Source organism: Humulus lupulus, chromosome 7, assembly GCF_963169125.1.
Source record: "Humulus lupulus chromosome 7, drHumLupu1.1, whole genome shotgun sequence".
NCBI classification, from domain to species: domain Eukaryota; kingdom Viridiplantae; phylum Streptophyta; class Magnoliopsida; order Rosales; family Cannabaceae; genus Humulus; species Humulus lupulus.
Genome location: NC_084799.1, coordinates 194873793 through 194943843, shown reverse-complemented (window position 1 = coordinate 194943843; position 70051 = coordinate 194873793). Strand labels below are relative to the sequence as shown.

The following is a 70051-nucleotide window of genomic DNA, read 5'->3' as shown; positions in this document are numbered from 1 at the left end:
CCACCACATTCCGTTCCACGAAGAACCACCACCACCACGACGTTCCCCGAGCCTTAGGTTTCGAAAGCCAATCATTGTTTTCTCGAACCACCGTCGCCGGTGGTGGCGCTGCCACTGTTGCCGGAGCTCCGGCGGGAGCTTTGGCCACCTATTCATTTTTTAAAAATTAATAATAGAACTTTTTAGGACTCGCACATTTTTTGCGAGTCCTAAAAAACCCTAGTTTTTAAGGGCTCTCAAATAGAGGACTCGTGCCCCGCGAGTCCTAAAAACCCTTTTTTGTAGTAGTGCTACAATTGTTCCAAGAATGCTGCTAGCTCCGACCAGCTCTGCAGTATTGCCGAGAAGCCCTAATCCTTAGCTAAAAGCCCTAATTCGAAGTCCTCATCAGGAAAAAAAAATTCCCTAATTTGAAAATATATGTGTCCCTTATCCCTTTTTTAATTAAAAGTTTTTATGGCACACTTCGCAAGCCCTTAATACTCTTTTAGAGCATTCTTTGCAAGCCCTTAAAAATCCACTGACCAATTTTATTTTCTCATGGTTTTTTAGGACTCACTTATTTTATTAGGATACTTATTACGAGCTTTAAAATGTGTTTTTTAAATACTCTCAGTGAGTGTCCTAAAAACTTCAGAGATTTTTTAAAGCACTTGCATTTAGCCGCGTGTCCTAAAAATGTGATCCGTATGGGATATTTTGTAGTAGTGCAAAGATATTTTATTTTGTTTTAACGTAATGGTCCCATATTGTATTAGGGGCTTAGTGCAAAATGACCCTTAATGTTGTGTGAAAGTAACTAAATGTCCATGTTTTTAATTTTGTAGTAAAATAGCATAATCATCTATTTAATATCACATATTACCAAATACATCATTTAACAAATTACTATTTTATTCTAAATATTTTAATATTATGGTATATGTATATTAGTTTTATTTAATTAGTTTTTATTTTAAAGTTATTTTGATTTTTTTTTGTTTTTTATGGGTTGTTGAATGATATACCATACCACAAAATATATATACTAAGTTGAAAAATAATATACCATCAAAACTTACAAAATTATTACTAAAAAATGTATATACTATGCTAACAAAGTTATATAATACCATTAAAATGTATATACCATGATACAAAATTATATACTACCACTATGTATAATAAAAAAGAAATTAAATATCACAAAAAAAAATTATATACCATACCACAAAAAACATATACACTAATTGGAAAATAATATACCAACAACCTATAAAAAACTTAAAAAATCAAAATAACTTTAAAATTAAAACTAATTAAACAAAACTAATATTAATATACCACTATATTAAAGTCATACAGTCCTAAATAAATAAATAAATTATAAAAAATGGCAATTTAGGTAATCAACAATGTAAAATGGTCATTTATCTATAATTTAAAAAATGAGGACATTAGCTTCTTGATGGCTTTATTTTGAGTCATTTCCTATAATTTCTCATTTGTATTATTTTAATAAGGCCCCACTAAACTTTTGGACTATTATTGATATTTCTCTAAGTAAGCATAAAAATGACATTTTCACAAAATTAGGCAAGATATGGCGTTTTACATGAGCGGATTTTGATGGGTAATATCAATTTTTAATTTAATTAACATATAAGTTTGAAATAAAACATAAAACTAATAAAAATCAAAACCCTGGAACAAAAATCAGAAAAGAATCAAAATCGTGTTCATCATGTTCTTCTTCTTCTTCCATCTTGCTTTTGCAGGTACCTTGCTACAAAATATGAAGCCGGAGACGGAGGTGACAACTGGGTTGAGTTGTGGCTACGATGACTTTTGACTTGTCGCTGCGATGAGGCTTAAGATCTGCAATGGAGGTTGGTCTGAGGTTTCAAATCTAAGGATGGTCAGGTTGCGGAAGGACGTCAAGCTCCCCTTCCGATCAGTAATCTCTGGGAAATGAAGATATGAACCCGACGAGATGGCGGTTGGAGGCTCAACGACAAGGTTCTTGGTTTCTTCTAGGTGCGACGACACCAGATCTACACTAGGTGACAAGGCCTTCAATCTGACGTGGGGCGATTGACGAGGCTTCAGATCTAGCATCCATGAGTTCGGTCGACTTCGATTTGCAGATTTGGGTTGGAGGAGGTGAGGAGTTTTACTCAAGCTTCTGGGTTTCAAGGGTTTCCTATGTTCTTGCAAGATTAAAGAGCTTTTGTTGTCATGGTATGAGATCCAATTTCTAGTTTGAAATGTGGGTTTGTTGGATTTTTTGAGGGGAATATTCTGATCTAATTTCATGGTTTATTAAGCAATTTTTTGTTTCATTTTTTGTATTTATGAATAAATTTGGGTTCATGAGATTTTGAACATTGATTTTTATTTTAGGTTTGGTTATTTTAGATCTAAGATGAGATATTGCCTTAGTGATGATGACCAATTTTTCTTCTTTTTTGAATCTAGGTTTGAGATGAAATCAATAACACATTTTAGTTTTTTGATTTAGCTTTTTCTTTGAAGCAGGGTTTGAGATGAAATAAAGAACACACTTTAGTTTTTTTATATACATTTTTTCTTTGAATTTGTGTTTCAGACGTTTATTTTGTTTTAATTAAGTTTTGTTTAAGATTTTACTTTTTTTAATTAAGTTTACCATATATATTAAAATTTTATTTTTAAATTAAATATTACATTATTTAAATTTATTTTAAATGTTTTAATTTTAAAAATTAATTTAATAAAAAATTAAATGTTAAAATTAATTTATTAATTTATTAAAATGAAAAACCCAAGGCTATTTTGGTCATATTTAAAAAAAGTGTGACCAAAATTGGTCCATTGTACTCTTTTGTTGCATTTTGCAAAACGCGTGGTCTAAATTATCATAACAAAACACAAAGGTCCTGTTGGTACACTACAAAAAAAACGTCCTATACCGAGAACATCGTACCGAGTACAAGTTCTCGGTATAGATCTTTTACACACCCGCCTCTTTTACGCGGTTTTTTTATTCTAGTTTGTGTACCGAGCTCATTTATCTGAAATGGAAAAAAACCAAAACTCGTTTTCTCCGCCCCCCATTTCTGTTTTCCTGCATTTCGGCCCCCACAAACTTTGTTTTTGGTCAAAGTTTCCCTTCCAAAGGCGATTTAAGTGGCTATAAGGCTTATTGAGGTAATTATTTACAAATATTTCAGTTTTTTTTTTGTATAAATTGTTAAATTTTTTTTTCAGTTTTGATTTTTTATAATGAGTTTTTCGTGGTATTTTTTTTTCAGGTTTTGCATTGTATACCAGCGGTTTTAGAGGTATTTCACATTTTCTTTGTAATTTTTTGGTTTTATTTATATTTTTTGCATAAATATATTTAGGGTTTTATTTATAATTTGTTTAATATTGTTAATATATTGTTATTTGTTATATTATATATATAATTTCTGATTATGTAATTAAAATAGGTAAAAATAATAATTTGTGATGAAAATTATTTAAAAATTTAGTGATATCCAATTTAGAGGAAATAATATATTGTGTAGTATTTTTGTAAAATACATATATAGTTTTAAGATTTAGTTAGTTTAATCCTATGATAAATAATTAATTTATTAGTATGAAAATTTATTAATTTAATAATTTATTTTTTAGGTATATAATTTGACTTTTAGTTATAAATATATGTTTATATGAAAATTTAATATTTGATTGTTTGTATTTTAGATTGAGTTAAATAATTTTAGTTTTAGATTATTAGATTTGGTTAATAAATTTTGATTATTAGAGTGAGTTTTGTTTATTTAATTTGAATTTTGTTGTTGTTGTTAATTTTTTTTATTCTTAGTGTTGATGAATATTGATGCTTTGTTTTTGTTGTTAATTTTTAGTAGAATTATGATATTTTAAATAGAAAATTGAATAATTAATAAAATTTAGAGTAATAATTATAAATTATATAGTCATTTACAATGTATTTGTATTGCTTTGTGTATGTTCTGCGACTGGATATTTTTTTATGTATTATTTGCAGGTTTTTAAATTTTGGGATATATGAAAATACAGTCGTTATGCTGCCCAATTTTTTTTAGAATTAAAAATACTCAATAAAATTTATAATTTAAGAAATAGTGAATTGATAAGTTGTATAATATATTTTTAATCATGATTAAATCAAATTAACAATAACATTATGCAACCAAATTTTAATAAAAATAAACATTAATCCTGAAATTTTATTTAAATAAGTAATAAATCTTAAAATAATTCTAACGATTTATTCATTTTATATATATATATTTATGAAATTGTATAATGATATTTTGTAATTTTTGTTTGAAGGTTGGGTATTCGGTTTTTGTTGGACTAAAGAGATTGCTAGCAAGATATTGAAGGCATTGGTAAGTTTTTTTTAATTTTTCTGTATTTTTTAAATTTTTTTTTTCAATTTTTGAATAATTTATGTTTTTTTATATAAATAATATAATATTAATTTTAATAAAAATATGAAATTATTATATTAGATAGAATGTATTTATTTTTAGGTTTTCAAAATATGTATTAGTAAAAATGATATTAGGAATTGGAAAATTGTTATATGATTGATTAGTATTTTTTTAAAAATAAATTCTATGTTGTTTTGGTGAATTTTATGTGTATTAAACATATTAGTAAACATATTTAATATTTTTTTAGAATTGTAAAATTTAGAGATATTGTGAATATTAGTAGAAGTACTCAATAAAATTTCTAATTTAATAAATAGTGAATTGATAAGTAAAATAATATATTTTAAAATTAAGATTAAAAAAATTAACATTAACATTATGCAACTAAATTTTAATAAAAATAAACATTAATTAAATAATTTAAGTAATAATTAAATCCTAAAGTAGTTAAATAAATTTTAAACAAATCTTAGAAATTTTGTTTAAATTAATCAAACTATTCAATAAAGCATAAGTAAAATATGTAATTTAATAAATACTAAATTAATATGTAAAAAAATAATATGTGTTAGTTCTGATTAAATAAAATTAACAAATATATTATTAGAAAACCATTATTAAAATTAAAATTAAAATTAAAAAAATTAAATTTAATATTTGTTAGTTTTAATCATTATTAAAATTAAAATTAAAAAAATATGTTTTTAATATTATTTGTTAGTTGTTTTTAATTTTTCTGTATTTTTTTTAATATTTTTTTTCAATTTTTGAATAATTTATTTTTTTATATAAATAATATATTTTAAAATTAAGATTAAAAAAAATTAACATTAACATTATGCAACTAAATTTTAATAAAAATAAAAATTAATCCTAAAGTAGTTAAATAAATTTTAAACAAATTTTAGAAATTTTGTTTAAATTAATCAAACTATTCAATAAAGCATAAGTAAAATATGTAATTTAATAAATACTAAATTAATATGTCAAATTTAAATAAGTTTAATAATATTTACACTAAAATATATTATAGTTAGATATCATAAAACAACATAATTAACTTCAAAAAGCATAAGACATTAAAAAAAACATATTTAATTATATTTGCTTTTTTCTTTGGTAATAAGAAATTATTACCAAAGATATAATAGTGTTATTATCACATAGTGATAATATTATATTTTTTTAGTGTTCATCACAAGAAGCCTTAGACCTGTTTAGAGAGGGTGAGTCATTGAAGACTCTTACATTTGTCTCTCTCTGAATTAGGACACACACAAATTGATTGTAAGTTTGATGATTAGTGTTCCGTGCAGTGCTACATTCATACAATGTCGATCGACAAGAGTTGGATTAATTTGACAGATCGATTATCCGATGAGTATGAGGCTGGTGTGATGGATTTTCTCCAGAGAGCCCGGCAGTGCGTTGACTCAAGGGGATTGGTGAAATGTCCGTGTAGGAGGTGTGTCAACGTTGAATTTCAGACGATTGATGTATTAGAAAATCATCTTTTTGTAAATGGTTTTCTACGGAAATATACCAATTGGCATTGGCATGGAGAGGATGAAATAATACCAATGAGAGCTCGGATAGATCAAAATGATGAAGATGAAATGATGGATGTTCTCACTGATCTTATGCAAAATGACAATGACGAACAAGCGGAGAATGAGCGCGGTCAAGAGATACCTACAACTGACTACAGGAGTGGGCAACATTATAACGATTTGTTTGCTGAGATCGAGGCTCCATTATTCCCCGGGTGTCAAAATTACACTTCATTGAATTTCCTAGTGAAGTTAATGCATTTCAAAGTGTTGGGAAAAATTCCCAACAAAATATTTGATGGAATGCTGGAGTTGTTACATGATGCATTTCCAGCCCCAAATAAGCTTCCAAAATCGCACTATGCAGCGAAAAGGTTGTTGCGGAAACTTGGATTGGGCTACGAGTCAATCCATGTCTGCAAGCATGATTGCGCACTGTTTTGGAAAGAACATGCTGGAAAAAGAAAATGTCCTGTTTGTGGAGAGGATCGATGGGTGGACAAGAACACCAAGGGAAAGAAAGTGCCTCATAAAGTGATGCGTTATTTTCCTTTAACCCCTAGGTTAATGCGAAAATATGCATCGAGGCACATTGCTCAACATATGAGATGGCATCACGAGCAACGTATAAAAGAAGATGGTGTATTGCGTCATCCTGCTGATGGGAAAGCTTGGAAGGACTTTGACCGAAATAATCCAACATTTGCAATGGAACCCAGGAATGTGCGGCTTGGATTGGCTGCAGATGGATTCAATCCCTTTGGTAATATGAGTCTGTCTTATAGTATGTGGCCAGTAGTGTTGACGACATATAACTTGCCACCATGGTTGTGCATGAGAGAAACTAATTTCATGTTGAGTTTATTCATTCCGGGACCTCATTCGCCAGGAAAAGATTTTGATGTTTTTTTTAAGACCATTGATTGATGAGTTAAAAGAATTATGGGTGACTGGTGTACAGACTCGAGATGCAGTCGATGGTAGTTTCTTCACTCTTCGGGCAGCTTTGATGTGGACTATAAACGATTACCCAGCAAGGAGTAGCCTTTCTGGATGGACTGCTCAAGGTTATCATGCTTGCTCTACTTGCAATGTGGCAACACCATCTATTCGTTTACAAAAGAAGGTTGCTTTTTATGGTCATAGACATTTTTTACCAATCAAACATGCCATTAGAAGGGACAAGAAGACATATGGTGTCGTTGAAAAGAGATTACCACCACAGCCATTAACCATGTAAGAAATGTTCACACAAATGAGTTTAATACCTGATTCTCTTCCTGGTAAGCATGTCAGTTATGGCGGCCAAAAAAGAAAGCGTACAAAAGAGCAAGTTGGTTGGCGGAAAAAAAGTATATTTTTTGAGCTCCCATATTGGGCCAACATAATGTTGCGACACAATCTAGATGTTATGCATGTTGAGAAAAATGTGTGTGACAGTTTAGTAGGCACAATAGTTGGGCTGGAGAATAAGACCAAAGACACAGTTAGTGCCAGAGTAGACTTGGAGAAGATGAAGATGAGACCAGAGTTACAGCTGAGGAAGTTGAATGGTCGGATACAAAAGCCTGCGGCCAAATTCACTTTCACTGTTGAAGATCGCCAAAAGTTTTGTCGATTTCTTAAATCAGTGAAGTTTCCAGATGGTTTTGGATCTAACCTAAGGAAAAATGTGATTGATAATGACAATAAGATAACTGGTTTGAAATCGCATGATTGTCACATCATTATGTAACGCCTTTTGCCAGTTGGTGTGCATGCATTCCTAGAGAAATCAATGAGTACAACTATTATTGAGTTATGCACTTTCTTCAAGCTCATTTGTGCGAGAACTCTAAAAGTCTCAGATTTAGAAAAAGTCCAAACTTCAATTGTTGAGATTGTTTGCAAGTTAGAGAATATTTTCCCACCTGCTTTTTTCGATATCATGGTCCATCTACTAATACATTTACCGAAAGAAGCAATACTTGGAGGACCGGTTCACATGAGGTGGATGTATCCTTTTGAAAGGTATATGAAAAAATTGAAGAATTATGTCCGTAACAAAGCACGTCCAGAGGGGTCAATAGCAGAAGGATATGTGGTTGATGAGGCATTAACATTTTGCTCCATGTACTTGAAAGGTGTTGAGACAAAGTTCAATCGTCCAGACCGAAATGTAGATGTTGGTCCATCACTTAAAAAGATGTCGGTCTTTCGATCTCAGGGTCGTCCAATTGGTAAGAAATCATTGACAATTTTGGAAGATGAAGTGAAGAAAATAGCAGATTGGTATATTCTAAACAACTGCAATGATATCTTGCCATATCTTCGGTAAGTAATTAAAGTAGTTCATCATTTCATTGCATGTTTATTATAACACTTATTAGTAACTCTTAAATTAGTTGTTTTTGTTTTTTGCAGAGAGCATAGGGAAATTCTACAGACTAGAGGTGTTGAAAACCTAGACCAATTACATAGAGAGGAATTTCCTAATTGGTTTTATAATAAGATTTATCATCTTCGACAAACAGGATCCTTGGAAGTAGATGAAGAATTAATCTCTTTAGCAAACGGTTCTTCAACTCGTGTTGCATCGTACCCTGGGTGTGTTGTAAATGGAGTAAGATTTTTGTGTTATGACAGGGACAAGAATCGCAAAACTCAAAATAGTTGAGTCTCTGTAGCGGGTGTCGAAAATAGTACTTATTACGGCCAGTTGGAAGAAGTTTTAGTGATGTCTTATCTTTCTGGTTGTTCTGTTGTATTATTTAAGTGCAAATGGTTTGACACTAATCGGTCTTCAGGATTAAAGTTTGAGCAAAACATAACGAGTATCAAAACCAGTTCGGAGGCCTTCAAAGATGATAAATTTATCTTAGCAACTCAGGCTAACCAAGTTTTCTACATTGAAGACCTTAAAAATAAATCTCATTGGAAAGTCGTCCAAGAAGTGCATCACAGAAATGTGTGGGACATCCCACTAGTTGAAGAACAAGCGGAGGATGTAGAAGTAGATGTTATGCACGACACTAGTTCCTCTAATTTCCAATTATTCGTTGATCTTGGACCGTTGCCACAAATCAGCTTTGAACGTACGGGGGCTCCATTACAATTTGTTGAGATAGATAATGTTGCAATTGAGGAGGAGAGGGAGGAGGAAATGGAAGAAGAAGAGGAGGAGGAAGAGGAAGTGGAGGAGGAGGAGGAGGAGGTTGAATATGAAGATGATGAAGAGGAAGATGAACACATAGAAACCGATGATGATAGTGAAGATTATTATAGTGATAATTAAGTGGTAATTTTATAATATGTTGAAGTAATTATTTTTAACAATAAATAATTTTATATTGTCATTTTTAGCTGATAAATGTAATTTTAATATCGATTAATTTGACAGATATGGCTGATGTTATTGCTCAATCTCACGGGGGTGATGGTGGAGGATGCGATCCTCCACGTGGACCGGCAGATATCCCAGCTGATTGTGAACGAGGTAATATTTTACACATTGATATACTCCTTAAAATTTAACAATTAATCCATATTAATTTTAAAATATTGAATTTGCATACAATAGCGCTTCCAAGTAAACGTGGACGCCATAAGGGATTGAACACGCGGGAAAAGAGGGAACAGTTGGGGCGTCCTCTCCCTCTCGAGTGGGATGTGCGGGGGAGAACATATAAAGAGATCGGAGAGTACAGCTCAAATTTCTCAAGAGAGCTCGGATTACTTGTTCGACAGTACACAGATCCGGACTGTCCTCAATGGTCAAAAGTACCAAATGCCTCGAAAGAAAGAATACTTGCACATTTGGAAGTAAGTAGTTTATGTATTTTTATGTTAATTCTCATTTTATGTTATATGTGATATTTACTAATAAATGTTTGTAAATTAGGATGATTTGTTTGATATTGGGCGTACTAGATATGGAGAAGGGCATATGCCTGGGATCTTGAGAGGCATTGATACTTCGTGTGCTAAAAAGTATTCTGACTGGAAGTACGATATTAAAGAGCACTTAACGATTAATGGGCCACAAAATCGTTATGGTGGTTGCACGGATACGCAGTGGCAAAAAGCAATTGATTTTTTCCGTCGCCCAGAAATTACGGTATTAATTTCTTGCTAAACTTAACTATCTTAATTAAATATATTACTAACGATAACTTTTTGCAGAAACGTTCTGCGGTCAACAAGGAGAATAGAAAGAAACTGAAAGAGCTTAGCTATGGAGGTTCTCAGTCAATCCCAACCTTATGCTATAAAAAGGTTAGTTAATTAATTATTTTTTAGTTTATTTTTCTTATTTACGTTTAATTATTAATTTTATAAAAATATATGTATGTGACAGCGCAATTTAGAGACTGGGCAACTTGAGTCCATCCCGGATAGCTGGATGGATACTCACCATAAATCAGGCACAGGGTGGGTGACAGAGACAGCAAAAAATACTTGGGTACGTTAAGTTTTTTTAAACATTTTTCAAATTTTTAATTGTTTCAAAATTTTAATTACATTATACATTGTATCACAGGAGGAATTGCGTGCATACCGCGACACACAGCAGACACAGGCAACTGATACTGAGAGTTCCACACCAGTTTCGAGTGCGCCTGAAGATGAAGACATATCTTTGGTACAAAATGTCTTCGGAAAACGACGGGGCCACCAGAAAGGATATGGACGTATCCTTAACATAAGGGACCGAACTCCATTTGATTTTCGTCCTTCACAAACTAGAGATGAAGAGTTGTCTGAGATGAGAGAGCGTCTTCGACAGTTAGAGGAGCATGTCCGGACTCATTGTATCACCCCGGGATCTCAATCTGCCCCACCACCACCACCCGATGATCCTGATGTTGGAGCACCGACTCAGTAGGACTTATGTATGAATTTTATTACAATTGACTATTACATTATCATGTTTAAGACAAGTCTTTATTTTAATTCAACGAATACACTCTTATGTTTTTATTTATATCTTTAATATAAGTGTTTTAATTTTATTCTATTTTCTTATATTTAATTCAAAATAAATAAATAAATAAATAAGTAAATAAATAAATAAGGGAATAACAAATATAAAAAAAAAAATTGGGGACAAGTCTATACCGAGGACATTGTCCTCAGTATATACCACCAAGATGTCAGTATATACCAGTACGATGAGAAATTGAGGTTTGTTGTACCGAGGACATTTTCCACTTTCTACCGAGGACATTATCCTCGGTAAAACTAATACCGAGAATATTTTTAATGTCGTCAGTATAAGTTTTGTTTTACCGACGCGGCTGTACCGATAACTTTATACCGACGACATTGTCTCGGTATAGGATATACCGAGGACATTCCAGCTTATACCGAGGACATTTGTTCTCGGTATAGGCCCTGTTTTTTGTAGTGGTAACTTTTGCAAAACAGAGGGGTTAAAATGGTATTTATTCTAAAAAAAAATATATGCAACTTATATTCAAATATGCATTTGATAGATTAACTATGTTTAAAATATATATTAAGTGATGAATTTATACATAATATTATTTATTATAATTAAATATATTACCTAATATATAATGTGTATATAAAGATGTATGATTGATTAACATAATGCATATCTATATGTAATAATATTTATTATAATTAAATTATTACTTAATATATTTGTCAAAGTTTAATTATTGCAAAAAATACATTATTTTTATTTTCTATAATCAATTTTATAAACCAATCTATTTTATTTTATGTTCTCTTTATTTAATATACAAAATTTGCAAACAAAAGTATATTTTTTAAATTTTCTATTAATTATATTTAAAAACATCTAAAACTTATTTCTATAAATCTTTAGCCAATAAAAATTAAAATCAATATACAACTTTAGAAAAAATAATTTTGACCCTATATTTTTTGTCATTATCTATTTTGATTCCCTGTTTAATTTTTTTATTTTGGCCCTGTGTTTTGTAAAATAGTTCAAATATAAACTTGATTTTAATCAAAAATATTTTTAACTAAAATCACAAATAATTCACCAAACTCACAACTCAAACAAAAGCCCAACCATTTTTCCTAACAATTGTATTGTTATATTCAATTTTTTCCTTCATAAAAATAGGATTTATGGGTGTATTTGAACAATTTTACAAAATACATAGTCCAAAAAGTAATTTATCAAAATACATAATCCAAACATACAATAGGACAAATTATAGGGTCCAAAAATATATAAATCCAAATAATAACTTTGATTTTTTTTTTGTCAAATGATCCATATATGACACACACTATAATTTTTTTTAAATAAATAATTGAGATTTAGACTATCTAAGTTAATTATTATGATAGAAGTTCATGGTATTATTTATTATACAAAACATAATAATGAAGTACATCTTAGATTTAATGAAATACAAAAGAATTTTCATTTTAATTTTTGAAATTATATATTATATACATATTTAATTTCTTTGATTAATATTCAATTTTTTATAATATTAAATAAAATAAATATAAAATTACTAGTATCAATTTTTTTTTTTGACAAATAGAAATAACAATTTAGTTCATTTTGTTATTTCATTATTTTTTTAAAAAAGTATGTTACTTTTACAAAATTTCAATATGTTTCTACGTACCCAACCTAACCTATATAAAACAACAACACAATAATATCCAATAGGTATTAATTATTAGATTTGGAATGGGAATGAGTAATGATAAGGATCACTTTTATATAAACAGCCATGTAAGTCTTCTGTTAGCCACATGTGTTGAAAGTTAACGGAAGTCCTTCTTTACATTACTGTGAATATTTCGGGAGGAATTTTTAACGGCCTGAAAAAATTAGGAGGCACGATACGGTAGTGGTAATAGTTCGGGGGTAAAAAATCTAAATAGCATTTTTTTAATTATGAGATAGCAACATGCATGGGTTGAAACTTCAAACATTATTGAAAATGCAATATAGAAGAAAAGTCTTGGCATGTTGCCCTTTAGTCTTTATCATATATTGGAAGGGGCCCCTTCTTTTGTATATAATGTTCACTAAAAAACAAATGGCAGGATATACAGATATTAGTCACTTTAATTGGAACAAATAGCCCAAATGCTTTTACTATTAACTTGTTATAACTCTGAAATGGACTCTTAATTTTGTTAAATGGATGACTGTGGTTATGTTTTAGAGAGGGAGAAAAGAAAAGTGCGATGACTATAGAGTATGAGATGCTTGTGTTATTTTGAAGGAGAGATCTAATTCATTTTGTATTTTTCATCTATGTAAAAATTAAAGATTGATATTCTTTTATTAATATATAGAATAGATATGTTGTATAATTATAGAAAAAAGAAAAACATTTTTGACAAAATTTACAAGAAGACTAGGAAAGTGGTCCCAAAAAGCAGACTTGCCGAATTAACAATTTTATTACTATATTCAACAGGACTAGCTTAGACTTATAAAGTATAAACCATTACTTATACTAGTCAAAATATACTCTCTTTCACTAGGTGTATACTATATATCAAGTTCACAGTATTAATTCTTCATATGTAGCTAGCCAATCAAGGCCATTGTCTTAATTTTCTTTCTCAATTTAGTACAGCAATAGGTGATATGTAAAGCTCTTTAATTTGTATCCACAAGCACTTTGGGTGATATCTAGAATAATGGATAATCACATATACCAAACAATCAATAAGATTCTATATTGACATGAGTCTATGACAGCGAAATGAATGAGCTAGTTAGTTCAGTTAGTTCTATCCAAGTATTAATATAAAGAAAAACTCCATGTGTTAAGGTTATTAGGATTACTTAATTTCTCCTAATTAATGAGTATATGTTCCAATTAAACCATTTTGACCTAAATATTTTTGTAAAAAAATAAAATCAGAATGTGCCTCATTTATCTCTTCTATATAATGATAATAAATGTGTAGATAACAGAAATTTTTTGTTTTAAGGGTTTTTTATTTTTTTTACGGAATATTTTTATATTTAACAGAATATTCATATATTTAACGGTAGTTTGTAAACACTTAAACTTAAACTTAAATAAAATAAAATAAATAGTTAAAAAAATTAAAATTGGATATTTTTGAGATATTTTACCATGATAATTATTTAAAAATAATAAATAATTAAACAAATCAAAATGGAATATTTTTGAGATATTTTATAATGATAATTATTTAAAATTAATAAATAATAAAATAAATTAAAATATGATATTTTTTTAGATATTTTACAATAATAATTATTTAAAAATAATAAAATCATACATTTTATAACTTAAATAAAATTTAATTAAACTTTAACTCACTTATTAGAATAATATCATATAAACATATAATATAATCTACTGTCAATTAGCAACAAATTGTTTTTTTTTTAAAACTAGCAAGAAACTTAAATTTAAAATCCACGTATAATATTTAATATTATATTAAACATATAATATATATTTATATGAAGTAAATATAAACTTAAACAAAAATAAATAAATTATTTAATTAAAATAATATATTTATTTTAAATTTATATGACATTAATATAAATTTAATAAAAATTCTATAAATAATACTAAGCAAACGTGCATATTGCACGTTGCTTGTATCTAGTATATATATATATGGGAGCACTTTTAATGGTTCCTACATATGGATAGTTACTTTAATATTAATCATTAGATTAAGATCAATGATCCATATTTATAATTGTTAATTAATATTTTTTAAAATAAATTTTAATTTTTATTAGAATGGCTACCTGATTACATGGCGAGATTGTACTCCTAAAATATACGGTCTGTTAAAATTTCCCCCTGAACTATTGATACTATTAGATTGTGCCTATGTTACGATTTGCATAAAATAATTAATATTTTTGTCATTCCCCAAACTTTGACAACTACCAAATTATGCCCACTTTAATTATAAAAATTTAAGAATCTACATTTTTATTAGTTCTTAAAAAATTTAAGAAAAAATATTAAAAAAAATTAATAAAAGACTAAAATTATTTTTTAAAAGAAAAAATAAATTATTACAATTAAAAATATCAAATTCCTTTCTATTTTATGCAAAAATCATAATAGGAGAACGATACGATAGTATTAATATTTCATAAGAAAATTTTAATTAACCACATATTTTAGGAAGTATAATTTAAGAGGCAAAAATACTATTTATATTCATTAAGATATATTGCATTTGCAAGAGTGGGTACACTACTCGATCTTGCAAAACCAGTCTGCAGGCTTTCTTATTACATAAAATAGTATTAGTACGTACTATATAATATATTGTTCATATCTCCCTTTTATTGGTTTTACACGATGAGGATATATTTATATAAAACACATAACACTAACACAGCTGATGATGATGAGCTAGCTTTGGCAGCACTTAGAGAATTATTATTAATTCCATGGCCTTCAGGTGAAGAGATGATTTAAGTAGATCGATCTGATCTGATCTGATCTGATTGATCTAATCATTCAATGGCCATGAGGTACGCAGTGGCCGCCGCGGACATAGATAGTACAGGGCGGGGCTTTTGGGGCTTTTGGTACGCATGGGGAATAGCGTTTTCCGCGGCCACAAGAAAATGGAATTTGGCCAGGCGGTGCTGCTCCGATCACTCGCTTGTAAATAGGAGCACCTGTAACATCATTAATAATATATATTACAAATCTACCACGGTATATATATTAATTATCTTTAAAAATATTGACACCGTAAATACTTAAGTTCGTACTTTTATTATACTTAAATATTTAATATTTATTTTTTTATCACAATTGTTATTTTTTCTGTTAATAGGAAAATATCAAACTTTTTAATTGGGGATATTGGCAGCATTAATACATAAATTTATATAATTGTTGCATTTAAATACCTAACTTTTGATATTTGAAGCATAAATATATATAAAAATATCATTTTGGCCCCTATATTTTTCTTGAATATGCAATTGGTTCGTGTTTTGTTAAATGACAATTCAGATCCGGTATTTTACAAAATGGATCAAAATAGTACTTTAGACCCGAGTTTAGTCAAAATATTTTCAATTATAAGATCAATTATCGGGTCGTTAGTGATGTAATGAGTTCAGAGAAGTGGAGAAAGTGGTCGAAGAGCTGAGAATGAAATATTATATTTGATTTTTTTTTACCAAAATTGGATATAAGATACTATTTAGATCCATTTTGTAAAACAAAAATCTGAATTGTCATTTAACAAAACACAGGAACCGATCACGTAGCATATTTTCTCTATTATATATGTAGTATCACAAATAAATATTATTAGTGAATTAAGAAAATATCAATTAATTAACGTACGTAAATATATTTATTAATTTTCTTTAATGATATACATTATATTAGTTGACTCGTGCTTCTTTTACTTACCATGGTTTAATATACATATACATAGGTGATTTTGTGGCATGAGTTTCAAAAAGAGCCATGTTGGTAGAGCTATTTTGTATTTGTGATTCTTAAACAGTTTTCGATGCATTTTTTTTTTATTACCGTATATATTGTAGTTATTTAGAGTATCCTATTTTGAACCTAGTTTTTTGGCACTGTAAATTATTCATAATTTTCTGAATATTTACATGATACTCTAAATAAGTAGAATATACACGGTCATAATATAATTTTCAGAAAATTATAGAATATCTTGAAAAATGAAAATAAAATTAAAGAAAAGGAAGACAATTTCCACTAAGAAAGGAAAAGAAAAATATAAAATTATAGAAAAACAAATTATATAATTAATATTATCTTTACACAAATATTAAAAGACAATACACTAATTACTTATTTGAATACAAGTATTTCATAATATTTATAATTTCAAATATTATCAGTTTTTAAGTACATATGTATAAACAATTTACAATAAAGATGTATATACACAATAAATAATACAATATTATTTATTAAACTAAAAATAATCAACGTAATAACTAAGTAATGAGAAGGGAAAGCATTTTTCTCACCTTCTTTTAATTCTCGAGCAAGGACTAATGACGATGAGAAGAAGAGAATGGTAGACAACACAACTGTAATTAGTATAAGAGAAGACTTCATCTTGTTTTTGGATATTTTGGCTTCTACATCTTCCTCCTATTTATAGCCGAACAATAATAGGCTAGGTGGCAAAACAGTAATTTTAGCTAAAGCAAAAGAGTACAGTGGAAATAGTGGAATGATCACCCATGTTAACTAATGAAAATAATTGGAATTTCGTATTAGGATATTTTTGTTGAACTACACATGTACATCAAAATTATAATTAAAATCAAAATGCTACCCATTTTAGTTCAACTAATTATATAATATATGACATTAATAATCGATCATAACTGAAACGATAATAAATTGAAAGATGGCAATCAATGAAAGAAAAATATTTGGCCAGAAAAGTAAAAAAATTGAGAGTCAAGAACATGATCTGCCAGGATTTGAATTAAATAAGGTACTCTTAATATTGGTAGTAATTGAGAGACAAAAACAAATGGAAAGGCCGTGAATTATATGGTTCCCAAACAAAGCAGTGAACCCCTCATCTATATATTTTCCGTGCGAAATATTTGCCCTCACCTTTGTTATACATTATCACCCCCCACACACACACATATATATATATGAGACACTTTTAATGGTTACTATCTATAGATAGTTACTTTAATATTAACAGTTATATTAAGATTAATGATCCATATTTAAAATTGTTAATTAATATTTCTAAAAATAAATTTTAATTTTTTAAAATTTTTATAAATATTACCTGATTACATGACGATCACATATTTATTAAATTAAAAAAAATCTTATTTAAGCATTGTATATGAAAATTCGAAATTAATGTAGAAAAAATATTTACATGTTGGTGACTTCTATATCATGTCACTATATTGTCACATCATCATAATTGTTAGTACCCATCTATGGGTAGTAACCATTGAAAAAAGTCTTCCACACGTGTATATATATATATCACTTCTATATAAAAAATGTGTAAACAACGAAAATTCTTAATTTTAACCATTTGTTTTATTAACTTTAAGAAAAATATTCTAAATATTTAACTAAATGTACTTTTAAAACTAACTAAAAATAAATATTTATTAATTATATTAATATAAATTCAAATATTATAAAATATCATTATTATATTAATATTTCATATAAAACTACATTTATAATAATTATAAATTATTATTGTTATAATAATATTAATTAGTAGAAGACTAGATATTTAATATGTATAATAATATATGTATATATATCTTCTATATAAAATATATGTAGAAAACAGAATTTTTTTGCTTTAATATTTTGTTAATTTTAACGGAATATTCTAAATATTTAACGGAATATACCTTTAAAATGAATTAAAAATAGATATTTATTAATTATATTAATATAAATTTAAATTCAAATTCAAATGTTAAAAATTATTGTTATACCCAGATTTCGAGCTATGGTATATATGATCTCGAAAGATGGATTTGCAACAAATGGTCTCGTAAGGTTTAAAGTACGCTCCAGGATTGAATATCGAGCCTGCAAGACTCGATATGACCTCGAATGCGATGACCTCGAACGTTCACGATCTCAAAAGGTAGCTCCCTTAACATATCTATCTTCAGGAATGACCTCGGATCAGGGGGTCCGAGCTCGACGCACATACGATCTCGAAAGCCACGCGACCTCGGGAGATGTCTCTAGCTCGAAAGATGACGGGAAACCTGGGAAGCTAAAGTCTTAGAGATACATGATAACCACCTTGAATATCTATAAGTATTGTAAATACGAGATGTAATCCTCATATATTATTGTAAATCCCCTAAAATCGTGGGATATTACTTGGTCAGTTATACGTCCCCTGGTCTTCAGGAGACGTTTCCTTTTATATCTGATTATAGGCATTTAAAGACCTTTATTTGATTTACACAAAAAGAGTAACTACCCAAAATATGTGGGATAATATTATGCAGCCTTCTCTATAAATAGAGAGGCCATGCACCATTGTAAATGACCGAAATTCTGAACCTTGATAGAAAACTCTGAAGAATTCATGCTGAAGAATTTTCAGAGATAATCTTGAGTTTAATAACAGAGACTCGTGGACTAGGCAGATTTAACTGCTGAACCACGTAAAAATTGCGTGTTTGTATTGTCTTATTTTAATTGTCTATTATCAATTATTGTTTATGTGCTCTTCTTTCACTGTTTGACGAAAAACGGCGTCAACAGTTTGGTGCTTTCATTGAGAGCCTTAAGCATTCATCCCTGAAAGAATCATGGCCACTAACAATCAGAACACGCCTGAGGGAAATTACCCAAGACGTCCTGAAAAACAACCAATGGAGAACCCGGATGTTGAGGAGAGGAGTGGGTCTTCTGATTCCCGGGGACCACCGCCTCCACCAAGGGATGAGGATATGTACTACAATCCGGAGCGGTATGTTCCCATTGTGGAACTAGAAAACTGGCAGTTAAAGCAGCTGTTGGCAGAGGCCAACAAACAGAATGAGGAGTTGACAAGGATAGCCGCAGAGGCGCAGGTGGCTCAGCCCCCGCCTCCGCGCGAAAACCAAGTGCCTCCTCCAAGGGACATGCATGTTCCTCCCCGGAGACCTCGTGGGCGTCCACGAAAAGATGCTGCCACAAGGAGGCTGACTCAACCTCCGGCACCAGCAAAGCCATCCGCTCCTCCCAGGCCACAGAGGAGTACTCGAGCTCGGGTCCAGCCTAACCCGCCTGTGGAAGCACCTGCAGGAACTAAGAATAACCGAACCCCTACAGAGGCTCGGACTCAGGTACCTGGGAGCGCACCGAATGCGACTGACCCGTCTCGGGCAAACTCTGGACCCTCTAGGCCGCGACAAGGGTGGCAGCCACCGTCGCCTATACGGTTCCCTCCGTCACCCATAAGATATCCTTCGCCACCCCGTAGAAACGCTCAACCTGTTCGAGATCAGGATCAAGGGCGTGTAGGGGATAGACAAGGAAACAGGGAGACTTTCCAGGAGCGGAGAGGCGCTCCATCTGAGAGAAGTCAGACGTCTCGGTCTCGCACTGCGGAGACGAGGCGACATGGAAAGAATCCATCGCGAAATAACCGAGCAATGAGTTTCACCAGTGATGAGTTCGGAGAGACCATGTCCGTCAGCAAACACGACCGAGGTCGTAAGAATACTGGAAGTCGCAAGAATCGTCCCGACCTGCGCAATCATCTGAATCAGAGTCGGGGGAATGGAGATCAAACAAATCCGGACCTGAGGGATCGCTTAAATAGGCGTAGAGATCCCTCGCGGAGAAGCGAGCCTGGAATCACGATCAATGACAGTCAATTCCAGACAGCACCTCCTACTGACCCAGTCCAAGAAAGAATCGATCAGCTCGAAAGAGCCTTTAGGCTTTTGAAGAATGAACGAGGAAATGGTCGATATGAGGACTCTGATGAGGAGCTCGAGCCGTTTGCTCCCCATTTTTCTGACACTCAATTTCCTCAAGGGTTTCGGATTCCTCACGTCCCAACATTTGAAGGAAAGACCGACCCATGTAGTCACCTGAGCACGTTCAACACTATCATGAGAGCCAGTAACGTGGGTTACGAGCTCAGGTGCATGTTGTTTCCAACATCATTGGCAGGACCCGCCAGAAGTTGGTTTGAAAAGTATAAGAGACACTCAATAACCTCATGGGAGTAGTTTTCTAAAGACTTTAAGAAGCAGTTCAGAGCAATGGTGGGGGTCAGACCAGAAGCATCCACCTTAACTAACGTCCGGCAGCAACCGGGCGAAACATTGAAGAGTTACCTAACAAGATTTAATCTGGAAGTAGCCCGAGCTCGGGACGTGGATGACAGTGGACACCTAATGGCTATCTGAGCTGGTGTATTACCAGGAAGTGCCCTTTGGGACGACATGCAAGGGAAACCAGTAAGGTCAATAACCGAGTTTAACAGACGAGCGCAAAGGTTTGTCAATGTAGAGGAAGCGAGGTCGATGCTCAAAGCGACCTCCCAGTCAGAAACTACAACGATAAACGTCAACTCTGCCTCAACCTCGGCAGACCCAGCAGCTCCAAAGCCTACCTCGGAGAATCTCTCCAAGAGGAAAAAGAACGAAGGAAGTAACCCCGAAGCTGAGGGAGGAAAGAAAAAGAAAGGAGAGAGGTATTTCTCCGTGTATAGAGTGCACACCGAGCACAACGAGTCTCGGGAAAACATATACCTAGCTAATGAAAACCAGGTCCCCTTTAGGCGTCCGGACCCAATGAGAAATCAAAAATCCAAGAGGGATTCCAGTAAGTATTGCCGTTTCCACAGAGACACCGGGCAGACAACTGATGAATGTCGACAAATGAAGGACGAGATCGAAGGGTTGATCTTGAGAGGTTACTTCCGGCAATATGTCAAAAACCAGAGTACTGGTCAGACGGCCGCGAGCCAGAGAGTAGCCGCGCCTCCTACGACACACAATAATAACTCCCGATCTCAGGAAGAAGACAGGCCCCCGCCGATAGATGGAGAGGACGTAATAACCATCTTGGGAGGGCCTCATCTCGCAGGAGGGGGCATGAATGCCCAAAAAAGATATGTTAACGAGTTAAAGACAGGGGACGGGTCTCCTTATGAACCCAAACCTAGGGCGCCAAAAAGCCAGAGGATTGAAACACAGCCAATAACCTTCACCGAGGAAGACGCCTCCCATGTTCAGTTCCCTCATCATGATCCACTGGTCATTACCCTTCGGCTTGCTAACAAAAGAGTCCGCCGAGTTCTCATAGATAATGGGAGTTCAGTCAACATTCTTTACAAAGCAACCCTCGAGAAAATGGGACTCTCCCTTCGCGACCTGAAAGCATGTGCAACCACCTTGTACGGCTTTTCAGGAGAAGGAACTGCCTGTATGGGATCAATTGAGCTCCCCGTGACCTTGGGAGACTATCCAGTCTCGGTGACCAAGATAATGGAGTTCGTGGTGATAGACTTGCCATCTGCCTACAATGTGCTACTCGGGAGACCCGCCCTGGTCAGGCTAGGGGCAGTTTCATCAGTAAGGCATCTGGCCCTTATGTTTCCGACCCCTAGCGGAGTCGGGACATTAAAAAGGGACCAACTGGCAGGGATGGAATGCTATAGCATCTCCTTGAGGGGAAAGAAGCAAACGAGCGCTCAGGCACTCGTTATCATACAAAATAAAGATGGAACGGTCTTAGAAATCGACGAGGAGATTGATCCGAGGATTGAGGAGAAAGTTGACCTCGAACCTCTAGAGGAGCTCGAAGAAATTCAGCTCGAGGAAGCTGAACCCTTGAGAAAGGTGAAGGTCGGGAAACACCTCCCAGATGAGACAAAATAGCAATTAATATGCTTTCTGAAGAAAAACCAGGATGTCTTTGCATGGTCACACTCAGACATGGTGGGGATAAGCCCGAATGTAGCAAGCCACGCACTAAACATAGACAAAAGCTTTCCCCCGAAGCAACAAAAGCGAAGAAAACTGGATGAAGACAGAAAGAAGGCGTTAAAAGAGGAGGTTGACAGGTTAAAGGCAAACCAATTCATTAGGGATGCCTTTTACCCTGTCTGGGTAGCCAATCCGGTGTTGGTCCCAAAGCCCAATGGGACGTGGAGAACCTGTATTGACTACTCATATCTCAACAAAGCTTGCCCAAAAGACTATTTTCCGTTACCAAGGATTGACCAGCTCGTAGATGCCACGGCGGGGCATGGCCTGATGTCGTTCATGGATGCCTATTCTGGATATAACCAGATCCCCATGCATGCCCCCGACCAAGAACACACGAGCTTCATCACGGATAAAGGGCTATATTGCTATAATGTCATGTCATTCGAGCTCAAGAATGCTGGAGCCACATATCAGCGGCTCGTAAACATGATGTTTTCAGAGCAAATAGGGAACAACATGGAGGTTTATGTTGATGACATGCTTGTAAAGTCTCAACTCAACAAGAACCATGTTGATGACCTCGAAGAGTGCTTCGGCGTGCTTAGGAAGTATAACATGAAGCTGAATCCTCAAAAGTGCACTTTTGGGGTATCTTCGGGAAAATTTCTGGGCTTTATTGTGAACTCCCATGGAATCAAGGCTAATCTCGACAAAATAAAGGCCCTGATTGACATGCCATCACCTCGGAAGCACAAAGATGTCCAAAGCTTGACTGGCAGGATGGCAGCCCTAAGCAGATTCATCTCGAAGTCAACGGATCGTGGCCTCCCATTCTTCAACTTATTGAGAGGAGGTAAGAAGTTTGAATGGACAGAGGAGTGCGAGCTGGCCTTTCAGGAGCTCAAAAAGCACCTAGTGGAACCGCCCATCCTATCAAAACCAGAAACGGAGGAAGTATTCCAGGTAGCTTTAGAGGCCACCGAAGCTTCGACCCCTGCGAGTTCAAGCCCTCACGCGCCACCTAAGACAGACAACAAAGAAGATCGGTTTTGGGTTTTCCCAAAGTTTCCGACGAGATTCCGACCACCTTGGGTCGTTGTGAGTCGAGCCACCACCACCATCGTACTCAACACTTTCATGCGAGCAAAACCCAACCAAGGATCAGATTAGAAGTCGCCGAATTTCATTTTTGGTGTTCGTCGGAATCTATGGAGGCCAAAACTTTTTACCTCCAATCCGGCCACCACATTCCGTTCCACGAAGAACCACCACCACCACGACGTTCCCCGAGCCTTAGGTTTCGAAAGCCAATCATTGTTTTCTCGAACCACCGTCGCCGGTGGTGGCGCTGCCACTGTTGCCGGAGCTCCGGCGGGAGCTTTGGCCACCTATTCATTTTTTAAAAATTAATAATAGAACTTTTTAGGACTCGCACATTTTTTGCGAGTCCTAAAAAACCCTAGTTTTTAAGGGCTCTCAAATAGAGGACTCGTGCCCCGCGAGTCCTAAAAACCCTTTTTTGTAGTAGTGCTACAATTGTTCCAAGAATGCTGCTAGCTCCGACCAGCTCTGCAGTATTGCCGAGAAGCCCTAATCCTTAGCTAAAAGCCCTAATTCGAAGTCCTCATCAGGAAAAAAAAATTCCCTAATTTGAAAATATATGTGTCCCTTATCCCTTTTTTAATTAAAAGTTTTTATGGCACACTTCGCAAGCCCTTAATACTCTTTTAGAGCATTCTTTGCAAGCCCTTAAAAATCCACTGACCAATTTTATTTTCTCATGGTTTTTTAGGACTCACTTATTTTATTAGGATACTTATTACGAGCTTTAAAATGTGTTTTTTAAATACTCTCAGTGAGTGTCCTAAAAACTTCAGAGATTTTTTAAAGCACTTGCATTTAGCCGCGTGTCCTAAAAATGTGATCCGTATGGGATATTTTGTAGTAGTGCAAAGATATTTTATTTTGTTTTAACGTAATGGTCCCATATTGTATTAGGGGCTTAGTGCAAAATGACCCTTAATGTTGTGTGAAAGTAACTAAATGTCCATGTTTTTAATTTTGTAGTAAAATAGCATAATCATCTATTTAATATCACATATTACCAAATACATCATTTAACAAATTACTATTTTATTCTAAATATTTTAATATTATGGTATATGTATATTAGTTTTATTTAATTAGTTTTTATTTTAAAGTTATTTTGATTTTTTTTTGTTTTTTATGGGTTGTTGAATGATATACCATACCACAAAATATATATACTAAGTTGAAAAATAATATACCATCAAAACTTACAAAATTATTACTAAAAAATGTATATACTATGCTAACAAAGTTATATAATACCATTAAAATGTATATACCATGATACAAAATTATATACTACCACTATGTATAATAAAAAAGAAATTAAATATCACAAAAAAAAATTATATACCATACCACAAAAAACATATACACTAATTGGAAAATAATATACCAACAACCTATAAAAAACTTAAAAAATCAAAATAACTTTAAAATTAAAACTAATTAAACAAAACTAATATTAATATACCACTATATTAAAGTCATACAGTCCTAAATAAATAAATAAATTATAAAAAATGGCAATTTAGGTAATCAACAATGTAAAATGGTCATTTATCTATAATTTAAAAAATGAGGACATTAGCTTCTTGATGGCTTTATTTTGAGTCATTTCCTATAATTTCTCATTTGTATTATTTTAATAAGGCCCCACTAAACTTTTGGACTATTATTGACATTTCTCTAAGTAAGCATAAAAATGACATTTTCACAAAATTAGGCAAGATATGGCGTTTTACATGAGCGGATTTTGATGGGTAATATCAATTTTTAATTTAATTAACATATAAGTTTGAAATAAAACATAAAACTAATAAAAATCAAAACCCTGGAACAAAAATCAGAAAAGAATCAAAATCGTGTTCATCATGTTCTTCTTCTTCTTCCATCTTGCTTTTGCAGGTACCTTGCTACAAAATATGAAGCCGGAGACGGAGGTGACAACTGGGTTGAGTTGTGGCTACGATGACTTTTGACTTGTCGCTGCGATGAGGCTTAAGATCTGCAATGGAGGTTGGTCTGAGGTTTCAAATCTAAGGATGGTCAGGTTGCGGAAGGACGTCAAGCTCCCCTTCCGATCAGTAATCTCTGGGAAATGAAGATATGAACCCGACGAGATGGCGGTTGGAGGCTCAACGACAAGGTTCTTGGTTTCTTCTAGGTGCGACGACACCAGATCTACACTAGGTGACAAGGCCTTCAATCTGACGTGGGGCGATTGACGAGGCTTCAGATCTAGCATCCATGAGTTCGGTCGACTTCGATTTGCAGATTTGGGTTGGAGGAGGTGAGGAGTTTTACTCAAGCTTCTGGGTTTCAAGGGTTTCCTATGTTCTTGCAAGATTAAAGAGCTTTTGTTGTCATGGTATGAGATCCAATTTCTAGTTTGAAATGTGGGTTTGTTGGATTTTTTGAGGGGAATATTCTGATCTAATTTCATGGTTTATTAAGCAATTTTTTGTTTCATTTTTTGTATTTATGAATAAATTTGGGTTCATGAGATTTTGAACATTGATTTTTATTTTAGGTTTGGTTATTTTAGATCTAAGATGAGATATTGCCTTAGTGATGATGACCAATTTTTCTTCTTTTTTGAATCTAGGTTTGAGATGAAATCAATAACACATTTTAGTTTTTTGATTTAGCTTTTTCTTTGAAGCAGGGTTTGAGATGAAATAAAGAACACACTTTAGTTTTTTTATATACATTTTTTCTTTGAATTTGTGTTTCAGACGTTTATTTTGTTTTAATTAAGTTTTGTTTAAGATTTTACTTTTTTTAATTAAGTTTACCATATATATTAAAATTTTATTTTTAAATTAAATATTACATTATTTAAATTTATTTTAAATGTTTTAATTTTAAAAATTAATTTAATAAAAAATTAAATGTTAAAATTAATTTATTAATTTATTAAAATGAAAAACCCAAGGCTATTTTGGTCATATTTAAAAAAAGTGTGACCAAAATTGGTCCATTGTACTCTTTTGTTGCATTTTGCAAAACGCGTGGTCTAAATTATCATAACAAAACACAAAGGTCCTGTTGGTACACTACAAAAAAAACGTCCTATACCGAGAACATCGTACCGAGTACAAGTTCTCGGTATAGATCTTTTACACACCCGCCTCTTTTACGCGGTTTTTTTATTCTAGTTTGTGTACCGAGCTCATTTATCTGAAATGGAAAAAAACCAAAACTCGTTTTCTCCGCCCCCCATTTCTGTTTTCCTGCATTTCGGCCCCCACAAACTTTGTTTTTGGTCAAAGTTTCCCTTCCAAAGGCGATTTAAGTGGCTATAAGGCTTATTGAGGTAATTATTTACAAATATTTCAGTTTTTTTTTTGTATAAATTGTTAAATTTTTTTTTCAGTTTTGATTTTTTATAATGAGTTTTTCGTGGTATTTTTTTTTCAGGTTTTGCATTGTATACCAGCGGTTTTAGAGGTATTTCACATTTTCTTTGTAATTTTTTGGTTTTATTTATATTTTTTGCATAAATATATTTAGGGTTTTATTTATAATTTGTTTAATATTGTTAATATATTGTTATTTGTTATATTATATATATAATTTCTGATTATGTAATTAAAATAGGTAAAAATAATAATTTGTGATGAAAATTATTTAAAAATTTAGTGATATCCAATTTAGAGGAAATAATATATTGTGTAGTATTTTTGTAAAATACATATATAGTTTTAAGATTTAGTTAGTTTAATCCTATGATAAATAATTAATTTATTAGTATGAAAATTTATTAATTTAATAATTTATTTTTTAGGTATATAATTTGACTTTTAGTTATAAATATATGTTTATATGAAAATTTAATATTTGATTGTTTGTATTTTAGATTGAGTTAAATAATTTTAGTTTTAGATTATTAGATTTGGTTAATAAATTTTGATTATTAGAGTGAGTTTTGTTTATTTAATTTGAATTTTGTTGTTGTTGTTAATTTTTTTTATTCTTAGTGTTGATGAATATTGATGCTTTGTTTTTGTTGTTAATTTTTAGTAGAATTATGATATTTTAAATAGAAAATTGAATAATTAATAAAATTTAGAGTAATAATTATAAATTATATAGTCATTTACAATGTATTTGTATTGCTTTGTGTATGTTCTGCGACTGGATATTTTTTTATGTATTATTTGCAGGTTTTTAAATTTTGGGATATATGAAAATACAGTCGTTATGCTGCCCAATTTTTTTTAGAATTAAAAATACTCAATAAAATTTATAATTTAAGAAATAGTGAATTGATAAGTTGTATAATATATTTTTAATCATGATTAAATCAAATTAACAATAACATTATGCAACCAAATTTTAATAAAAATAAACATTAATCCTGAAATTTTATTTAAATAAGTAATAAATCTTAAAATAATTCTAACGATTTATTCATTTTATATATATATATTTATGAAATTGTATAATGATATTTTGTAATTTTTGTTTGAAGGTTGGGTATTCGGTTTTTGTTGGACTAAAGAGATTGCTAGCAAGATATTGAAGGCATTGGTAAGTTTTTTTTAATTTTTCTGTATTTTTTAAATTTTTTTTTTCAATTTTTGAATAATTTATGTTTTTTTATATAAATAATATAATATTAATTTTAATAAAAATATGAAATTATTATATTAGATAGAATGTATTTATTTTTAGGTTTTCAAAATATGTATTAGTAAAAATGATATTAGGAATTGGAAAATTGTTATATGATTGATTAGTATTTTTTTAAAAATAAATTCTATGTTGTTTTGGTGAATTTTATGTGTATTAAACATATTAGTAAACATATTTAATATTTTTTTAGAATTGTAAAATTTAGAGATATTGTGAATATTAGTAGAAGTACTCAATAAAATTTCTAATTTAATAAATAGTGAATTGATAAGTAAAATAATATATTTTAAAATTAAGATTAAAAAAATTAACATTAACATTATGCAACTAAATTTTAATAAAAATAAACATTAATTAAATAATTTAAGTAATAATTAAATCCTAAAGTAGTTAAATAAATTTTAAACAAATCTTAGAAATTTTGTTTAAATTAATCAAACTATTCAATAAAGCATAAGTAAAATATGTAATTTAATAAATACTAAATTAATATGTAAAAAAATAATATGTGTTAGTTCTGATTAAATAAAATTAACAAATATATTATTAGAAAACCATTATTAAAATTAAAATTAAAATTAAAAAAATTAAATTTAATATTTGTTAGTTTTAATCATTATTAAAATTAAAATTAAAAAAATATGTTTTTAATATTATTTGTTAGTTGTTTTTAATTTTTCTGTATTTTTTTTAATATTTTTTTTCAATTTTTGAATAATTTATTTTTTTATATAAATAATATATTTTAAAATTAAGATTAAAAAAAATTAACATTAACATTATGCAACTAAATTTTAATAAAAATAAAAATTAATCCTAAAGTAGTTAAATAAATTTTAAACAAATTTTAGAAATTTTGTTTAAATTAATCAAACTATTCAATAAAGCATAAGTAAAATATGTAATTTAATAAATACTAAATTAATATGTCAAATTTAAATAAGTTTAATAATATTTACACTAAAATATATTATAGTTAGATATCATAAAACAACATAATTAACTTCAAAAAGCATAAGACATTAAAAAAAACATATTTAATTATATTTGCTTTTTTCTTTGGTAATAAGAAATTATTACCAAAGATATAATAGTGTTATTATCACATAGTGATAATATTATATTTTTTTAGTGTTCATCACAAGAAGCCTTAGACCTGTTTAGAGAGGGTGAGTCATTGAAGACTCTTACATTTGTCTCTCTCTGAATTAGGACACACACAAATTGATTGTAAGTTTGATGATTAGTGTTCCGTGCAGTGCTACATTCATACAATGTCGATCGACAAGAGTTGGATTAATTTGACAGATCGATTATCCGATGAGTATGAGGCTGGTGTGATGGATTTTCTCCAGAGAGCCCGGCAGTGCGTTGACTCAAGGGGATTGGTGAAATGTCCGTGTAGGAGGTGTGTCAACGTTGAATTTCAGACGATTGATGTATTAGAAAATCATCTTTTTGTAAATGGTTTTCTACGGAAATATACCAATTGGCATTGGCATGGAGAGGATGAAATAATACCAATGAGAGCTCGGATAGATCAAAATGATGAAGATGAAATGATGGATGTTCTCACTGATCTTATGCAAAATGACAATGACGAACAAGCGGAGAATGAGCGCGGTCAAGAGATACCTACAACTGACTACAGGAGTGGGCAACATTATAACGATTTGTTTGCTGAGATCGAGGCTCCATTATTCCCCGGGTGTCAAAATTACACTTCATTGAATTTCCTAGTGAAGTTAATGCATTTCAAAGTGTTGGGAAAAATTCCCAACAAAATATTTGATGGAATGCTGGAGTTGTTACATGATGCATTTCCAGCCCCAAATAAGCTTCCAAAATCGCACTATGCAGCGAAAAGGTTGTTGCGGAAACTTGGATTGGGCTACGAGTCAATCCATGTCTGCAAGCATGATTGCGCACTGTTTTGGAAAGAACATGCTGGAAAAAGAAAATGTCCTGTTTGTGGAGAGGATCGATGGGTGGACAAGAACACCAAGGGAAAGAAAGTGCCTCATAAAGTGATGCGTTATTTTCCTTTAACCCCTAGGTTAATGCGAAAATATGCATCGAGGCACATTGCTCAACATATGAGATGGCATCACGAGCAACGTATAAAAGAAGATGGTGTATTGCGTCATCCTGCTGATGGGAAAGCTTGGAAGGACTTTGACCGAAATAATCCAACATTTGCAATGGAACCCAGGAATGTGCGGCTTGGATTGGCTGCAGATGGATTCAATCCCTTTGGTAATATGAGTCTGTCTTATAGTATGTGGCCAGTAGTGTTGACGACATATAACTTGCCACCATGGTTGTGCATGAGAGAAACTAATTTCATGTTGAGTTTATTCATTCCGGGACCTCATTCGCCAGGAAAAGATTTTGATGTTTTTTTTAAGACCATTGATTGATGAGTTAAAAGAATTATGGGTGACTGGTGTACAGACTCGAGATGCAGTCGATGGTAGTTTCTTCACTCTTCGGGCAGCTTTGATGTGGACTATAAACGATTACCCAGCAAGGAGTAGCCTTTCTGGATGGACTGCTCAAGGTTATCATGCTTGCTCTACTTGCAATGTGGCAACACCATCTATTCGTTTACAAAAGAAGGTTGCTTTTTATGGTCATAGACATTTTTTACCAATCAAACATGCCATTAGAAGGGACAAGAAGACATATGGTGTCGTTGAAAAGAGATTACCACCACAGCCATTAACCATGTAAGAAATGTTCACACAAATGAGTTTTATACCTGATTCTCTTCCTGGTAAGCATGTCAGTTATGGCGGCCAAAAAAGAAAGCGTACAAAAGAGCAAGTTGGTTGGCGGAAAAAAAGTATATTTTTTGAGCTCCCATATTGGGCCAACATAATGTTGCGACACAATCTAGATGTTATGCATGTTGAGAAAAATGTGTGTGACAGTTTAGTAGGCACAATAGTTGGGCTGGAGAATAAGACCAAAGACACAGTTAGTGCCAGAGTAGACTTGGAGAAGATGAAGATGAGACCAGAGTTACAGCTGAGGAAGTTGAATGGTCGGATACAAAAGCCTGCGGCCAAATTCACTTTCACTGTTGAAGATCGCCAAAAGTTTTGTCGATTTCTTAAATCAGTGAAGTTTCCAGATGGTTTTGGATCTAACCTAAGGAAAAATGTGATTGATAATGACAATAAGATAACTGGTTTGAAATCGCATGATTGTCACATCATTATGTAACGCCTTTTGCCAGTTGGTGTGCATGCATTCCTAGAGAAATCAATGAGTACAACTATTATTGAGTTATGCACTTTCTTCAAGCTCATTTGTGCGAGAACTCTAAAAGTCTCAGATTTAGAAAAAGTCCAAACTTCAATTGTTGAGATTGTTTGCAAGTTAGAGAATATTTTCCCACCTGCTTTTTTCGATATCATGGTCCATCTACTAATACATTTACCGAAAGAAGCAATACTTGGAGGACCGGTTCACATGAGGTGGATGTATCCTTTTGAAAGGTATATGAAAAAATTGAAGAATTATGTCCGTAACAAAGCACGTCCAGAGGGGTCAATAGCAGAAGGATATGTGGTTGATGAGGCATTAACATTTTGCTCCATGTACTTGAAAGGTGTTGAGACAAAGTTCAATCGTCCAGACCGAAATGTAGATGTTGGTCCATCACTTAAAAAGATGTCGGTCTTTCGATCTCAGGGTCGTCCAATTGGTAAGAAATCATTGACAATTTTGGAAGATGAAGTGAAGAAAATAGCAGATTGGTATATTCTAAACAACTGCAATGATATCTTGCCATATCTTCGGTAAGTAATTAAAGTAGTTCATCATTTCATTGCATGTTTATTATAACACTTATTAGTAACTCTTAAATTAGTTGTTTTTGTTTTTTGCAGAGAGCATAGGGAAATTCTACAGACTAGAGGTGTTGAAAACCTAGACCAATTACATAGAGAGGAATTTCCTAATTGGTTTTATAATAAGATTTATCATCTTCGACAAACAGGATCCTTGGAAGTAGATGAAGAATTAATCTCTTTAGCAAACGGTTCTTCAACTCGTGTTGCATCGTACCCTGGGTGTGTTGTAAATGGAGTAAGATTTTTGTGTTATGACAGGGACAAGAATCGCAAAACTCAAAATAGTGGAGTCTCTGTAGCGGGTGTCGAAAATAGTACTTATTACGGCCAGTTGGAAGAAGTTTTAGTGATGTCTTATCTTTCTGGTTGTTCTGTTGTATTATTTAAGTGCAAATGGTTTGACACTAATCGGTCTTCAGGATTAAAGTTTGAGCAAAACATAACGAGTATCAAAACCAGTTCGGAGGCCTTCAAAGATGATAAATTTATCTTAGCAACTCAGGCTAACCAAGTTTTCTACATTGAAGACCTTAAAAATAAATCTCATTGGAAAGTCGTCCAAGAAGTGCATCACAGAAATGTGTGGGACATCCCACTAGTTGAAGAACAAGCGGAGGATGTAGAAGTAGATGTTATGCACGACACTAGTTCCTCTAATTTCCAATTATTCGTTGATCTTGGACCGTTGCCACAAATCAGCTTTGAACGTACGGGGGCTCCATTACAATTTGTTGAGATAGATAATGTTGCAATTGAGGAGGAGAGGGAGGAGGAAATGGAAGAAGAAGAGGAGGAGGAAGAGGAAGTGGAGGAGGAGGAGGAGGAGGTTGAATATGAAGATGATGAAGAGGAAGATGAACACATAGAAACCGATGATGATAGTGAAGATTATTATAGTGATAATTAAGTGGTAATTTTATAATATGTTGAAGTAATTATTTTTAACAATAAATAATTTTATATTGTCATTTTTAGCTGATAAATGTAATTTTAATATCGATTAATTTGACAGATATGGCTGATGTTATTGCTCAATCTCACAGGGGTGATGGTGGAGGATGCGATCCTCCACGTGGACCGGCAGATATCCCAGCTGATTGTGAACGAGGTAATATTTTACACATTGATATACTCCTTAAAATTTAACAATTAATCCATATTAATTTTAAAATATTGAATTTGCATACAATAGCGCTTCCAAGTAAACGTGGACGCCATAAGGGATTGAACACGCGGGAAAAGAGGGAACAGTTGGGGCGTCCTCTCCCTCTCGAGTGGGATGTGCGGGGGAGAACATATAAAGAGATCGGAGAGTACAGCTCAAATTTCTCAAGAGAGCTCGGATTACTTGTTCGACAGTACACAGATCCGGACTGTCCTCAATGGTCAAAAGTACCAAATGCCTCGAAAGAAAGAATACTTGCACATTTGGAAGTAAGTAGTTTATGTATTTTTATGTTAATTCTCATTTTATGTTATATGTGATATTTACTAATAAATGTTTGTAAATTAGGATGATTTGTTTGATATTGGGCGTACTAGATATGGAGAAGGGCATATGCCTGGGATCTTGAGAGGCATTGATACTTCGTGTGCTAAAAAGTATTCTGACTGGAAGTACGATATTAAAGAGCACTTAACGATTAATGGGCCACAAAATCGTTATGGTGGTTGCACGGATACGCAGTGGCAAAAAGCAATTGATTTTTTCCGTCGCCCAGAAATTACGGTATTAATTTCTTGCTAAACTTAACTATCTTAATTAAATATATTACTAACGATAACTTTTTGCAGAAACGTTCTGCGGTCAACAAGGAGAATAGAAAGAAACTGAAAGAGCTTAGCTATGGAGGTTCTCAGTCAATCCCAACCTTATGCTATAAAAAGGTTAGTTAATTAATTATTTTTTAGTTTATTTTTCTTATTTACGTTTAATTATTAATTTTATAAAAATATATGTATGTGACAGCGCAATTTAGAGACTGGGCAACTTGAGTCCATCCCGGATAGCTGGATGGATACTCACCATAAATCAGGCACAGGGTGGGTGACAGAGACAGCAAAAAATACTTGGGTACGTTAAGTTTTTTTAAACATTTTTCAAATTTTTAATTGTTTCAAAATTTTAATTACATTATACATTGTATCACAGGAGGAATTGCGTGCATACCGCGACACACAGCAGACACAGGCAACTGATACTGAGAGTTCCACACCAGTTTCGAGTGCGCCTGAAGATGAAGACATATCTTTGGTACAAAATGTCTTCGGAAAACGACGGGGCCACCAGAAAGGATATGGACGTATCCTTAACATAAGGGACCGAACTCCATTTGATTTTCGTCCTTCACAAACTAGAGATGAAGAGTTGTCTGAGATGAGAGAGCGTCTTCGACAGTTAGAGGAGCATGTCCGGACTCATTGTATCACCCCGGGATCTCAATCTGCCCCACCACCACCACCCGATGATCCTGATGTTGGAGCACCGACTCAGTAGGACTTATGTATGAATTTTATTACAATTGACTATTACATTATCATGTTTAAGACAAGTCTTTATTTTAATTCAACGAATACACTCTTATGTTTTTATTTATATCTTTAATATAAGTGTTTTAATTTTATTCTATTTTCTTATATTTAATTCAAAATAAATAAATAAATAAATAAGTAAATAAATAAATAAGGGAATAACAAATATAAAAAAAAAAATTGGGGACAAGTCTATACCGAGGACATTGTCCTCAGTATATACCACCAAGATGTCAGTATATACCAGTACGATGAGAAATTGAGGTTTGTTGTACCGAGGACATTTTCCACTTTCTACCGAGGACATTATCCTCGGTAAAACTAATACCGAGAATATTTTTAATGTCGTCGGTATAAGTTTTGTTTTACCGACGCGGCTGTACCGATAACTTTATACCGACGACATTGTCTCGGTATAGGATATACCGAGGACATTCCAGCTTATACCGAGGACATTTGTTCTCGGTATAGGCCCTGTTTTTTGTAGTGGTAACTTTTGCAAAACAGAGGGGTTAAAATGGTATTTATTCTAAAAAAAAATATATGCAACTTATATTCAAATATGCATTTGATAGATTAACTATGTTTAAAATATATATTAAGTGATGAATTTATACATAATATTATTTATTATAATTAAATATATTACCTAATATATAATGTGTATATAAAGATGTATGATTGATTAACATAATGCATATCTATATGTAATAATATTTATTATAATTAAATTATTACTTAATATATTTGTCAAAGTTTAATTATTGCAAAAAATACATTATTTTTATTTTCTATAATCAATTTTATAAACCAATCTATTTTATTTTATGTTCTCTTTATTTAATATACAAAATTTGCAAACAAAAGTATATTTTTTAAATTTTCTATTAATTATATTTAAAAACATCTAAAACTTATTTCTATAAATCTTTAGCCAATAAAAATTAAAATCAATATACAACTTTAGAAAAAATAATTTTGACCCTATATTTTTTGTCATTATCTATTTTGATTCCCTGTTTAATTTTTTTATTTTGGCCCTGTGTTTTGTAAAATAGTTCAAATATAAACTTGATTTTAATCAAAAATATTTTTAACTAAAATCACAAATAATTCACCAAACTCACAACTCAAACAAAAGCCCAACCATTTTTCCTAACAATTGTATTGTTATATTCAATTTTTTCCTTCATAAAAATAGGATTTATGGGTGTATTTGAACAATTTTACAAAATACATAGTCCAAAAAGTAATTTATCAAAATACATAATCCAAACATACAATAGGACAAATTATAGGGTCCAAAAATATATAAATCCAAATAATAACTTTGATTTTTTTTTTGTCAAATGATCCATATATGACACACACTATAATTTTTTTTAAATAAATAATTGAGATTTAGACTATCTAAGTTAATTATTATGATAGAAGTTCATGGTATTATTTATTATACAAAACATAATAATGAAGTACATCTTAGATTTAATGAAATACAAAAGAATTTTCATTTTAATTTTTGAAATTATATATTATATACATATTTAATTTCTTTGATTAATATTCAATTTTTTATAATATTAAATAAAATAAATATAAAATTACTAGTATCAATTTTTTTTTTTGACAAATAGAAATAACAATTTAGTTCATTTTGTTATTTCATTATTTTTTTAAAAAAGTATGTTACTTTTACAAAATTTCAATATGTTTCTACGTACCCAACCTAACCTATATAAAACAACAACACAATAATATCCAATAGGTATTAATTATTAGATTTGGAATGGGAATGAGTAATGATAAGGATCACTTTTATATAAACAGCCATGTAAGTCTTCTGTTAGCCACATGTGTTGAAAGTTAACGGAAGTCCTTCTTTACATTACTGTGAATATTTCGGGAGGAATTTTTAACGGCCTGAAAAAATTAGGAGGCACGATACGGTAGTGGTAATAGTTCGGGGGTAAAAAATCTAAATAGCATTTTTTTAATTATGAGATAGCAACATGCATGGGTTGAAACTTCAAACATTATTGAAAATGCAATATAGAAGAAAAGTCTTGGCATGTTGCCCTTTAGTCTTTATCATATATTGGAAGGGGCCCCTTCTTTTGTATATAATGTTCACTAAAAAACAAATGGCAGGATATACAGATATTAGTCACTTTAATTGGAACAAATAGCCCAAATGCTTTTACTATTAACTTGTTATAACTCTGAAATGGACTCTTAATTTTGTTAAATGGATGACTGTGGTTATGTTTTAGAGAGGGAGAAAAGAAAAGTGCGATGACTATAGAGTATGAGATGCTTGTGTTATTTTGAAGGAGAGATCTAATTAATTTTGTATTTTTCATCTATGTAAAAATTAAAGATTGATATTCTTTTATTAATATATAGAATAGATATGTTGTATAATTATAGAAAAAAGAAAAACATTTTTGACAAAATTTACAAGAAGACTAGGAAAGTGGTCCCAAAAAGCAGACTTGCCGAATTAACAATTTTATTACTATATTCAACAGGACTAGCTTAGACTTATAAAGTATAAACCATTACTTATACTAGTCAAAATATACTCTCTTTCACTAGGTGTATACTATATATCAAGTTCACAGTATTAATTCTTCATATGTAGCTAGCCAATCAAGGCCATTGTCTTAATTTTCTTTCTCAATTTAGTACAGCAATAGGTGATATGTAAAGCTCTTTAATTTGTATCCACAAGCACTTTGGGTGATATCTAGAATAATGGATAATCACATATACCAAACAATCAATAAGATTCTATATTGACATGAGTCTATGACAGCGAAATGAATGAGCTAGTTAGTTCAGTTAGTTCTATCCAAGTATTAATATAAAGAAAAACTCCATGTGTTAAGGTTATTAGGATTACTTAATTTCTCCTAATTAATGAGTATATGTTCCAATTAAACCATTTTGACCTAAATATTTTTGTAAAAAAATAAAATCAGAATGTGCCTCATTTATCTCTTCTATATAATGATAATAAATGTGTAGATAACAGAAATTTTTTGTTTTAAGGGTTTTTTATTTTTTTTACGGAATATTTTTATATTTAACAGAATATTCATATATTTAACGGTAGTTTGTAAACACTTAAACTTAAATAAAATAAAATAAATAGTTAAAAAAATTAAAATTGGATATTTTTGAGATATTTTACCATGATAATTATTTAAAAATAATAAATAATTAAACAAATCAAAATGGAATATTTTTGAGATATTTTATAATGATAATTATTTAAAATTAATAAATAATAAAATAAATTAAAATATGATATTTTTTTAGATATTTTACAATAATAATTATTTAAAAATAATAAAATCATACATTTTATAACTTAAATAAAATTTAATTAAACTTTAACTCACTTATTAGAATAATGTCATATAAACATATAATATAATCTACTGTCAATTAGCAACAAATTGTTTTTTTTTTAAAACTAGCAAGAAACTTAAATTTAAAATCCACGTATAATATTTAATATTATATTAAACATATAATATATATTTATATGAAGTAAATATAAACTTGAACAAAAATAAATAAATTATTTAATTAAAATAATATATTTATTTTAAATTTATATGATATTAATATAAATTTAATAAAAATTCTATAAATAATACTAAGCAAACGTGCATATTGCACGTTGCTTGTATCTAGTATATATATATATGGGAGCACTTTTAATGGTTCCTACATATGGATAGTTACTTTAATATTAATCATTAGATTAAGATCAATGATCCATATTTATAATTGTTAATTAATATTTTTTAAAATAAATTTTAATTTTTATTAGAATGGCTACCTGATTACATAGCGAGATTGTACTCCTAAAATATACGGTCTGTTAAAATTTCCCCCTGAACTATTGATACTATTAGATTGTGCCTATGTTACGATTTGCATAAAATAATTAATATTTTTGTCATTCCCCAAACTTTGACAACTACCAAATTATGCCCACTTTAATTATAAAAATTTAAGAATCTACATTTTTATTAGTTCTTAAAAAATTTAAGAAAAAATATTAAAAAAAATTAATAAAAGACTAAAATTATTTTTTAAAAGAAAAAATAAATTATTACAATTAAAAATATCAAATTCCTTTCTATTTTATGCAAAAATCATAATAGGAGAACGATACGATAGTATTAATATTTCATAAGAAAATTTTAATTAACCACATATTTTAGGAAGTATAATTTAAGAGGCAAAAATACTATTTATATTCATTAAGATATATTGCATTTGCAAGAGTGGGTACACTACTCGATCTTGCAAAACCAGTCTGCAGGCTTTCTTATTACATAAAATAGTATTAGTACGTACTATATAATATATTGTTCATATCTCCCTTTTATTGGTTTTACACGATGAGGATATATTTATATAAAACACATAACACTAACACAGCTGATGATGATGAGCTAGCTTTGGCAGCACTTAGAGAATTATTATTAATTCCATGGCCTTCAGGTGAAGAGATGATTTAAGTAGATCGATCTGATCTGATCTGATCTGATTGATCTAATCATTCAATGGCCATGAGGTACGCAGTGGCCGCCGCGGACATAGATAGTACAGGGCGGGGCTTTTGGGGCTTTTGGTACGCATGGGGAATAGCGTTTTCCGCGGCCACAAGAAAATGGAATTTGGCCAGGCGGTGCTGCTCCGATCACTCGCTTGTAAATAGGAGCACCTGTAACATCATTAATAATATATATTACAAATCTACCACGGTATATATATTAATTATCTTTAAAAATATTGACACCGTAAATACTTAAGTTCGTACTTTTATTATACTTAAATATTTAATATTTATTTTTTTATCACAATTGTTATTTTTTCTGTTAATAGGAAAATATCAAACTTTTTAATTGGGGATATTGGCAGCATTAATACATAAATTTATATAATTGTTGCATTTAAATACCTAACTTTTGATATTTGAAGCATAAATATATATAAAAATATCATTTTGGCCCCTATATTTTTCTTGAATATGCAATTGGTTCGTGTTTTGTTAAATGACAATTCAGATCCGGTATTTTACAAAATGGATCAAAATAGTACTTTAGACCCGAGTTTAGTCAAAATATTTTCAATTATAAGATCAATTATCGGGTCGTTAGTGATGTAATGAGTTCAGAGAAGTGGAGAAAGTGGTCGAAGAGCTGAGAATGAAATATTATATTTGATTTTTTTTTACCAAAATTGGATATAAGATACTATTTAGATCCATTTTGTAAAACAAAAATCTGAATTGTCATTTAACAAAACACAGGAACCGATCACGTAGCATATTTTCTCTATTATATATGTAGTATCACAAATAAATATTATTAGTGAATTAAGAAAATATCAATTAATTAACGTACGTAAATATATTTATTAATTTTCTTTAATGATATACATTATATTAGTTGACTCGTGCTTCTTTTACTTACCATGGTTTAATATACATATACATAGGTGATTTTGCGGCATGAGTTTCAAAAAGAGCCATGTTGGTAGAGCTATTTTGTATTTGTGATTCGTAAACAGTTTTCGATGCATTTTTTTTTTATTACCGTATATATTGTAGTTATTTAGAGCATTCTATTTTGAACCTAGTTTTTTGGCACTGTAAATTATTCATAATTTTCTGAATATTTACATGATACTCTAAATAAGTAGAATATACACGGTCATAATATAATTTTCAGAAAATTATAGAATATCTTGAAAAATGAAAATAAAATTAAAGAAAAGGAAGACAATTTCCACTAAGAAAGGAAAAGAAAAATATAAAATTATAGAAAAAAAAATTATATAATTAATATTATCTTTACACAAATATAAATAGACAATACACTAATTACTTATTTGAATACAAGTATTTCATAATATTTATAATTTCAAATATTATCAGTTTTTAAGTACATATGTATAAACAATTTACAATAAAGATGTATATACACAATAAATAATACAATATTATTTATTAAACTAAAAATAATCAACGTAATAACTAAGTAATGAGAAGGGAAAGCATTTTTCTCACCTTCTTTTAATTCTCGAGCAAGGACTAATGACGATGAGAAGAAGAGAATGGTAGACAACATAACTGTAATTAGTATAAGAGAAGACTTCATCTTGTTTTTGGATATTTTGGCTTCTACATCTTCCTCCTTTTTATAGCCGAACAATAATAGGCTAGGTGGCAAAACAGTAATTTTAGCTAAAGCAGAAGACTACAGTGGAAGTAGTGGAGTTAATCTCAGTTAACCAACGAAAACAAAAAGTAATAATATAATTAAAAAAACTTTCACGGTAGAAAAGCTGCTTTATAATTAAAACTAGAAAACATAACCGCGCTCCGCGCATTCTTTTGTAATTATTAAAAAATATATATTTTTAAATATTTTTTTGGAGATTGTGGGGTGGTGATTCATTTTCACCATACTCGTACAACATGCTCTTTATATAGACACGTGAAGACATCTTGATTATAATTTTTTATTTCATGATGGTGTTCACTGTTCATTGTATAGCGAACTTTCAGTGTGTTTTTGAAAAATTCTGACAAATTAAAGTACCGAAAATAAAGTTCAAAAAGTTTGTTGTACATGTACTTTTATTTATTTATTATTATTATACGCTTTGTGTAGTTTTTTTTTTATAAAAAGTCTAAATTATGTATAAGAAAATTTATATTTTGTGTAAGACTTATTTTGGCCAATTACCTATTTGAAGCATTTATTTTTAAAAATTAACTTTTAGATCTTGTGTTTTGTCAAAAGAATAAAAATTGGAATTGATAGATTGATTATTTGAACACTGTATTTTTGCTCATTACCCGTTTTGACAATTTATTTTTAAAAATGAACCTTTGGACCATGTATTTATTTAAAAGGTTCAAACTTCTTATGAAAATTAAATTATATATTTATATAATATTTATTTTCTGTAAGGGTTCACACTATTTTGAATATTGTATTTTAGTCGATTATCCGATTGGAACCTTTATTTTTACAAATTAACTTGTAGACCTCAAGTTTTGTGAAAAGGTTAAAATAGGAATAGATAGATTTTTAATTAATTTTTTTAGTATTTTTCAATGATTAAGTAGTTAAGATATTTCAGCTAAATAAATTTTTAATCAAATTAATATTTATATATATTGATATTTTTAATTGTTAAGATATTTTAGAAAATAGAAAACGAATAAAAAAATTAGATTAAATGAGAAAATAGAAAGAATGCTTTGAATAGATTTTAGAGTGTCACATAATCTCCTTGAAGCTATTCTTTATATATATATGAATATTCTAAAAAGAATTTTTCGTGCTTCACATCAACCCCACATCTTTTGTTGCTGTGGAAATGTCCACTAAAATTACAATCTAGAAAATATTTATTTACTATAGTGAAAACAAATCACAATTCCAAAAAATACAATTAGTAATATCGTATTTTCACAAGCTTAATATTAATGATTATTAATACAATTAGTAATATCGTATTGTCACAAGCTTAATATTAATGATTATTACAATTAGTAATACAATTAGTAATATATCAAATGAGAGAAAAATACAATTATTAATATTAATGATTGATGATGATAGTTATAATATTTTGTAAAACTACTCATTTTTTAATAAAAAATATAATTATAATATAATAAGAAAAATAGATATATAGAGAACCGAAAACTATTACGTAATTTTTAATTAATTTTTTTTAGTATTTTTCAATGATTAAGTAGTTAAGATATATATTATAAGAAAAATGAATTTTTAATCAAATTAATATGTATATATATTGATATTTTTAATTGTTAGAATATTTTAGAAAATAGAAAATGAATAAAAAAATTAGATTGAAGGAAAAAATAGAAATAATGTTTTGAAGAAATTTTAGAGTGTCACATGATCTCCTTAAGTCTCTCCTTTATATATTTATATATGTATATATATAGTCTAAAAACAATTTTTCGTGTTTCACATCAACCTCCGTATCTTTTGTTGCTGCGAGAATGTCCACTAAAATTACAATCTACAAAACATTTATTTACTATTGTGAAAACAAATTACAAATCCAAATAATATTATTAGTAATATCGTATTGTCACAAGCTTAATAAAATATCAAATGAGAGAAAAATACAATTATTAATATTAATGATTGATGATAATAATTATAATATTTGTAAAACTATTCACTTTTGAAGAAAAAACATAATTATAATATTGTTATATACAGATTTCGAGCCATGAAAATTGTGACATCGAAATCTGGATTCATAATGGATGAACTCGTAAAGTCTGGAATATGATTCGAAATATAAACATCGAGCTGGCAGATTTAATTGCTGAACCACGTAAAAAATCGTGTGCATTATCATATGTTTATTGGCCATTACTGATTATTGTTTACGTGCTCTTCTTTAACTGTTGACGAAAAACGGCGTCAACAGTTTGGTGCTTTCATTGAGAGCCTTAAGCATTCATTCCTGAATAAATCATGGCCACTAATAATCAGAATACACCTGAAGAGAGTTACCCGAGACGTCCTGGGAAACAACCGATGGAAAACCCAGATGTCGAAGAAAGGAGTGGATCCTCCGATTCTAGGGGACCACCTCCTCCACCAAGAGATGAGGATATGTATTACAATCCTGAGCGATATGTTCCTATTGTGGAACTTGAGAACCGACAATAGAAACAGCAGTTGGCAGAGGCCAACAAGTGGAATGAGGAGTTGGCTAGGATAGCCGCAGAGGCGTAGGTGGCTCAGCCCCCGCCTCCGCGTGAAAACCAAGCTCCTCCTCCTAGGGATGTGCATGTTCCTCCCCGTAGGCCCCGTGGGCGTCCACAGAAAAACGCTGCCCCAAGGAATGCTCGGGCTAGGGCCCCGGCACAACCTCCGGCACCAGCAGAGCCATTCGCTCCTCCTAGGCCCCAGAGAAGTACTCGAGCTAGGGGTCCAGTTAATCCACCTGTGGAAGTACCTGGGGGAGCTGAGAACAACCGAGCCCCTGCAGAGGTTCGGACTTAGGTCCCTGGGAGCGCACCACACGCAACCAACCCATCTCAGGCAAACTCCGGAAAGTCTAGGCCACGAAATGGGTGGCAGCCACCGTCACCCATACGGTTCCCTCCATCGCCTATAAGGTATCCTTCGCCTCCTCGTAGGAATACACAACCAGTTCGAGATCAGAACGAAAGGCATGCAGAAAGGAGACAAGGAAACATGGGAACTTTTCAGGAGCGGAGAGGTGCCCTATCTGAAAAGAGTCAAACATCTCGGTCTCGCACGGCGGAAACGAGGCGGCATGGAAAAAACCCATCTCGAAATAATCATGCAGCAAGTTTTACCAGTGACGACTCGGGAGATACCAGGTCGGTCAACATGCATGATCGAGGTCGTAAGAATACTGGGAGCCGCAAGAATCGCTCCGAGTTACGAGAACATTTGAATCAAAGTCGGGGCAATGTTGACCCGATAAATCCGGACCTGAGGGATCGCTTGAATAGGTGTAAAGATCCTTTACGGAGACGCGAGCCTGGAATTGTGATCGACGACAACCGATTCCAAACATTGCCTCTCGCGGACCCAGTCCAAGAGAGAATCAATCAGCTGGAAAAGGCATTCAGGCTTTTGAAAAACGAGCAAGAACATGATCGACATGAAGATTCTGATGAGGAGCTTGAACCGTTTGCTCCCCATATTTCCAGCACTCCATTTCCACAAGGGCTTCGGATCCCTCACGTCCCGACGTTTGAGGGAAAGACCGACCCATATAGTCATCTGAGTACGTTCAACACCATAATGAGAGCCAGCAACGTGGGTTACGAGCTCAGATGCATGTTATTTCCAGCATCATTGACAGGACCAGCTAAAAGCTGGTTCGAAAAATATAAGAGACATTCAATAACCTCTTGGGAGCAGCTGTCTAAAGACTTCAAAAAGCAGTTCAAAGCCATGATGGGGGTTCGACCTGAGGCGTCAACCCTAACTAATGTTCGGCAACAACCAGGCGAAACATTAAAAGTTACCTTACAAGGTTTAACTTGGAAGTCGCCCGAGCTCAGAATGTGGATGACAGTGGACACTTAATGGCTGTCCAGGCCGGAGTAATGCCAGGAAGCGCCCTCTGGGACGATATGCAAAGAAAACCGGTGAGGTCCCTAACCGAGTTTAATAGACGAGCGCAGAGGTTTGTCAATATAGAGGAAGCGAGGTCGACAATTAATGTGACTTCCCAGCCCGAAACTACAATGATAAACGTAAACTCTGCCTCAACCTCGGCGGACCCAGTAGCTTCAAAGCCTGCTGTGGAAAACCCTTCCAAGAGAAAAAAGAACGAAGGAAGTAACCCCGAAGCCGAAGGAGGAAAGAAAAAGAAGGGGGAGAGATATTTCTCCGTGTATAGAGTGTACACCGAGCTCAATGAGTCTCGGGAGAACATATACCTGGCTAATGAAAACCAGGTCCCCTTTAGACGTCCGGACCCGATGAGAAATCAAAAGTCCAAGAGGGATTCAAGCAAGTATTGCCGATTTCACAGAGACACCGGGCATACTACCGATGAATGTCGACAGTTGAAAGACGAGATCGAAGGATTGATCTCGAGAGGCTACTTTAGACAATATGTTAAGAACCAGAGTACTAATCAGGCAACCGCAAACCAGAGAGTTGCCGCATCGCAGCCCGCACCAAACAATAATTCCCGAACTCGGGAAGAAGATAGGCCCCCACCGATTGATGGAGAGGATGTGATAACCATCTCGGGAGGGCCTCACCCCGCAGGAACGGGCAGAAATGCCCAAAAGAGATATGTTAAAGAGCTGAAGACCGGGGACGGGTTTCCCTACGAACCCGAACCTAGAGCTCCAAAAAGTCAGAGGATCGAATCCCAACCAATTAATTTTACTGAGGAAGACGCGTCCCATGTTCAGTTTCCTCACCATGATCCGCTGGTTATCACTCTCCAGCTGGCAAATAAGAGGGTCCACCGAGTTCTCATAGACAGTGGGAGCTCAGTTAACATCCTCTATAAAGCAACCCTCGAGAAGATGGGACTCTCCCTTCGTGACCTGAAAGCATGTGCAACTATTCTATACGGCTTTTCAGGAGAAGGAATCGCCTGCATGGGCTCCATCGAGCTACCTGTAACCTTAGGAGACTACCCAATCTCGACAACTAAGATGATGGAATTCGTGGTAGTGGATCTACCTTCAGCCTACAATGTTCTGCTCGGGAGACCCGTCCTGGTCGGGCTGGGGGTAGTCTCATCAGTAAGGCATCTGGCCCTTAAGTTCCCGACCCCCAGCAGCGTCGGAACATTAAAGGGAGATCAATTAGCTGGGAGGGAATGCTACAACATCTCCTTGAGAGGAAAGAAACAGACGAGCGCACAAGCGCTCGCCATCATTCAAAACAAAGACGGAACGATCTTAGAGATTGATGAAGAGATCGATCCAAGGGTTGAGGAAAAATCTGACCTCAAACCCTTGGAAGAGCTCGAAGAAATTCAGCTCGAATAAACCAATCCCATGAAAAAGGTGAAGGTTGGAAAACACCTCCAGGAAGAGGCAAAATAACAACTAATTTTCTTTTTAAAGAAAAACCAGGATGTCTTTGCATGGTCACATTCGGACATGGTGGGGATAAGTCCGAATATAGCAAGCCATGCATTAAATATAGATAAAAGCTTCCCTCCGAAGCAACAAAAACGAAGGCAGCTGGATGATGACAGAAAAAAGGCACTGAAAGAGGAGGTCGATAGGTTGAAAGCAAACCGATTTATTAGGGACGCTTTTTACCCTGACTGGGTAGCCAATCCGGTGTTGGTCCCAAAGCCTAATGGGACGTGGCGAACCTGCATTGACTACTCGGACCTCAACAAAGCTTGCCCAAAGGATTGTTTTCCATTACCAAGGATTGATCAGCTCGTGGATGCCACGGCGGGGCATGGACTGATGTCGTTCATGGATGCCTATTCTGGATATAACCAGATTCCCATGCATGCCCCCGACCAAGAACATACGAGCTTCATAACGGATAAGGGGCTATACTGCTATAATGTCATGCCATTCGGGCTCAAGAATGCTGGGGCCACATACCAGCGGCTCGTGAACATGATGTTTTCAGAACAAATAGGGAACAACATGGAAGTTTATGTTGATGACATGCTTGTCAAGTCTCAACTCAACAAGAACCATGTTGATGACCTCGAAGAGTGCTTCGGCGTGCTCCGAAAGTATAACATGAAGCTAAATCCTCAGAAGTGCACTTTTGGGGTATCTTCAGGAAAATTTCTGGGCTTTATCGTGAACTCTCGTGGAATCGAGGCCAACCCCGACAAGATCCAGGCCCTAATTGACATGCCCTCACCTCGAAGACACAAAGATGTCCAAAGTTTGACTGGTAGGATGGCAGCCCTAAGCAGATTCATCTCGAAATCTACGGACCGTGGTCTTCCATTTTTCAACCTATTGAGGGGAGGTAAGAAATTTGAATGGACGGAGGAGTGCGAGCTGGCCTTTCAGCAGCTCAAAAAGCACATTGCAGAACCCCCCATCCTGTCAAAACCTGTTACGGGAGAAGTACTGTACCTATACCTTTCCACCACCAAACACGCGATAAGCGCAGTACTCGTTCGAGAAGAAGATAAGGTACAAAGACCCGTTTACTACATCAGTAAAAGGTTATTGGGGGCAGAATCGAGATACCCCTTGATGGAAAAGCTGGCACTCAGCTTAATACATTCATCTCGTAAACTTCGCCCCTACTTTTAGGCGCATCCCATCCATGTGTTGACTGATCAACCACTTCAACAAGTCTTGTCCAAACCGGAGGCTTCAGGTCGACTTCTTAAATGGGCGGTTGAGCTCGGGCAGTTCGAGATCACCTACCATCCGAGGACGACAATTAGGGCTCAGGCTTTGGCTGACTTTATAGTGGAATGTACTGGCATAGCCGACGACGAGGTGATAACCCCGGCCCACGAGCTGTGGAAACTTTACGTCGACGGCTCATCAAATGAAAATGGAGCGGGGGCAGGGGTCATTTTGGTTACTCCCGCAGGGAGCAGATTTCATTTTGCCTTAAGATTTGGCTTCAAAGCGTCGAATAATGAGGCCGAATACGAGGCTTTACTCGCGGGACTTCGTATAGCAAAAGAGCTCAAAGCTAGAGCTATACATTGCTACAGTGACTCCCAGCTCGTGGTTAATCAAATCTTGGGAGAATACCAGGCTCGTGGCACGAGGATGGCAGCTTATTTAGAGAAGGCGAAATCCGCATTAGAGTGTTTCGAATTTTATGCGATCGAACAGGTTCCCTGAGAGTGGAACTCAAATGCAGATGCTTTAGCTCGGCTTGCTACCTCCGCTGAGAATGATGAACTAAACGTTGTCCCCATAGAACACCTCTCGGCACCTAGCATTAACGAGCCGGAGGAGGAAGACGTATGTATGATTGAGTCCGAGCCAACGTCGATGACCCCGATAGTGGAATATCTCGAGACCGGTGTCCTTCCAAAAGACCGGAACCAGGCTCGAAAGTTAATGTATCAGCTTCCCCGATACACCATGATGGACGGAAAGCTATATAGAAGGGGGTATTCCATGCCATTACTACGGTGCGTAACTCCACCCGAAGCCAAGAGGATCATCGAAGAAATTCACGAAGGGTTCTGTGGAGACCATACTGCGGGGCATAGCCTGTCCAAGAAAATCATACGCCAAGGATATTTTTGGCCCACCATTAAGTCAGATTCTTTCGAATATGTAAAGAAATGCGACAAATGCCAGAGATTCGCCACGATTCCTCGAGCTCCACCATCCGAGCTGACCATGTTGACATCCCCATGGCCATTCGCGGTATGGGGAATCGACCTCATTGGCTCTCTCCCAACTGGCAAAGGTGGTGTAAAATATGCTGTGGTCGCGGTGGATTACTTCACAAAGTGGACGGAAGCTGAACCGTTGGCAACAATAACTTCCAAAAAAGTCCTTGACTTCGTGGTAAAGAACATTGTATGCCGATATGGGGTGCCGAGGAAGATTGTGTCCGATAACGGAACCCAGATCGATAGCGACTTGTTTACCAACTTTTGTGAAAAGAATGGAATAATAAAGAGTTTTTCGTCAGTGGCTCATCCTCAGGCAAATTGCTAGGTCGAGGCTGTAAACAAAACTCTCAAGAGTTTATTAAAGAAAAAGTTGGAGGAAGCGAAGGGACGTTGGCCCGAAGAATTGCCCCAAGTCCTATGGGGTTATAGGACCACTGCTCGAACTTCAACGGGACATACCCCGTTCTCTCTAGCATACGGATGTGAGGCTATGTTGCCTATTGAGGTCGAAATTCCAACAATCCGAACTCAAATTTACGACCAAGACTCAAACCACACCCATCTCGAAGAAACCTTAGACTTGATTGAAGAAAAGAGAAACGAGGCTCAGCTAAGGAACGCTGCCTACCAGCAACGAGCTACCAAGTATTTCAACAAGAGGGTTCGAGATCGAAAATTCGGTGTGGGAGATCTGGTGTTAAGACGTGTATTCTTGGCGACACGAGATCCAGCAGCTGGTGTGCTCGGGCCGAATTGGGAAGGACCATACCAGATAGAGTCAATCATCCGGTCCGGTGTGTACAAACTTGCGAGATTGGACGGGAGCCTGGTACCGCGAGCATGGAATGGCGAATACCTTAGACCTTACTATCATTAGTATAGGAAGTGTGTTGCTTATAACCATGATTGATTATCTGTACTAATTTGTCTATTTTCGAATTCCACTAAATAAGGATCTATTTCGTTCAATATGTTATCTCTTTTTATTTTTGCAATCTCTCTTAATTTAATAACCTATGGTCACACTCATAGGATATTAAGGGGGCATCATTGGTACATATACCATCAACTTAAAAAATAAAATAACATACACGAAAAACATAAAAGTATTTGGATATAACCAGATACACGAGCTTAGATAGTTTGGATATAACCGAATTATAAAAAACATAAAAGTATTTGGATATAACCAGATACGCGAGCTTAGATAGTTTGGACATAACCGAATTATCAAAAACATAAAAGTATTTGGATATAACCAGATACACGAGCTTAGATAGTTCAGACATAACCGAACTATCAAAAACATAAAAGTATTTGGATTTAACCAGATACGCGAGCTTAGATAGTTTGGACAACCAAATTATCAAAAGATAATAACGTTTGGATTTAACCAGATGTGCAAACTTAATAGGTTTGGAACAAACCAGCTAAAACTAATCGACGAGTTGGAATTTAAACCTACTTCGAGATAAGTCGAGATCAAGGCTGGAATATCTTATGGGAAAATAGTTTCGAACTCATAACTTCAGAGAAATAACCGAGGACGAGGAAAAGTAACTAAGCAATAGGATATAACTAGACCATTTATATTACACACCATACAAGTACTTTCGAGTTCGTGGTTAAAGTAATATCCGACTTTGATAGGCCTGAGGATCGTGTATACTCCAAAATCGATAGAGCTATGGTTAACATCAAATGGACAGAACAATACACAAATTCTGAAGCTGTTTTCCTCCCTTAAGGTATCTTTGATCATAGTCCCATTCTTATTTCTTTCTATTTGGATGTGGAAATTGGGAAACAACCATTCAGGTATTTTAGAATGTGGAAGGAGGCACCTGCATATGCATCTAAGCTGTGCACTCTCTGGAATCAATTAACTTCGGGTACTGCAATGTATAAAGTTGTCCTGAAGTTAAAAAGGCTTAAACAGATGTTCAGAGTCATCAATAGAGAGGGATATCATGATATTCATAAGGCCGAAGTACAGGCTAAGCTTCACCTGCTAGAGCTACAACAAAGTTTGCATCGAGATCCTATTAATGAGGCCTTACTTCATCAGGAGTCCTTAGCTAGGGAAGAATATACACGGTTAAACAGAGCATATCTGTCATTCCTAGCACAGAAAGCCAAAGCTACTTGGGTGATGAATGGGGATGAAAACACTACTATTTTCCATGCTTCGTTGAAAGTTAGAAGGCTGCAAAATCGCATTTATTCTATACAATCTGAGCAAGGTAACTGGGTGGATACAACAGATGGGGTACAGAGAGCTTTTCTGGATTATTATCAGACCTTATTGGGGACCCGAATGCTGAGGAGAAGAAAGGTTTCACAGGCCATTATTGACTTAGGTCCTGGAATCTCTGAGGAGCACTCTAAGTTGCTGTCTCTCCCGTTTACTACACAGGAAGTTAAAAAGGCACTATTCTCCATTTCAGGCTTAAAGGCTCCTGGGCCTGATGGATATGGTAGTTATTTTTATCAAGATAACTGGGATTTAGTAGGTCCGGAGGTGTGTGCAGCTGTTCTAGACTTCCTAACCACAGGGAAATTGCTTAAAGAAATTAATGCTACAACCATCACCCTCATTCCAAAAACCAAATGCCCTGCCAAAGTGAGTGATTTTAGACCAATATCCTGTTGTAATGTACTGTATAAAATTGCCTCGAAAATGATATGTGCAAGGTTGAGAGGGGTATTACCAGAGTTGATTGCAGAGAACCAAGGAGGATTTGTCCATGGGAGGTACATAGGCCACAACATAATGATCTGTCAAGACCTTGTACAACATTATGGAAGGAAAATCAGTCAACCAAGTTGTTTACTTAAAGTGGATCTGCAGAAGGCATATGATACAATAGAGTGGGATTTCATAGAGGAAATGCTAGAGGCTTTCAAATTTCCAAAGAAGATTATCAATCTTATCATGATATGTGTTCGAACTCCTAAATTTTCCTTAATGATCAATGGATCTTTATGTGGTTTTTTTGCAGCAAAAAGAGGCATAAGGCAAGGAGATCCTTTGTCTCCATTACTGTTTGTCTTAGGTATGGAATACCTCTCTCGGATCATGATTAAAGTAGGATCTTGCTCAGATTATAAATATCATGTTAAGTGTAAATCTTTGAAATTGAATCATTTATGCTTTGCGGATGATCTACTAATGTTTTGCCATGGAGACTTTGTTTCGATTTTATGGATGCTTAGAGGGCTCAAGCTCTTTTCGGGGACTTCTGGCCTAGTACCAAACCAAAACAAATCTGCATTCTACTGTAGTGGTATGGCAGAGTCTGAGGTTAATCGAATCATAGCCGCTTCAGGATTTGCCAGGAGTCAGTTGCCGTTCAGATACCTTGGTCTTCCAATCTGTTCTAAGAGACTCTCATCAGTAGAATGTGGCCTTATTTTAGAGAAAATGGTTCATCGAATTAGGCAATGGAGCACAAGAAACTTATCTTATATGGGCAGAGTTACTCTAATAAACTCAGTTTTACTGTCTATACATTCATATTGGGCCCAAATTCTGATATTGCCGAAGAAAGTGTTGAAGGACATTGATGCCATTTGTAGAGCTTTCCTCTGGAGAGGAATGAGTGACAATGCAGGGCCTGGACTAGTAGCTTGGCATCATATCTGCAATGCTAAAACAGGTGGAGGGCTGGGGTTTAAGAGAGTTGTGGATTGGAATATTAAAGCCATAGGAAAATACATATGGGCTATTGCTTCAAAAAAGGACAATCTATGGGTTAAATGGATACATAACATCTATTTGAAGCAAATGGATTGGTGGGATTACAAAGCTCCATTGAATAGCAGCTGGTATTGGAGGAAAATGGTGGCTGTTAAGGACATGTTTAAAGCTAAAATCGATAAGGCATCTTTTGCAGCACTGAAGTTCAGTATCAAAGTCAGCCATGATTTGTTGTTTGATTCCCCTATCAAAGTAAACTGGGCAAAGTATGTTTGGGAGAGGTTCTCTGTACCAAAACACAGATTTGTCTTCTGGTTAGCCATGATGCAGAGATTACGCACCAGAATGTTCATTCACAAGTATGATCTCTCCATTGATTCATCATGCTTATTCTGTGGAGATTTTAGTGAAGATGTTCATCACCTTTTCTTTCAATGCAAATATAGTAGAACATGTCTAATACAGGTGAAAGAATGGCTGGGCTGGAAAATTAAAGCAGAGGAATATGGGTGCCTGCTGCATTGGATTGGGAAAACTAGAAGATGGAGCAGATTTCAGAAAAGCACTTTGAAAGCAGTTCTTGCTTCTCTGATCTACCATATTTGGAGAGTGAGAAATGACCTTCTGTGGTCTCAAAAGATGTGGACCATAGATCATACCATCCAGGCAATACAAAGGGATATCAGATTGAGGATATATCCTTTAATTACAAGCAAAACAAAGTCCTTAGATAAAGATTGGTTTCAGACAATTTGTCAAAAGTAGTTAATGAGAATGTACAAAGATAATGATGTATTAATGATAGTATTAGTGGGGACACATATTGGGGAATTGTAGATTGGGAATATATAGTCATATACCATACATGGCTGTACTTGAATTGGAGATTGTACATGAGTTGGTTTTTGAGCAATACAATGATCTTATTTACCAAAAAAAAAATATCCGACTTTGATGAATAACGAGATCGGAAGCGGATAATTCGAACAAACTATATGTGAATGCATCGAGTTTCGAGCCTAAATCCAAACTATGTTTGTATGAAGAAATAAACATAAACAACTCATTAATATAAAATATGCAAAATATTTCGAGCCAGGAAATGTAAAGCATATATAAATTAATATAAAAAGAAATTGTATCAGCCCTACATGCATAAATTAAAATAGTTACAAAGAATAAAGGGACGCAGCCCCGAGGTGAGGATCAGGAAGGAGCAGTTCCCTTGGCTTTTCCAGTGTCAACGGTACTAGACCCCCCAGGACGAATAGCATGACTATCCTTCTGAGCAACCTCTCGGGCGGCTTCACTCGCCTCAAGATGGGCACTCCACCGCTCTACATAGTTGGCCTCGAGAGGACCCAGGAAGCTGGTATCGAGGTCGGCATTGTCAACCCAAATTTTGTACATGGCCTAGTCAACCGCCTTCTCCTTCTGCTCTTTGAACTCGTTCAGGAGGCGGGCCTTCTCGCTTTCCATGATGTCGAAAGTAGCAGCTTTCTCCTCTTCGAGCTTAGCATTAGCCTTCTCCAGCTCAGCAAGACGAGTCTTCGCCTGTTCAAGCTCGGCTTTCGTTTTCTCCAGCTCCGCGAGACGAGTCTTCACATTCTCGAGTTCGGTCTTCGAGTCCTTGAGTTCATCAGCCATCTTAAGCTGGAGATCCCTCGACTCTTGGGGCTAGAGACATACTCGTGTGCACCTCGTTGGTCAGCTTATAATTAAGCTGTACTGAAACGACAAGGGCCTGAAATACAAAGAATGAATTAGATCACAAGCTGGGACACAAACAATTAAAGGTGAGTTGCGAAGGTTACCGTGGCAGTAAGTTCAATACTCTTATCATAAAGAGTATTACAGTCTGAGGCCTTGTGCAAAGGGTCCCAATGGTCGGCGCCGAAGCCTGAAAAACTTTGACCCACTCGAGAGAGGACGTCCGAGCTAAGTACAGCCCCTTGGGTCCCAGCAGCACCGTCAAGCACGAACTCCTCAACATGAGGTCGGGCCGTCGGCAGTAGGACCTTGGATACGGAAGGCTTCTTCGGAGGCCGACCGACTGTTATTTGAGTATCGGTTGGAGGAAGCAAGATGGGCGCGGTTGAACCAGATGCATCAACCTGGACGATCGGTTCCTCAGTTGTGCTCGCAGTAGCCTGAGCCGTTGGGGTCTTCTCTGAGCGTCTGGGGACCTTGGATGGTCGGTCGGACCTCCGCGAGGCTCTCGGGCGCTTACTCTTCTGAGCTCCATCTCCCTCATCACTAAAGAGCACTGTGTCAAGGTCGGGATCCATGGCACCTGCACAGTTCCAATCAAGGTTAGATATCATGCTAATAAACTTGAAAAAAGAAAAAACCAAGTAAAGAAAGACCTAACTGGAACTCTCCCCCGAACTAGAGCTCGGGGACCACGAAATTCCCCCATCTTCAGAAGAGGCGGGGGGAGTACCTTCACTGTAGGTGGGTGTCAACCTCGAAAGGTCCCTATAATCATTGGTCCCATATTGGACGGCTATCCCGTTCCACACCTCGTTTAGACTGTACATGGTGTCATACTTCCCGAGCCAACTATCAAACCTATGAACTCGGTCGTCTACCCGAGTCCATATGTAGAAGTGGTATCTATCATCCGGGCCTAAAACTAACCTATCGGGTTTATGTTTTAATAAGGTGGGGGACCACATTCTCCATCTAAGGATGACTTTACCTTCTTCATCGAAGTCTGAGCTCGAGGCTTCATCATTAGCCTCATTCCCCGATGGCGGACTTCTTCGGTGAGCTGGAGGTGGAGGCCTCACCTCTCTCCTCGGAGGGAGGATGCCTGTGGGCAAAGACACTTGCTCCCAATGATCATACTTGTTGTTGGACCAGTCTGAGGTGGACTGGCCATCTCCCAAAAGCCCGCAAGCTCGGAGCTTGCTCTCGTGTAAGAGGTACAAGAGAGACCTCCAGCCATAAGGGAGTTGGAGCAGAGTCTCTCTATGCTCCTTCATGGCGTCATTGGGTATAAGGCGGAGAAAATTGGCTGGAAAATAAGACACATTGCAACTAAGTGCGAACCTACAAATAAGAACCCGAGCACAGAGATAAAGAAGGTTGGAATACTTACGAATCCGCCTGAATGAGTAGCATCGAGACGGGGACAGGCCATCTGTCCAGAAGAAGGCTTTTTTGAAATCAGGTGGATGATTAGGGAGATCCTTAAACACCTTTTTCTCTTTGGGATAGCTCGAAAGGTAGTAAAAGCCATCTCCTCCCCGAGCTCGGGAGGGATTACTTTTCAGACAGAAGAGATACAAAATCTCTTGCGGCGAAGGTCCTTCCCACTTCAGCTCGTGGTATAGCGACCTCAGGGCAGACAGAACCCTGTAAGAATTGGTGTTGAGCTGGAACGGAGCCAACCCAACAAAATCCGTGAAGTCCTTGAAAAAAGACTTCAAAGGCAATAGCGCTCATGCCTTCATGTGTTCCTGACTCCATGCCGCGTACCTCAGCCTGTTGTCAGGGTTCCCAGGGGCATAGCAGCTCCGTTCGCTAGCGGTCGGAGCTCGACACCTCAAGGAGCTTAACAACCTGAGGCCATGGAAGGCCAGAATATCAGTTATCTGATTTGTCGAGGTAATCGAGCTCCAATAGTGCTCGGCCTCGAAGATATCTCTCCTCGATTGCGAGGTAGAAGGCTCCCCCATGAGTGAAAATTGGAGCTCTCCCGGGATGTACGCAACGGTCACTATCAATTTAGGGTCAAGTGGGATCGGCCTGGGCCCTGAGTTGGATTCTGGATAAATAGCCTCTCGAAGGATCCTCCTTTTCTTCTCTATGACCTCGTCTATTTGGCGGCGATAATGAGCTCGAATATCCTCCTGCTCGCGCGCGAGGTTGTACTCACGAATTCGACGTTGATTCCGAGCAAACAGCGACTCCGGGCTCGGGGTTTTTGGTGAGTGAGGGATTGCCAGCAATGACCCCCACCATCTTTCCAGATTCTGTGACATCTAGCAAGAAAGAAAAAATGGTGAGGGCCATGCATGCAAGAATTGAAAGATTATGAGCTTGACAGGACAAGCTCGGAGCTTAAGAACGAAGCGAGTTCGAAACTAAGACCCTTATTAAAGAGTCAGAACGTGTATTCCACGAGAAAAAGGAGGAGAGTGGACAATTTTTTTGAAAATCCCGAAAATCAAGGGAAAAAGAGTGGCAGATATCCAAAAAAGGTAATCTTGGGTACCGTGCATTCTGCAAGGCCAAGGTTTTATACCCGATATCTTGGTGTACAAGAAATGTCTTTTAAAATTTTAAAACCCAGAAAAAAGAGATCTTGCTCAAACACCAAAACTGGGTATGGAACCAGTGATGTAAACCCAGTATGGAGACTTAAACGTGAAAGCCTATCGGTCAAAAATTCCCTAACGTATCGTACTAAGAAAATAAACTAGTACATTCACAGAAATAACAAGAACAATATGAACAGAAACTGGCATAAGGGAAAATAAAAATTGGACACTTACACAATAATGGCGATTGCAGAGAAATCGTTGACTGAAGGAGAGGCTGCAGATATGAGCTCACGATCTCGAACAAACTGGAGGTCCTTTGTTTTTTCGGCTGAGAGAACATGCACAAGCAAGAAGTTCTCTGGGATGGCCTCTGGTTTCGTCCCTTCTCTTTTGTTTCTGATGCGTGTAAAATAAGAGGAAGAAGAAGACCTTGTATATATAGAGGGAAAAAAGTGATAAAAAGGATTAATCTGAGCCATTGGCCAAAATCCTCATAAAATCCAACGGTCAGGGATTGATGACATGATGGTACCAAAACGGTGGCAGACGAATGATCGTGGGCAGATTTCCAAGGTACTCGAGTACCCTGAATGGGCAATACCCAACTGACACGTGTCCATTCTCAAGTATGTGACGGTACGGTTCCCGAAGAAAGTAGTTCAAAAGTTTCCTTCTCATAGGATTCGAACGAATACTTTTGAGGGGGCAAGATGTTATACCCAAATTTCGAGCCATGAAAATTGTGACCTCGAAATCTGGATTCATAATGGATGAACTCGTAAAGTCTGGAATATGATTCGAAATATAAACATCGAGCTGGCGAAGCAGAGACGACTTCGAAGATGGTAGCCTTGAAGTCCTCATGAGCTCGATAGGTAGGCCCCGAGGTGCATCTGTTCTCAGGGATAACCTCGGATCAGGGGTCCGAGCCTGATGCGCGTACAAGCTCGAAGTCATGTGGCCTCGGGAGATGTTATGGCTCGAAAGTCAATAGGAAACCTGGAGAGAATAGGACCTTGGTGATATAGGATGATAACATTGGATATCCTAATGAATCACCAACAACAAGACGCGGTCTACATTTATTATTGTAAATCCCCTACAATTAAGGGATATTATTTGATCAGTTATACGCCCCCTGGTCTTCAGGGGACGTTTCCTTTTATACCGGATTACAGGCATTTAATGTCATTTTATTTATTTGCATATAAAGAGTAACTACCCGAAATATGTGGGAGAGTGCTCTGAAATCTTCTCTATAAATAGAGAGGTCATGTACCATTGTAAAGGACCGAACTTTTGTGAGCTTGAGGAAAACTCTGGAGAATTCATCCTTGAAGGATTTTCAGAGATATTCTTAAGTCTTAATAAGAAAGACTCGTGGACTAGGCAGATTTAACTGCTGAACCACGTAAAAATCGTGTACATTATCATATGTTTATTGGCCATTACTGATTATTGTTTACGTGCTCTTCTTTCACTGTTGACGAAAAACGGCGTCAACAAATATAATAAGAAAAATAGATATATAGAGAACTAAAAACTATTACGTAATTTTTAATTAACTTTTTTTAGTATTTTTCAATGATTAAGTTATTAAGATAATTAAGCTAAATAAATTTTTAATCTAATTAATATGTATATATATTGATATTTTTAATTGTAAAGATATTTTAGAAAATAGAAAATAAATAAAAAAATATATATTAAAGGAGAAAATAGAAAGAGTGTTTTGAAGGGATTTTAGAGTGTCACATAATCTCCTTGAAGCTCTCCTTTATATATATATAGATAGATATATAGTAATATCGTATTTTCACAAGCTTAATAAAATATCAAATAAAAGAAAAATACAATTATTAATATTAATGTTTGATGATAATAATTATAATACTTGTAAAATTATTCACTTTTGAAGAAAAAAATATAATTATAATATAATAAGAAAAATAGATATATAGAGAACCGAAAAACTATTACGTAATTTTTAATTAACTTTTTAAGTAATATAATAAGAAAATTAGATATATAATGAACTAAAAAACTATTACGTAATTTTTAATTAATTTTTCAATGATTAAGTAGGTAAGATATTTAAGCTAAATAAATTTTTAGCTTAATAAAAATAGATAACTATCGTATTGTCACAAACTTAATAAAATATCAAATGAGAGAAAAATACAATTATTAATATTAATGATTGATGATAATAATTATACTATTTGTAAAACTATTCACTTTTGAAGAAAAAATATAATTATAATATAATAAGAAAAATACATATATAAATAATCGAAAAATTATTACGTAATTTTTAATTAAATTTTTTAGTAATATAATAAGAAAATAGATGTATAGAGAACCAAAAAACTATTACGTAATTTTTAATTAACTTTTTTAGTATTTTTCAATGATTAAGTAGGTAAGATATTTAAGTTAAATAAATTTTTAGCTTAATAAAAATAGATAAATATCGTATTATCACAAGCTTAATAAAATATCAAATGAGACAAAAATACAATTATTAATATTAATGAATGATGATAATAATTATAATATTTGTAAAACTATTTGCTTTTGAAGAAAAAATATAATTATAATATAATAAGAAAAATAGATATATAGAGAACCGAAAAACTATTATGTAATTTTTAATTAACTTTTTTAGTAATATAATAAGAAAAATAGATATATAGAGAACCAAAAAACTATTACGTAATTTTTAATTAACTTTTTTAGTAATATAATAAGAAAAATAGATATATAAAGAACCAAAAAACTATTACGTAATTTTTAATTAACTTTTTTAATATTTTTCAATGATTAAGTAGTTAAGATATTTAAGCTAAATAAATTTTTAATCAAATTAATATGTGTATGTATTGATATTTTTAATTGTTAACATATTTTAGAAAATAGAAAATGAATAAAAAAAATTAAATTAAAGGAGAAAATAAAAAAAATACTTTGAAGAGATTTTAGAGTGCCACGGTCCATTATATTCCTGAACATGATCACCCATGTTAACTAATGAAAATAATTGGAATTTCGTATTAGGATATTTTTGTTGAACTACACATGTACATCAAAATTATAATTAAAATCAAAATGCTACCCATTTTAGTTCAACTAATTATATTATATATGACATTAATAATCGATCATAACTGAAACGATAATAAATTGAAAGATGGCAATCAATGAAAGAAAAATATTTGGCCAGAAAAGTAAAAAATTTGAGAGTCAAGAACATGATCTGCCAGGATTTGAATTAAATAAGGTACTCTTAATATTGGTAGTAATTGAGAGACAAAAACAAATGGAAAGGCCGTGAATTATATGGTTCCCAAACAAAGCAGTGAACCCCTCATCTATCTATTTAGAAATATTTGCCCTGACCTTTATTATACACTATCAACCACCCCCCCACACACACACATATATATGAGACACTCTTAATGGTTACTATTTCTAGATAGTTACTTTAATATTAACAATTATAGTAAGATCAATGATCCATATTTAAAATTGTTAATTAATGTTTCTAAAAATAAATTTTGATTTTTAAAATTTTTTATAAATATTATCTGATTACATGGCGATCACCTATTTATTAAATTAAAAAAAAAATCTTATTTAAGTATTGTATATGAAAATTCGAAATTAATGTAGAAAAAATCTTTACATGTTGGTGACTTTTATATCAAGTCATTATATTGTCACACCATCATAATTGTTAGTACCCATATATGGGGAGTAACCATTAAAAAAAGTCTTCCACATATATATATATATATATATCACTTCTATATAAAAAATGTGTAGATAACGAAAATTCTTAATTTTAACGGTTTGTTTTGTTAAATTTAACAAAAATATTCTAAATATTTAACTAAATATACTTTTAAAACTAACTAAAAATAAATATTTATTAATTATATTAATATAAATTCAAATATTATAAAATATCATTATTATATTAATATTTCGTATAAAACCACATATATAATAATTATAAATTATTATTGTTATAATAATATTAATTAGTAGAAGACTAGATATTTAATATGTATAATAATATACTAGGTAAAAGCAACGTGCAATGCACGTTTGCTTAGTTTTAAAGTTGTAAACATTGTATATAATTTTAATAAAAATTGGTTCACTATCTTTTTAAAAATATATATATTTTTATAATCGAATGAATTATAGTTCTATATTATATATAAATATTTATATTAATAATAATCTTTACATATATGACATCTAAACATAACATTGACATAGATATATATTTACATGATTACATGACATATATATAAAATATAATAATATTTAAAAAGAAATTGATAATAGAAATAAAATAAGAATAGAAAAAGTCATAGGGTAGACAGTAGTATATATTCATCAACTATTTTTAGATTCTAATATATCTCGCAATGTTCTTTGGTGAATTTGATGAAGAAAAAAAGCTCCAATCACTTGATAAAAACAAACTATCACACAAATTTATAAGATAAAAAAATAATATGTATGTCTTTATTATTTTTAAATAAATATGATTTAATTATTTAAATTATCATAAAATATCTTATATTAATTAATTTATTTTTATTTAAGTTTATGTTTGTTCTAGTTTTTGAATTTGGCAGTGACAACAAATGATTATATATTATATATTTAATATAATATTAAGTTTTGATTAAATTTTACTTAAGTTATAAAATATATGATTTTATTATTTTTAAATAATTATCATTGTAAAATATCTCAAAAATATCTTATTTTAATTTGTTTAATTGTTTATTTATTTAAGTTTAAGTCATGTTTACAATCTACTGTTAAATATAAGAATATTCTGTTAAATATAAGAATATTCTGTTAAAGTTAACTGGAAAAAATTAAAAAACCGTTAAAACCAAGAATTTCCATTATCTACACACTTTTTATATAGAATAGATGTATATATATCTTCTATATAAAATATATGTAGAAAACATAAATTTTTTGCTTTTAATATTTTGTTAATTCTAACGAATATTCTAAATATTTAACGGAATATACTTTTAAAATTAATTAAAAATAGATATTTATTAATTATATTAATATAAATTTAAATTTAAATTCAAATGTTAAAAATTATCATTATTATAATAATGTATAATACAAGACTAGATATTTAATAATTATATTAACATAAATATAAATGTTATAAAATATTATTATGATAATAATATAAAATTCTTATATTAATATGAATTCAAATTGTTGACCCTCGTTTTGGTCAACTGACACGGAGTCAAATGCTTGATGTGATGGGAAGTGTTGAAATAGATCTAATGGAAAGAACAGTAAACGACACAACAAATTATAGTGGTTCGGCCCCACGAAGTGGTAATGACCTACGTCCACTTAAGCTATTATTGATATTAGTTCTCAAATGAGTGATCAAAGAATTAGAGTTCTCTGAGTTTCACAAGCCTTAGAGGGATGAATAATACAATCGGAAGATAATAGCTCTATTTCTCTTGTAAAGCATAAACTTAAATCAGCCAAAAGTCCCTTCCTTGAGCTATTTCTCTCTATTTATAGGCTCAAGGAGGATTACATGAATTAGTTACGGATATTCTTTCCTAAATAATCAGATCATGGGAGATAATCTCGGATATGATTACAATTGCACAAGATCATCTCAAAATACATGGAGTATACGACCAGGCTGGTCGTATGTAAAACCCAAATGTTATGCCAGGGGGATCGCACTGGTCGATGGTCGAACAGAACCTCTGCTAGGTGTCAGCTACATGTTAAAAATGTCTGTCACGTCATCCATGCCTGCTTTTTGGATAACATTTTCCCCCCAAGTTTATTTATTACGACCAACAATAAATAAACTTTTAGGAAAATGGCTATTCGATTACCCCACCAAATCTGTCAGAGTAGTTCGTGCCTCATTGGAAAAAGTGACATACTCACGTCTAATCATGCCCTTTCGGTTCCCAATCAATCCTATGACGGCTATCACTCTTACCCACGTCTTGAAAAAAGGAACTTATGATTACCTCTTTTTCCATATCTCAGACGAAATATATAGCTTCCAAAACTTCCTTTTTACTTTACGCAAGCTATTTTCTTATCAAGAACTCCCAAGTCATAACCCAGAATCTCCCTGAAGAACATTCTTCGACGTTCCAGGAATCGGCCGTTCGCACACCTACGCTCGAAATTTCTTCAGCAGTTCACAATCTTCGTCTAGGTAAGCTTCAGAACTTTTGCATCCTTTACTTTGCTGTGCATGCCGATTTAAGCTAGTTTTTTAGGCTATGATATTGCACTGTGTTCTTGGGTAGAGATGCATGAAAATAGGGTATTTGTCGAGTGAGGCTAGATATGGTGGCGTATATTAGCCATTTAGGAGTTGTGAATTAGTTTGATAGTCGAGATTATAAATTTAAGACGTAAAATCGAAGTAAAAATTCGATTTTTATGCTAGTTGAAAAACTAAGTTTTTCCCGCCCTTACTGAAGTTGAAAAAGCTTTTTCAGAAAAAACTTTTTGCTTTCACTTTTTGATCTGTCTTTCAAACTGTTCGCATGAAAAATTTAGTTTTTTGTTAGAATGCTGCTGTATAAAAGTTAAACTTTTATACACGAGCAGCATTATTCTAACTAACTTTTTAGGCTCTTCTTCCTCACCTCCCCATTTTTCTGTCCGCAGATTTTAATGCCAGATTTGTGGGGAGGTGAGAGGCTGATCGACAAAAATCTTCTTGCGCAGCTGCTCAAGGGCGAAGAACAGCCAGCTCAGTGCGTCCACGAGATTCCTTTCTCTAGAATTTCTCCTTCCAGACCTCAACCAACTCCAGTCAGAATGGGCCGTGTCAAGTCCACTGCCCATAAGAAGAAAAAACTTGAACACCTTTCAAACCCTCCAGCCCGGCCTGATTTGCAGGCTGGGGTTCCCTCAACCAGTGGTCGAGAAAACATTGTTCCAGACCCCCACATCCAAGTTAGGGCCCGCCCTCGGCATTCAGTTCTTCCCGATGTCGAGTGGTATCTTTCCCCACTTAGCCAAGTAACCCCCAGGATGCTAGCCAACTACTTCAGAAAGTATGGCCTAACTGGGGTAACTCTCAAAATCCCTACTGCAGATTAGAGGGAAAATTTGCCTGGAGGCGTTTACAGCGCCTGGTCGAGGTATCACATAGAGGCTGGGGCTACCCTTCCTCTCCATCCATTCTTCCAGGGGGTGGCGAACTACTTTGGTGTCGCCCCTTCCAAATTACACCCAACGGATATAGAATGCTTGTTGCACTATATATCCTCTATAATCATAAAAAATGGCCAGAGCCTACCCCCCATGAGGTCAATTATCTCTTTGACCTTAAGTCCAACCCCCAACAATCTGGTACGAGGTTCTTTCATTTTTGTCACCAGGAGACCGCCCGAACCTTCCTGAGTGACACCACCCACATTTCCAACGTGGGGAAATACAGTCAGGAGTATTTCCTGACGCCTGACATGGTCGCGAATAACATGGCCTTCACTCGATGAGGTAAATGTCTTTTTCCACTGGTCACTGTTTTTACTTAGCAAATTTCCTTGCATTTTTCTGAAACATCTTGTGTTTTTCAGGCCCATGGTTACGACCAGACCCAACACCAGACATGGTGTTGAGGTCTGCCATGTTGGCCAACATGATGGACATTGAGAAGAGCGTCAAGTATCTGGTCACCGAGGCCAACTTGAGGTTAGCTGGCCTCCTGGCCCCTCACCAGGATGTGAGGGATCCCGCGGCAGGAAGTGCCACTGCCGAGGGAAATCCTGAGCAGCAACCACCAGCGTCTCCTCCTCGACAGAGACCGACTGGGGTTACAATCAGGGAACCCGTTGGCACTCCCCCAGCAGAAAGGTCTTCTGCCCCCCAAGGAAAGGGAAAACAAAAGGCAGCCGATCCTGTCATAGACTTAGACGAGTCCTCTGACGAAAATGGTATTGTTATTTCACTCTTAGATAACTTGCCAATTCCCTGTCATTTATTCGACGGGGACGGAAATTTTACATATGCTCCAAACCTAGGGCCAGACTTCTTCATGCCAGAGAGTGAGTGTATGACTAGTAGAGTCAATAGTGTAGCGACCAGTAGTAATAGCTCGGGTATTTGACTCTGTGATTTTCTATATTTCTTTTCTGATGCAACATGACTTGTCATCTATTTTTGCCTTACTGTCTGCATGTTTATCTCTTTTGCAGAAATGGCTTCTGCAAACGTTTTTGATTTATACAGCACTCAGGAGGAGGAAGAGGTTCCCTTGGTCCGAAAGAGGAAATCGGCCAGGAAACACAACGGTGAGTCCAGCCAGGTGCCTTCGGCCAAGAAGAATCGAGCTACCGATCCTTCGAAGGATGGGCCCTCTGGCCAAGAATCTGCCCAGCCTCCTGCTCCCATCGAGAAGGAAATTCCACCTCCTCCTGCTCTTGCTGCCATGACTCCTTCACCTCCGACCCCTACCGACCAGACCCAACAAACTGAGGGGGTTCCCCTAGGGGCCAAACTATCGGGTCGCGCCCTAAGGTCAGCCAAGGATCCCCTTGCTCACTTCCTTAAGCATGACCGCTGCAAGGAGGCGATGGCTGACGCGGAAACAATGGGGGTCGACCAGATCCTCAATAGAGCCCTCAACGAAGTGGTCAATGTAAGTAATCATCCTTCTCTTTTATTCTCATGGTCCTGATTTTCCCTTTTGAAGTCAGTCTAACTCTTATTCTTTGATTGCAGGCAATGCTGACCATGACGGCTGCTCGTGCCCGCGCGGGTGCAAGCGTCGAGCAGTCCCGTGTTAGGGAGGTGAAGCTAACGGAGCTAATGGAGGAACTTCAAGCCGTGGAGGCGAGGCACGCAGGAGAGCTGGAGGTGATAACCCAGCAAAAGGATTCCTTGGCTGCGGAGCTGGCGGAGAAGCAAGCCTCTCTGGAAAATGCCAGAGAAACAGAGAGATGAATTCCAGGAGGTCGACCGAACCCACTGGCGCGAAGTCAAGAGGCTCCGGGAGGAAAATCTCGTGAAGGAAAGGAGCATCTCCGTCCTCCAGAGCCAAGTGGAGCAACTCAAGCTCACAAACGCCAAGGACCTGGAGAGGTACAAGAACGCGACACTTCGGTGTTTCTACGACTTCTGGAAACACAATCAAAGTGCCAACTTCGGCTACCTTCCAGAGGATGCCAGGACATCTGAGTTGGCTCGCTGTGCTGCTTGGCTGGCTGCTGAAGAAAGGGCCAGAGTTCCTGCCTCCCCAGAGATTTCGCTGGCCACAGGGATGGGTGGAGGGGAAGCTGCAGAAGACGCAGTCGACCAAAATGCTCCCCACGATCCTCCTGCTGCTTCTTAGTCTGTTTTTATGTTATTTCCTTTTCTTTTCCTTACATGACCCATGAGTCATGATGTTAAGACAATGTTTACTTTTTTATTGCTACACGGGCAGCTTAACCTTTTAATTTAACATTTACATCCGAGCAATACTGCTCGTGGTGTAAAAGGATTCCTTTGACATTATAATATTTTAGTTTTATTATAATATCTGTTCACATGACCGAACTTAGCATAGTACTTTGGCTTGATTTAACAAAACATAAATTTTGAAAAATACTCTAAGTACCGTAGCATGCTTTCACTTATTTTGTTCATGTGTTTACATACCTCTTGGTATGCTTTGCTTTCTATGTGCCTTATATGCCCCCCAAGTGATTGAGGAGCTTTAGGTCCTTGGTCACTTGCCTTGACCACAACCTGTACGAACACTACTGCTCGGTATAAAATGCAAAACTTATAATACAGCAAAACAACACACGTAATGAACAAATACTTGTAAAAAATTACAAAGTTTGGCAAGAATGGCTGGCTGGGCACAGTCCCTTATAATTCTCGTATTTAAATGGACTAAACATGTCTTTACGAGTGATCTTTGAGAGATCTTACACTTATAAGCGATTAGCCATATAACGTGACTAACCCTTTTTCAAAACTTGTAAAAAGTAAAAATTAATACAAGCCAGTCCTTTAAGAAGGACTGTTTACTGATAATACTTGCGCAAGTGTTCTCCATTCCAATAACGTGGAACGAGATCTCCATTTAAGCATGCAAGTTTGTATGTGCCTGGATGAAGGACTTCTTCAATTTGGTAAGGTCCTTCCTAGTTTGGTCAGAGTACTCCAGCAGCTGGGTCGCGGGTGCTCAAGAAAACTCTTCGAAGTACTAAGTCTCTGACGCTGAACTTTCTCTCTCTTTTACTTTGGAGTTAAAATATCGAGCGACTTTTTGCTGGTACGCAGCAACTCGGAGTTAGGCTTTCTCCCGTTTCTCCTCGATCAGGTCTAGTGTAACGTCCTACTTCCTTAGAGCCATTACTAAGTGAGTTTTAAAACGTGCTTACAACTCGCTAATTGAGGGTTTAGGTCAAACAGTGTGATTAAGCCATAAACAAAGGAAAAACTTTAGAATTAACTCCATAACTTTGGAAATCATAAAAGTTTTACACTTGGGATCCCAAATCACAGTTTAGAAATATTTACAACATATAAACAGAACCAAGTCGACTAGACGACAAAATCTAGGTTTATTTACAAGCATCTCCCAAAAACCCCTGGCTGTGGCAGCCAGGCTGGCCAAACATGTACACGCCGCCTCACGCCTGCTGTACTCATGGTTTGTTGACCTTCTTTTTACCCTTACCTGCACCACAGAGCATCTGTGAGCCGAAGCCCAGCAAGAAAACCCACAAACAGATAACGTATGCAACACATATATCAAGCATATACACAGGCCACCAACGGGCTAAACACATACGGCCTAGCCGTCCCAGGCGTTTACCAAGCCCTGGGTTCGCGGACCACGCCGTGAGGATATCCCAGGTATCCTTTTAGGGACTCGCCCTAACAACTCGCACCCCATGTGCTCAACACTGCTCCCAGCCCCTTGCCGTTCTTGGCCTTGCACTCAACGTGCCTAACGCAGTTCCCGGCCCTTCGCCGTTCTCGGTCTACACCGTTCCCGGCTCTTGCCGAACACTCACATCATAGCATACACAACATAGCAATCAATTACAGAATTCTAGCATACTCAGCTAAAGGGCTACGCCCCGCAGTTCTAACATATTGGGCTCAGCCCTGCATACCAATTCTACTCAAACACATAGGGCTCAGCCCTGCACACAAGCTCTATGGGAACAAGGGTTTTCTTACCTGAGTTCCGAGCTTTCTGAGCACCGATGCCCCAAGCACATCCTCTAACGTGAGCCTTGCCGAAACCCTAGTCACAACACATTAACAATATCCATCCATCAAATTCTAATCCAATAAATATCTCCGAGCCATAACCCTAACCTCCAGAACCTTGAATTCTATCAATCCGGGTGATAGAATCCATCCCGAGCCTTACCCACTGAGTTCCCAATCCTAAATACCCTTAAAAACAAAAATTGGCACTAAGAGTCGCGGCCCCACCCACAGGCGCCACGGCTAGCACCTCACTGACCCCCACACGGGCTGCGGTGCGCATGCATCCTCTCGGCCTCCCATGGCCGCGCGCGCACGGGCCGCAGCGCTCACCACCGAACCCAGAATTTCCATCACTTTCCTTGCATTTTCCTCAAGCTAACCCACTTAAAACTTATCTAACGAACCCAGATAATTGCCACACACATTACATCTCAGTATCCACATCAAAACTCCATCAAAATCTGCTCCAAAACCCAACTAAAACACTCAAGATCACATCAAACTTATCTAGCATGCAACTCTTACAAACCAGCAACAATTCCCAACATAATCTTAGTAATTAGAGCTTACCTTGCAGAGCTTAGTCCTGTGTTTGTTCCTTAATCCTCAAGCTTTAAGCCCTTGAATTTGTCAGCCCAATACCTTACTTAGGCTAACTTACACCAGAATTTTCCCTTGTGTGAATGAAAGAGAGAAAGGGATAAGAGCTAACTTCAGTTGAGAGGAGTAAGATAATGTTGGTTTCTTAAGTTTCTAAACTATTCCTCTATTTTGTTTTACTTGACTTAAGTCTGAAAGGGTTACCTCAAGGCTCGGGGTACCAAAATGTCCCCGAGGGCAAAATGGTAAATTTTCCCCAATATTCCCGCTTAGACATTCTATCCTCAAATATATCTCCAAATATTTATTTTCATGTCCCGATAACCCCATAACACACCTAGTACCCAAATCACCCCTCAACTCGCCCCGAGTCAGAATCTCAACCCCGTTGTGACTCTCTGGCTAACCGCTCCCCAGGACTGTCTCGGATCGTGCTGCACAGACATATCACATATATATATATATATCATTTATCGCATTTATCCCCATAATATTCAGAGGGGGCCCACATGCACATTTAACTCAACTAAACATGCATCATTACCATATATTCACATAAATCCACACATAAACATATTTAAGCATTTATTGCCCTCCAGGCATACTAATCAAGGCCCTAAGCCTGATTAGCAAATTCGGGTCGTTACATCTAGGGACTCCATCAACAGTTGGCTATTTTGGTCTTGGTCATATGTGATTCTTCGATGTGAGGGCGGATCTAACTGGACTGGCAATATAGCTTCATACCCGTATGCTAAGGAAAATGGGGTATGACCTGTTGCTGTTCGATGAGAAGTTCTATACGACCAGAGTACTTCAGGCAGTTGTTCTGGCCATGCTCCTTTAGCTTGCTCGAGCCTTTTCTTCAGGGTATCCTTTAGTGTCTTATTTACTGCCTCTACTTGTCCATTTGCTTGCGGATGGGCAACTGAAGAAAAGCTCTTGATGATGCCATGCCTTTCGCAGAAGTCTGTGAACATGTCACTATCAAACTAGGTGCCATTGTCCGAGAGAATCTTTCTTGGCAGTCCATATCGACAAACAATGTTCTTGATGACAAAATCAAGTACTTTCTTTGTCGTTATGGTTGCGAGTGGTTCAACCTCGGCCCATTTGGTGAAGTAGTCGACTGCCACAACTGCGTATTTCACTCCACCTTTTCCTCTTGGCAAGGACCTGATTAAATCTATTCCCCACACTGCGAAGGGCCATGGACTTTGCATCTGTTTTAACTCATTAGAAGCTGCCCGTGGGATCTTGGAAAACCTCTGACACTTATCACATTTTCACACAAACTCCATCGAGTCTTCGTTCATGGTCGGCCAGAAATAACCTTGCCTTAGAATCTTCTTTAATAAGCTCTGCCCCCCAGCATGATCTCCACAGAAGCCTTCATGTACCTCCTTCATCAGCTCTTTAGTCTTTTCTGGTGTACCGCACCTGAGCAGTGGCATCGAGTATCCTCTTCGGTATAGAACCCCATCGACCAGGATATACCTAACAATTTGTCTCTGAAGGGTCCTGGCTTTGTTTCTATCTGTTGGTAGTATACCGCTCGTGAGATACTCCAAGTATGGTGCCACCCAGGTATCTGCTAACCGGACCTCCATATTGGCTTCATCTATTCGTATGCTTGGCGCGTGTAGGTGCTCAACTGGCACTATATTTAAAGTGTCAGCATCCTTTACACTCGCGAGTTTGGCTAAGGCATCTGCATTTGAATTTTGATCTCGAGGTATTTGCTAGAGGGTATATTTCTCAAATTGTGCCAACAAATCTTTG

At 34.7% G+C, this 70051-nt stretch overlaps 2 protein-coding genes and 2 long non-coding RNA genes across 9 annotated transcripts; 2 read left to right on the top strand and 2 right to left on the bottom strand.

Moving 5' to 3' along the window:
* Window positions 1-1554: 1554 nt before the first annotated feature.
* On the top strand, window positions 1555-10974 carry LOC133789031 (uncharacterized). Of its 3 annotated transcripts, XM_062226748.1 has the most exons (10): window positions 1555-1612; window positions 1758-3168; window positions 3273-3302; window positions 4327-4385; window positions 9363-9458; window positions 9543-9784; window positions 9864-10079; window positions 10145-10237; window positions 10320-10424; window positions 10503-10974. In XM_062226748.1, exons 5-10 carry the CDS (start codon window positions 9365-9367, stop codon window positions 10845-10847), a joined length of 1095 nt encoding a protein of 364 aa, XP_062082732.1. In that variant the 5' UTR covers window positions 1555-1612; window positions 1758-3168; window positions 3273-3302; window positions 4327-4385; window positions 9363-9364; the 3' UTR covers window positions 10848-10974. The 3 variants fall into 3 exon arrangements, with proteins under 3 accessions (XP_062082732.1, XP_062082731.1, XP_062082733.1); XM_062226747.1 differs by lacking the exon at window positions 1555-1612 and having other exon boundaries at window positions 1619-3168; XM_062226749.1 differs by lacking the exons at window positions 1555-1612; window positions 1758-3168; window positions 3273-3302; window positions 4327-4385 and adding an exon at window positions 9125-9260.
* Window positions 10975-15135: 4161 nt separating this feature from the next.
* LOC133789030 (uncharacterized) lies at window positions 15136-17562 on the bottom strand. The gene is made up of 2 exons (XR_009873443.1): window positions 16980-17562; window positions 15136-15632 (listed from the first exon to the last, which is right to left on the bottom strand). It is a non-coding gene; the product is annotated as an uncharacterized LOC133789030 (long non-coding RNA).
* A 7593-nt stretch (window positions 17563-25155) lies between these two features.
* On the top strand, window positions 25156-34623 carry LOC133789029 (uncharacterized). 4 transcript variants are annotated; one of them, XM_062226745.1, is made up of 10 exons: window positions 25156-25261; window positions 25407-26817; window positions 26922-26951; window positions 27976-28034; window positions 33012-33107; window positions 33192-33433; window positions 33513-33728; window positions 33794-33886; window positions 33969-34073; window positions 34152-34623. In XM_062226745.1, exons 5-10 carry the CDS (start codon window positions 33014-33016, stop codon window positions 34494-34496), a joined length of 1095 nt encoding a protein of 364 aa, XP_062082729.1. In that variant the 5' UTR covers window positions 25156-25261; window positions 25407-26817; window positions 26922-26951; window positions 27976-28034; window positions 33012-33013; the 3' UTR covers window positions 34497-34623. The 4 variants fall into 4 exon arrangements, 2 of the variants coding, with proteins under 2 accessions (XP_062082729.1, XP_062082730.1); XM_062226746.1 differs by lacking the exons at window positions 25156-25261; window positions 25407-26817; window positions 26922-26951; window positions 27976-28034 and adding an exon at window positions 32777-32909; XR_009873442.1 differs by lacking the exons at window positions 25156-25261; window positions 33513-33728; window positions 33794-33886; window positions 33969-34073; window positions 34152-34623 and having other exon boundaries at window positions 25268-26817; window positions 33043-33107; window positions 33192-33261.
* Window positions 34624-38778: 4155 nt separating this feature from the next.
* On the bottom strand, window positions 38779-40756 carry LOC133789028 (uncharacterized). Its single transcript, XR_009873440.1, has 2 exons — window positions 40623-40756; window positions 38779-39275 (listed from the first exon to the last, which is right to left on the bottom strand). It is a non-coding gene; the product is annotated as an uncharacterized LOC133789028 (long non-coding RNA).
* Between the last annotated feature and the right edge of the window lie 29295 nt (window positions 40757-70051).

Coding starts and splice junctions, on each gene's coding strand:
- LOC133789029 (XM_062226745.1), top strand. CDS start 33,014: ATGGCTGATGTTATTGCTCAATCTCACAGGGGTGATGGTGGAGGATGC. Junction 33,108..33,191: donor CCCAGCTGATTGTGAACGAG/GTAATATTTTAC, acceptor TGCATACAATAG/CGCTTCCAAGTAAACGTGGA. Junction 33,434..33,512: donor GAATACTTGCACATTTGGAA/GTAAGTAGTTTA, acceptor TTTGTAAATTAG/GATGATTTGTTTGATATTGG.
- LOC133789031 (XM_062226748.1), top strand. CDS start 9,365: ATGGCTGATGTTATTGCTCAATCTCACGGGGGTGATGGTGGAGGATGC. Junction 9,459..9,542: donor CCCAGCTGATTGTGAACGAG/GTAATATTTTAC, acceptor TGCATACAATAG/CGCTTCCAAGTAAACGTGGA. Junction 9,785..9,863: donor GAATACTTGCACATTTGGAA/GTAAGTAGTTTA, acceptor TTTGTAAATTAG/GATGATTTGTTTGATATTGG.